The sequence below is a fragment of the Hyperoodon ampullatus genome (assembly GCF_949752795.1).
Source record: "Hyperoodon ampullatus genome assembly, chromosome: 11".
NCBI classification, from domain to species: Eukaryota; Metazoa; Chordata; class Mammalia; order Artiodactyla; family Ziphiidae; genus Hyperoodon; species Hyperoodon ampullatus.
Window position 1 is genome coordinate 60,582,894 of NC_136924.1, and position 72,089 is coordinate 60,654,982.

The 72,089-nt window shown below is 41.9% G+C and overlaps 2 protein-coding genes across 2 annotated transcripts; both read right to left on the minus strand.

Moving 5' to 3' along the window:
- Positions 1 to 22,767: 22,767 nt before the first annotated feature.
- NACA (nascent polypeptide associated complex subunit alpha) lies at positions 22,768 to 33,852 on the minus strand (the record flags this gene model as incomplete). Its single annotated transcript, XM_079714954.1, has 9 exons — positions 22,768 to 22,893; positions 23,086 to 23,208; positions 23,418 to 23,546; positions 23,935 to 24,081; positions 24,369 to 24,446; positions 25,003 to 25,088; positions 26,283 to 26,618; positions 29,313 to 31,097; positions 33,783 to 33,852. 9 exons carry the CDS (start codon positions 33,850 to 33,852, stop codon positions 22,879 to 22,881), a joined length of 2,769 nt encoding a protein of 922 aa, XP_079571080.1. The 3' UTR covers positions 22,768 to 22,878.
- Positions 33,853 to 39,238: 5,386 nt separating this feature from the next.
- Positions 39,239 to 56,496, minus strand: PRIM1 (DNA primase subunit 1; the record flags this gene model as incomplete). The annotated part of the gene is made up of 12 exons (XM_079714854.1): positions 39,239 to 39,372; positions 44,886 to 44,974; positions 45,406 to 45,475; positions 48,180 to 48,321; positions 48,490 to 48,581; positions 49,070 to 49,179; positions 50,192 to 50,250; positions 50,879 to 51,015; positions 52,154 to 52,227; positions 52,298 to 52,404; positions 55,570 to 55,727; positions 56,394 to 56,496. The coding sequence occupies 12 exons, from the start codon at positions 56,494 to 56,496 to the stop codon at positions 39,239 to 39,241; spliced, it is 1,275 nt and encodes a 424-aa protein (XP_079570980.1).
- Positions 56,497 to 72,089: the final 15,593 nt, after the last annotated feature.

The window sequence follows — 72,089 nt, forward strand, 5'->3', positions numbered from 1 at the left end:
ATATATTTAGTACTTGAGGGAAGGATTTTAATTTTTGTGGCTTGTTTAGGAATGAGGAGTGGTTTTTGTTTGTTTTTATCATGTTTGAAGAGTAAGAGAAGAAGCTAGTCGAAAAGGAGGGGTTGAAGACAGGATAACTGAGAGAACAAGGTCTGGTATGAGGCAGGAGAGCATGAAACACAGAGGAAAGATGGAAGGAGATGAAAGTCTAAGGGCTTTTAAACTAGTATGTAAACAGGTTCTAAACTCTTTCACATACAAAAACTCAAGGCTTGGCTTGTAAGGAGGATCTCTTATGTAGTGTATATAGATAAAACTATTTTGGTACTCTAATCCTGGAATGTTAAAGTTTTGGCTTTGTGTGACAGACTGAATGCTTGTGTCCCCCGCAAAATTCATTGGTTGAAATCCTAACCTCCAGTGTGATGGTATTAGGAGGTGGGGACTTTGAGAGGTAATTAGGTCATGAGAGTGAGCCATCATAAATGGGATTAGTGCCCTTTTAGAAGGGACCCCAGAGACCTCTCTCCTCCCGTCTTTCCACCATGTGAGGATACAATGAAAAGTCACAGTCTGCAACTGGGAAGAGAGCTTTCAGCAGAACCCAACTGTGCTAGTTCCCTGATCTCAAACTTCTAGCCTCCAAAACTGTGAGAAATAAAGTTCAATTGTTTATAAGCTACCTAGTATATGGTACTTTGTTAGAGCAGCTTAACCTAAGACAATCTGCCAAAGACGATCAAGCATATATCAAAGTGATGATTTCATACAGATCGGATCACCTCCGTATAAACATTAATGATAACCAATAACAGGAATGGGGTATTCTTGATAGAGTCCAGACACAGACACAAGAATATTTTGTACTGGACTTCCCTGGTGGTCCAGTGGTTGAGAATCTGCCTTCCAATGCAGGGGACGTGGGTTCGATTTTGCTCAGGGAACTAAGATCCCACATGCCACCGGGCAACTAAGCCTACGTGCTGCAACTACTGAGCCCACACGCCACAACTAGAGAGCCCACAACTAAGACCCGACACAGCTAAATAAATATTAAAAAAATATATATATAGTGTGGTACCAGCTTAAAGGCAGACATGTAGACCAATGGAACAGAACAGAGAGCCCAGAAACAAACCTTTGCGTGATGGCCGAATAATTTTAAAAAAAAGATTTTGTACTGAAACTAATATAATGTTATGTGTCAATTATATCTCAATAAAAAATAATTTAAAAAGGTACTTTCTTATCTAAATAGTGAAGTTTTACCACTTTAATATTTTTATTTTCACTATAAAATTGTAGTTTCCTTGGGACTTCCCTGGTGGTGCAGTGGATAAGACCCCATACTCCCAATGCAGGGGGCCCGGGTTTGATCCCTGGTCAGGGAGCTAGATCCCACATGCATGCCACAACTAAGAGTTCACATGCCACAACTAAGGAGCCCGCGAGCCGCAACTAAGACCCAGCGCAACCAAATAAATATTTAAAAATCGTAGTTTCCATAAAGTCAGAGATTTTGTTTTGTTTGTTGTATTCCTAGGGCCTGATATGTAATAGGCATTTCCTCCATTTATTCAACACATATTTATTGAGCACCTACTATGGCCCAGGTGTTGTTGTAGATGCTGAAGATATAACAATGAACAAAACAAAAGTCCTTACCCTCATACAGCTTACATTTTAATAAGGGAGACAATAAAGAAGCAAGAAATATGCTGAGATGCATTATTCAATGTCTTTTACAAAAAGATTTAAGAAATTACAATCACCTCCAAATTATCTAATATATATTAAAATTACACATTCTCAAGTATGTGGCCAAAGAAGGTTGCAAGGAAATGAATTGGTGATGACAAGGTTGCAGTTATTGGTGATGCAGTTATTTGGTGATGACGAGGTCATATGGTCATTGAAATGGTGGCTCAGGTATGGTGAAGGAGAATATCATTGGAGGAGAAGAGGTCAAGGAACTTGAAACGCCAAAGTACTGAAGGGATATTGATATCACCAAGAATTCTGATGGCTGTCCCTGGAGAGGGTGATAGAGAGCCAGGATCTAAAACCTTAAAGGAATGAGTAGAAGTAACCTAGGGAAAGAGGCAATAAATTACAAGAAGAGCTAGTGTGTAGTATACAGATCTTCCTCAACTTACGATGGGGTTATGTCAAACCCATCGTAAGTTGAAAATACTGTAAGTTAGGACTTCCCTGGTGGCACAGTGGTTGAGAATCTGCCTGCCAATGCAGAGGACACATGGTTTTGAGCCCTGGTCTGGGAAGATCCCACATGCCGCAGAGCAACTAAGCCCGTGCACCACAACTGCTGAGCCTGCGCTCTGGAGCCCGCAAGCCACAACTACTGCAGCCCGCAGGCCTAGAGCCTGTGCTCCGCAGCAAGAGAAGCCGCCGTAATGAAAGGCCAGCACACCGCAACGAAGAGTAGCCACCACTCGCCACAACTAGAGAAAGCCCGCATGCAGCAGCAAAGACCCAGTGCAGCCAAAAAAAAAAAAAAAAAAAAAAAAAACAGTATGGAGGTTCCTCAGAAAACTAAAAATAGAACTACCATATGATCTAGCAATCCCACTCCTGGGCATATACCCAGACAAAACTATAATTCAAAAAGATACATGCACCCCTATGTTCATAGCAGTACTATATTCATAGCAGTACTATTCACAATAGCCAAGACATGGAAACAACCTAAATGTCCATCGACAGATGAGTGGATAAAGAAGATGTGGGACATAATATACAATGGAATACTACTCAGCCATAAAAAAGAACAAAATAATGCCATTTGCAGCAACATGGATGTAACTAGAGATGATCATACTAACTGAAGTAAATCAGAAAAAAAGGCAAAATACCATATGATGTCATTTATATGTGGAATCTAAAATATGGCACAAATGAACCTATCCACAAAACAGAAACAGACTCACTGATGTAGAGAACAGACTTGTGGTTGCCAAGGGGAAGGGAGGAGAGAGAGGGATGGACTGTGAGTTTAGGATTAGTAGATGTAAACTATTACACTTAGAATGGATAAATAACAAGGTCTTACTGTATAGCACAGGGAACTATATCCAATCTCCTGGGATAAACCATAATGGAAAAAATATTTTTAAAAGAATGTAAAAATAAACGAATAAATAAGGGAGTTCCCTGGCAGTCCAGTGATTAGGACTCAGTGCTTTCACTGCCGTGGGCCCGGGTTCAATCTCTGGATCTCTGGTCGGGGAATTAAGATCCCAGAAGCCACATGGCATGGCCAAAAATCAAACAAAGCAAAACTTTAAATAAATAAATATAGTAAAGTGTTGAACATCTCATGTAACTTACTGAATACAGGCATGCCTTGGAGATATTACAGGTTTGGTTCCAGACAACCACAATAAAGCAAATGTCAAAATAAAGTGAGTCACAAAAATTTTTTGGTTTCCCAGTGCATATAAAAGTAATGGTTACACTATACTATAGCCTAAGTGTGCAACAGCATTATGTCTAAAAAAAACAATGTACATACCTTAATTAAAAAATACTTTATTGGTAACTCCCTGGCGGTCCAGTGGTTAGGACTCTGTGCTTCCACTGCAGGGGGCACAGGTTCGATCCCTGGTTGGGGATCTAAGATCCTGCATGCTGCATGGCATGGCCAAAAAAACCCAAACGAAACCAAAACAACAACAACAACAAAACTTTATTGCTAAAAAATGCTAACCATCATCTGAGCCTTTAGTGAATCATAATCTTTTTGCAGTAGTAGCATTAAAAATCACTGATCACAGATCACTATAACAAATATGATAATAATGAAAAAGTTTGAAATATCACAAGAATTACCAAAATGTGACACGGAAACAAAGTGCTGTAGGAAAAAATGGCACCAATAGACATGCTAGATGCAGGGTTGCTACAAACCTTTAATTTGTAAAAAATGTAAAGTGAAGCACAATAAAACAGGTATGCCTGTACTATACTACTAAAAGTGAAAAACAGAATAGTTGTATGGGTACAGAATTGTTGTCAGTGTATGGCTTGTTTACCCTTGTGATCGAGTGGCTGACTGGGAGCTGTGGGTCACTGCACTGCCCCGCATCACAAGAGAGTATTGTACCACATATTGCTAGCCCAGGAAAAGATCAAAATTCAAAATTTGAAAGTATGGTTTCTCCTATATGCATATCACTTTTGCACCATTGTAAAGTTGAAAAATCACCATGTCAAACAATTCTAAGTTGGGGGCTGTCTGTAGTCTGATAACTTATGATTTAAAGAGGACACTTACCCCACCTCTAGGCCCAATAGTAACAGAGTGTAGGAGAATAGCTACATTCAAGAGGGCTGCAGGGGAAACATTGCCATCAAAGGAGAGCCAGGTTACACTTAGAGCAAGAAGGTGAAGGAAATGTTCAGAGAAGAGATTGAGGACATAAGGGATTTTGCAGATATTTGATCTTGAGTTCAGTTGTGAAAGGATTTCAAAATGTGGGAAGGCATGTAAAATGGAGTTAGAAGCAATGATATACAGACTGTAGGAATTTTAGAGTCCGGGGTATAAGGCATGGCTAGGGACTCCTGGATTCTAATGATAACTGACTGAACAGGGATAAAGGGCTTAATGATCTCAAGGGAGATGGTGGTAGGAGGCTGTGAATATTGAGTACAGTGGGGAATCTTTTTTAAAAAATTAATTAATTAAAGCTGTGCCGGGTCTTAGTTGGAGCGTGCAGGATCTTTTAGTTGCAGCATGCAGGATCTTTTATTTGTGGCATGCAGGATCTTTTAGTTGCAGCATTTGGGCTCTTAGTTGTGGCATGAATGCAGGATCTAGTTCCCCGACCAGGGATAGAACCCAGGCCCCCTCCATTGGGAGCATGGAGTCTTACCCACTGGACCACCAGGGAAGTCCCACAGTGGGGAATCTTGCCAGAACATGAAGAGTTCTGGTGTTCCCACTTGACCTCTGCTGATAGAGGTCAGTAGGGAGACATGCAGAAGGGCTGTTCTCACCCTGAGGATACTGACTCCCTCACTTTTTTAAAAATAAGAATTTGGGAATTCCCTGGTGACCTAGTGGTTAGGCTTCCAGGCTTTCACTGCTGTGGCCCTGGTTCAGTCCCTGGTCGGGGAACTGACATCCTGCAAGCCACACCGCATGGCAAAAAAAAAAAAAAATTGTATTAAAGTGTACAAATCTGAGTCCGTCTTGACTTCTCAGGAACCTCCACTCCAGGCTTATAGAGGGACATTCTTAATTCCTAGCCCATGGGTCACTCTCTTTTATTTTATTTTTAATTTTAACAAATTTATTTAAAATTTTAAGATCCTGGCATGAGGGATCTTAGATCCCTGACGAGGGATCAAACCTGTGCCCCCTGCATGGAAGCAGGGAGTCTTAACCACTGCACCGCCAGGGAAGTCTCCATGGGTTACTCTCTTGACCCCTGCAGATGCCAACGGCAGTCTTTACAGGACTGGTTTCATTTCTAGTAGCTTTTTTTTCTTTTCTTTTTTTTTGCCACACCGAGCAGCAAGTGGGATCTTAGTTCCCCAATCAGGGATCAAATCCATGCTGCCTGCAGTGGAAGCGCAGAGTCCTAACCACTGGACCACCAGGGAAGTCCCTATTTCTAGCAGCTTTCTCTTGATTCCTGCTCAATAAATAATTTGTTGAAGGAGTGCATCAGGTGCCAGATCTGTGATAGAAATCATCTTTTACCTCAGAGGACCTCAGATCACTTGAGTTCTGTGTTTCCAGATTTGCAACATGGAAATAAAACTAATATCTGACTCCCACACAATATCTAAGATATATTTCTATATGGGTAACTTTAAGGGCTTTGAAATCCTCAGGAAAATGCCAAAGAAGCCCTTATGTTTTTTTGATCCTCTGTTCAGCATGTGTGGCTTATTGCCTGATGCTCATGAATAGAACACTGATTAAGTACTAACATATTTATTGCATTCATCAATATGAGGAAAGAGTAGGGACAGATATGATAATTGCTAAATTATTTCTATATCTAGATTGATTTTCTATCATAACTTCTTATCAGCTATATTCCCATCCAAGCTTCACATGTTTAATTCCCCACATTAGAGAAATGATCCTGAAGTGATATTTAATTTCAACTATTTAAGTTTTTAAACACCATATCTTAAGAAGAGCATACTAATATTGCACCAATCTTTATTTTTATCAAAATTACACAAGCACATGGTTTAAAAAGAGTCATTCAACTCTATAATATATGTTATGAAAAAATAACCAGTCCCAACAGTCTCACTCCCCATTTCCATTCAGAGACAATCTCTTATTAAGGAAAACATACAGAAATCAATACCTTTTCTCTGTTTTAGCAATAGGCACCTGGAAAACCAGGGTAGGTTGCTGATGAAGAAAGAGCTATGCAGGAAAAATGCCAGAACTACTGCTCTGGCCAAGATAGAGTAACAGGGATCTGATCTAATCAAACTAGACAATATATGAAACGGTTGTTTTCAAGACATTGAATGTCAGGTAAAAAAGGACAGTGATTACTTAAGAATGACAAATGAGGGACTTACCTTGTGGCGCAGTGGTTAAGACTCTGCGCTCCCCATGCAGGGGGCCCGGGTTCGATCCCTGGTCAGGGAACTAGATCCCACATGCATGCCACAACTGAGTTCGCATACCACAACAAAGGAGCCCACAAGCCACAACTAAGGAACCCACCTGCCACAACTAAGACCCAGAACAACCAAATAAAAATAAATAAAAATTTAAAAAAAAAGGAATGACGAATGAGGTGAACCCTATGATTGTTTCAGCTTACTGCCCAGAGACAATTTCCAGGTCATGGCACAAGGAGGAAGAACCTAGGAGGAGACTGGCCGTTACCCTGAGTTAAGGAGATGGAGGCCAAGGTAGCTAGGGAGTACAGGGCAAAGTATCAGAAAGGAGACAGCTACACACTGAGAGATTTCTAGAGATCTTTAGAGGTTCCCCTTAGGTGTTTTCCTGAGTATTGTTTAGTGCATATACGTGAGGAAACCACTTAGAGTGGGGAAAGAACCGCCTGAAACAATTAAAGAAAGCAATCTCTGAATCTCACATAAGACCAGGAATAGTGCCTACTCCCACCAGCCAGGGTAGAAAATCTTGTAAATGACTGGGTAGTCCTTAGAAGCCTAAGTAGTGGGAAAAAATTAGCCCTAGACCAAACTCTGCTCTGGCTCCATCTAACAAAGCTTAAAAGCAAGACCTGAAAGAATCAAACTATTACCAAGTAATTTAACTGCACCTCAGAACAAATCTCAAGAATATTTATAGAAATACAAAAATATCCAGAACCCAACAAAGTAATATTCATGTCTGGGCACTCAATCAAAAATTAACATGAATGGAAAGAAGTAGGAAGATAGGACCCATTATGAGAAGAAAATTCAATCAATTGAAACTAACTCAGAAAGTATTCAGGTGTTAGGCAGTGCCCTCAATGGTTGGGGGGCAGGGTAGGATCTGTCTCTTGCTTCAACTGTGTTTGAAATGGAACAGACCCAGGGATGCCCCTTCCTCCAGCCTCCAACCACCCTCCAACATTTTTTTCCAGTCCCAACCTTCAGAACCAACCACTCAGCCATCCTCAGCCTCCAGGACCAGCCAACACAATTTTTTGAGCTTAGCTCCTTATTGCTGATCAATCATGAGCTCCCAGATTTGTCAGAATTATTCCACTGATATGGAGGCCGCCATTCACAGCCTAGTCAAATGCATCGGCGGGCCTCCTACACCTACCTCTCCCTGGGCTTCTGTTTCGATCAAGAGGATGTAGCTGTGGAGGGTGCTGGCCCGGGAGAAGCACTGCGAGGGCGCAAAAATGAGAAACCAGTCCTGCAGCTGCACCCTCTTCCAGGATGTGCAGAAACCATCTCAAAAAACCAGGATGCTATGGAAGCTGACATTCTCATGGAGAAGAATATGAACCAGGCCCTTTTTTTTTTTTTTTTTTTTTTTGCGGTACGCAGGCCTCTCACTGTTGTGGCCTCTCCCGTTGTGGAGCACAGGCTCCGGACGCTCAGGCTCAGCTGCCATGGCTCACAGGCCTAGCCGCTCTGCAACATGTGGGATCTTCCCGGGCACGAACTCGTGTCCCGTGCATCGGCAGGCGGACTCTCACCACTGCGCCACCAGGGAAGCCCTGAACCAGGCCCTTTTGGATCTGCATACCCTGGGTTCTGTCCACATAGACCCCCACCTCTGTGACTTCCTGGAGAGCCACTGCCTAGATGAGCAGATGAAACTCATCAAGAAGATGGGCGACACCTGACCACCTAATTAACCTCTACAAGTGGGCTGGTCCCCAGGCTGGCTGGGTGAGTATCTCTTCGAAAGGCTCACCATCAAGCATGACTATGAGCCTCTGGAGCCCAGTGGCCTTTGAGGAGCCCCTCTGGTATCAGGGCTTCTGCCTGAAGCCTCTCTCTGCAGCCACTAGGCAGCCTTTTAACCATCCTGGAGCTCTCTTCCAAGTCTTGGACCAAATGGAAACAATAAAGCTTTTTGCAGAAAAATGAAAAAAGTATATAGACGTTAGAATTAGTAGACAAGGATATTAAAACACTTATTATAATTTTATTCCATATGTTCAAGAAGCTAGAGAGAATTCTGGGAAGATGGTGGAGTAGGAAGGAACAGAGATCTGTCTCTCCTTCTAGACAACAATTGCATTGGCAGCATCTGTCTGATGTAACTATTTTGGAATTCTGGAGTCTACTGAAGGCTTAGAGAGTAAATTGTAGTTAATTTTGGTCATTTTAGCTCTTAACACGGTAGCAGCTACCCATCTTCCACTCCCAGTCCCATGGCAGGCAGCTGTGCACACGTTCAAGGAGCAGCTTACAGGCAGCTTGTGGGATCCAGAGTGGGCAAAAAGGGCCTCCTCCCCCAAATGTTGGTGATCTGTGCTCTGATCTCTGATTGCTGTTTCTGATCACAGAGGTGCAGACAAAGACATGGGTGACCATTGTTGTTGCACCTCCCGTCATTTTTCTCTTTTCCCTTTTTGGAAACCAAGTAAAGACAAGAACATTCAAAGGTAACTGCCTATATGGGGAAAACTAAAAAGTGACCGCACATGCTCAGAGAAAGGTACAGGCCCAGAAAAGTCTTGAGAAAACCTTAAGTTTACACCTAGGCTGATCTTGCCACAGAGAATGAATTTGGACTTCTATGGATCAAAGACTTATCATGTAAGACCTAACACTATAAAACCCTTAGAAGAAAACATAGGTGTAAATCTTGGTGACATTGGATTAGGCAATGGTTTTTTTTGGATTTGACACTAAATGCATAAGCAACCAAAGGAAAAAAGTAGACAGACTTCAGTAAAATTTTAAAATCTTATGCTTCAAAGGATACTATCCAGAAAGTAAGACAGAATGGGAGAAAATATTTGCAAATCATATATCTGATAAGGGTCTAGCAACCAGAATATGTAAAGAACTAATACAAGTCAACATTCAAAACACAAATAATTTAATTAAAAAATGGGCACCGGCTTCCCTGGTGGCGCAGTGGTTGCGAGTCCGCCTGCTGATGCAGGGGACGCGGGTTCGTGCCCCGGTCTGGGAAGATCCCACATACCGCGGAGTGGCTGGGCCCGTGAGCCATGGCCGCTGAGCCTGCGCGTCCGGAGCCTGTGCTCCGCAACGGGAGAGGCCACAGCAGTGAGAAGCCCGCGTACCGCAAAAAAAAAAAAAAAAAAAAAAAAAAAAAATGGGCACCGGGCTTCCCTGGTGGCGCAGTGGTTGAGAGTCCGCTTGCCGATGCAGGGGACATGGGTTTGTGCCCTGGTCTGGGAAGATCCCACATGCTGCGGAGCGGCTGGGCCCGTGAGCCATGGCTGCTGAGCCTCTGCTTCTGGAGCCTGTGCAACTGTGCAACAGGCTGCAACAGTGAGAGGCCCGCGTACCGAAAAAAAAAAATTGATAGAATGTGATGAGAAATAGATAAACCTACAGTTAAAATAGGAGATTTTAACGCCCTTCTCTCAATAATTGATAGAATAAACAGGCAACAAACTAGTACAGATAAAGAAGACTTGGGACTTCCCTGGTGGCTCAGTGGTTATTCGAGCCCTGGTCTGGGAAGATTCCACATGCTGCCGAGCAACTAAGTCCGTGTGCCGCAACTACTGAGCCTGCGCTCTAGAGCCCGTGCTCCACAACAAAAGAAGCCACCGCAGTGAGAAGCCCGCACACCCCCGCTTGCCACAATTAGAGAAAGCCCGCCCGCAGCAACGAGGACCCAACGCGGCCATAAATAAATAAATTTTAAAAAATAAAAAAAAATAAGACTTGAACATTACAAACCAACTTAAACTAATTTACATTTATAGGACATTCCACCTACCTCCACCAGAACACACACTTTCTAGGTGCACATAGCACTTTTACCAAGATGGAGATTAATTCCCTGGCGGTCCAGTGGTTAGGACTCCGAGTTTTCACTGCCGAGGGCACAGCTTTGATCCCTGGTCGGGGGGACTAAGATCCCTGCAAGCCGTGTGCTCCCACTTCTTTTCGTACTCTAGTCCAATTACAGGGATATTATAAGGCTGAGTAGTAAAGGCCTAGTTTCTTCAACCAGAGTTTTATGTTAGGATGCTAATTAAGACTTACTTTGGGGGCTTCCCTGGTGGTGCAGTGGTTGAGAGTCCGCCTGCCGATGCAGGGGACCCGGGTTCGTGCCCCGGTCCGGGAAGATCCCACATGACGCGGAGCGGCTGGGCCCGTGAGCCATGGCTGCTGAGGCTGTGCATCCGGAGCCTGTGCTCCGCAATGGGAGAGGCCACAACAGTGAGAGGCCCGTGTACCACAAAAAAAAAAAAAAAAAAAAGACTTACTTTGAACAAAAAAAAAATCATGACTAAAGTTTGAAAGTTGCTGTTTTATTCACAAATGGGATATAATCAAACTTAAAAGATTTTGCACAGGAAAGAAAACCATAAGCGAAACAAAGAAACAACCTATGGACTGGGAGAAAATATTTGCAAACAATACGACCAACAAGGGGTTAATTTCCAAAATATACAAACAGCTCATACAACTCAATATTAAAAAAAAAAAAGTCAAAACAATGGGCAGAAGACCTAAACAGACACTCCCCAAAGAAGACATACAGATGACCAATAGGCACATGAAAAGATGCTCAACATCGCTAATTATAAGAGAAATGCAAATCTACAATGAGATATCACCTCACACAGGTCAGAATGGCCACCATCAAAATGTATAAATAGGGACTTCCCTGATGGTGCAGTGGTTAAAGAATCCACCTGCCAATGCAGGGGACACGGGTTCAATCCCTGGTCCAGGAAGATCCCACATGCCGCAGAGCAACTAAGCCTGTGTGCTACAACTACTGAGCCTGTGCCCCTAGAGCCCGTGCTCCGCAACAAGAGAAGCCACCGCAATGAGAAGCCCGCGCACTGCAGCGAACCCCCGCTCACAACTAGAGAAAGCGCGTGTGCAGCAACGAAGACCCAACACAGCCAAAAATAAATAAATTAATTAATTTATTAAAAAGAAAAAGTACAAATAAATGCTGGAGAGGGTGTGGAGAAAAGGGAACCCTCCTACACTGTTGGTGGGAACGTAAATTGGTGCAGCCACTATGGAAAACAGTATGGAGGTTCCTTAAAAAACTAAAAATAGAGTCACCATATGATCTGGCAATCCCACTCCTGGGCACATATCCAGAAAAGATGAAAACTCTAATTCAAAAAGATACATGCACCCCAGTGTTCATAGCAGCACTATTTGCAATAGCTAAGACATGGAAGCAACCTAAATGTCCATCGGCAATGAATGGATAAAGAAGATGTGGTATATATATATATATATATATATATATATATATACACACACACACAATGGAACATTACTCAGCCACAAAAAAGAATGAAATATTGCCATTTGCAGCAACGTGGATGGACTTGGAGATTATCATACTGAGTGAAGTAAGCCAGACAGAAAAAGACAAATATTATACGTTGTCACTTACATGTGGAATCTAAAAAACAGTACAAATGAATTTATTTACAAAACAGAAACAGACTCACAGACATAGAAAAAAAACTTACGGTTACCAACAGAGAAGAGGGGGAGGGATAAATTAGGAGTATGGGATTAATAGATACACACCACTATATATAAGAATAAACAACAAGGATTTACTGTATAGCACAGGGAACTATATTCAATATCTTATAATAATCTATAATGGAAGAATCTGAAAAAAATATGTATAACTAAATCACTTTGCTGTATACCTGAAATTACCACAATATTGTAAATTAACTATACTTCAATTAAAAAATATAGTTTCTTAAAACAACAACAATAACAAAAAGTTGCTGCTTTATTCAATAGTGCTTTAAGTGGGAGAAGATTTTAGAACCAACCCACTTTCTGGAGGCAAGTGTGGAGGGATTCGGTGGGGAGGATAGAATAACAGTCAGGAGCCTCAATAAGGCTATTATATATTGAGACCCAGGTCTTTTTTTTTTTTTTTTTGTGGTACGCGGGCCTCTCACTGTTGTGGCCTCTCCCGTTGCGGAGCACAGGCTCCGGATGCGCAAGCTCAGCAGCCATGGCTCACGGGCCCAGCCGCTCCGCGGCATATGGGATCCTCCCAGACCGGGGCACGAACCCGTATCCCCTGCATCGGCAGGCGGACTCTCAACCACTGCGCCACCAGGGAGGCCCTTTTTTTTTTTTTTTTTTTTTTTTTTTTTAATACTTATTTATTTTGGCTGCTCCGGGTCTTAGTTGTGGCATGCATGCGGGATCTAGTTTCCCGATCAGGGATCAAACCGGGGCCCTCTGCATTGGGAGCTTGGAGTCTTACCCACTAGACCATCAGGGAAGTCCTGAGACCCACGTAATTTTCAATTAAGGCAATGGCATTGGGAATGAAGGGAGGGGGATGAACTGAAAATAATTATAAAGTAAAACTAGTGGGGAATGGCTTTGAAGAAGGGAAACTGTGACACGATTAGGATGATATTAAGATTTCTTTCTTAAAAAATACTCAACATAAAATTTACCATCTTAACCATTTTTAAAATGTACAGTTCAGTGGGATTATATTCTTGTCATTGTGCATCCATCACCACCATCCATCTCCAGAACTTTTTCATATTCTCCAGCTAAAATTCTGTACCCATTAAACACTAATTCTCCCTCCCCTTCTCCCCCGACCTTTGACAACCAGTTTTATTTTGTTTTTATGAATTTGACTAATCTAGGTACCTCATATAAGTGAAATCATACATATTAGTCTTTTTGTGACTGGCTTATTTCACTTAGCTTAATGTCCTCAAGGTTTACTCATATAGCATGTGCCAGACTTTCCTTCCTTTTAAGGCTGAATAATAGTCCATTATATGTATATACCACATCTTGTTTATTCATTCATCTCCGAGGGACACTTTGGTTGTTTGTACATGTTGGCTATTGGGCATAATGCTGCATGGATGTACAGATGTCTCTGAGGTCCTGATTTCGACTGGAGTATATACCCAGAGTGGAATTGCTAGATCACATAGTAATTCCATTTTTGATTTTTTTGAGAATTGTCATACCATTTTCTATAGCAGCTGCACTACTTTATATTCCTGTCAACAGTGCACAGGGGTTCCAATTTCCTCGCATTCTCACCAACACTCGTTTTTTTTTTTTTTTTTTTGATAGTAGACATTCTAATGCTTGTGAGGTGGTCTCTCACAGTTTTTTTTTTTTTTTAAGAAGATGTTGGGGGTAGGAGTTTATTAATTAATTAATTTATTTTTGCGAAGACCCAACACGGCAAAAATAAATTAATTAATTAATAAACTCCTACCCCCAACATCTTCTTAAAAAAAAAAAAAAAAAAAGACTTTCCTTACAGTAGCAAGACACTCAGGGAACTCTCACAGTTTTGATTTGCATTTCCTTAATGATTAGTGATGTTGAGCATCTTTTTATGTGCTATTGGCTATTTGAATAACCTCTTTGGAGAAATGTCCATTCAAGTCCTTTGTTCATTGAGTTGAAGTTACTGTATTTATATATTCTGGATATTAACCCATTATTAACCCCAAAATTGTCATTTGCAAATCCTTTTTCCCAATTTGTGAGGTGCCTTTTTACTCTGTTGATTTGTGTCCTTTGATGCAGAGACATTTTAAATTGTGATGAAATCTAATTTATCTATTTCTTTTGTTGCCTGTGCTTTTGTTGTTATATAAATCATTGTCAAATCCAAGGACATGAAGATTTCCCCCTATGTTTTCTTATGAGAGTTTTATGATTTTAGGTCTTACATGTAGGTCTTTGATCCATTTGTAGTTTTTTTTTTTGGCTGCACTGCGAGGCTTGTGGGAACTTAGTTCCCCGACCAGGGGTCGAACCGAGGTCCACAGCAGTGAAAGCATCGAGTCTTAACCACTGGACTGCCAGGGAATTCCCTGTAGTTAATTTTTGTACAGTAAGTCCCCTACATACGAATGAGTTCTGTTCTGAGAGTGCGTTCATAAGTCCAACAAAGTTAGTCTAGGTACCCAACTAACACAATCTGCTATATAGTACTGTACTGTAATAGATTTATAATACTTTTCATACACATAATACATAAAAAATGAACAAACACAAAAACCAAAGAAAACATTTTTAATCTTACAGTACATTAACTTGGACAACAGCTGGCATACAGGGGCTGGCATCAAGTGAACAGGAAAGAAGGGTTACTGACTGGAGGAGGGAGAGGAGGTGGGAGATGGTAGAGCTGAAGGATCGTCAGCAATAGGAGACGGAGGGCAAGCTACAATTTCACTCATGCCTGACGCTGATGGAACGCATGTTTGCCTCTTTGAAAGTTTGTACATAGGGGACTTACTGTATATGGTGTAAGATAAGGGTACAACTTCATTTTTTGCATGTGGATATTTAGTTTTCCCAACACAATTTGTTGCAAAGACCAAGTTCCTTTTTTAAAAAAAAATTTTAAATATTTTATTTATATTTATTTATAATTTTTAAAAATATTTATTTATTTATTTGGCTGTTCTGGGTCTTAGTTGCGGCCTATGGGATCCAGTTCCCTGACCAGGGATCGAACCCGGGCCCCCAGCATTGGGAGTGCGGACTCTTAACCACTGGACCACCAGGGAACTCCCTATTTATTTTTGGCTGTACCACGTGGCTTGCAGGATGTTAGTTCCCCAGCCAGGGATTGAACCCGGGCTCTCGGCAGTGAGGGTGCAGAGTCCTAACCTCTGGACCCAGGGAATTCCTTTTTTTTTTTTTTAATGTGACTGAATGGATAGCTGTGTCGTTCATTAGCTGTGTTAGCAGGAAATACATATGGGAAATTTTTGACAGGATAGATTAGAACTAATTTTGGGTATCTTGAAACTGAAAATGAACTTGCTAAGTCAAAACTAATTTGAAGAAAGACAAATGCGGCCATGCATGAAGAGTACCACTGGAATTAGCAACTAGGTGAACTGGACAAGACACATTTGCTGGAGAGGTAGAGTTAAACAGCAGACTACAGGGACTTCCCGGGTGGCACAGTGGTTAAGAATCCACCTGCCAATGCAGGGGAAATGGGTTTGAGCCCTGGTCCGGGAAGATCCCACATGCTGCGGAGCAACTAAGCCCATGAGCCACAACTACTGAGCCTGCGATCTAGAGCCTGTGAGCCACAACAACTGAGCCCATATGCCACAACTACTGAAGCCCGTGTGCTTAGAGCCTGTGCTCCACAACAACAGAAGCCACTGCAATGAGAAGCCTGCACACCGCAATGAAGAGTAGCCCCTGCTCACTGCAACTAGAGAAAGCCCATGTGCAGCAACGAAGACCCAACGTGGCCAAATAAATAAATAAATATAAAATCCTTAAAAAAAAAGAAAAATAGGAAATATTAAAAAAAAAAAAAAAGGAAGACTACAACGGACCAGGAAGAGAAAGAATAGAACTACATCTATCATCAGAGATAAATCTTGGAAAGTAAGTTGAAATGAAAGGCAATTTGCATGAAGATATGTAATGCACAATATAATTTTTTTTTTTTTCGGTACGCGGGCCTCTCACTGTTGTGGCCTCTCCCGTTGCAGAGCACAGGCTCCGGACGCGCAGGCTCAGCGGCCATGGCTCACGGGCCCAGCCGCTCCACGGCATGTGGGATCTTCCCAGACCGGGGCACGAACCCGCATCCCCTGCATCGGCAGGCGGACTCTCAACCACTGCGCCACCAGGGAAGCCCTGCACAATATAATTTTATTTAAAGTTTTAAAACTAACAGAACACTAACTTTTTTGGGTATATTATAAATATGTATTAAGAGTAGGAACTCATGTACAGGAATTATAAAATATCAGTTTTTAAAAAATTAATTAATTATTGGCTGTGTTGGGTCTTCGTTGCTGCGCGCGGGCTTTTCTCTAGTTGCGGCGAGTGGGGGCTTCTCTTTGTTGTGGTGCGTGGGCTTCTCATTGCGGTGGCTTCTCTTGTGGAGCACGGGCTCTAGGCGCGTGGGCTTCAGTAGTTGTGGTGCACGGGCTTAGTTGCTCCACAGCATGTGGAATCTTCCTGGACCAGGGCTCGAACCCGTGTCCCCTGCATTGGCAGGTGGATTCCCAACCACTGCACCACCAGTTCTTGATAGTGTTTACCTTTAAGGGAGGGAAATAGGACTGAGGAAGGATATACAGGGGCCCCCAACTGTATCTGTAATGTTTCTTAAAAAGGAAACAGCTGTGTAGTAGGTACACATAACCTTTCATCTGCATGTTTTATGTATTTCCCAATTAAATCAATTTTGGGGACTTCCCTGTCAGTCCAGTGGTTAAGACTCTGAGCTCCCAATGCAGGGGGCATGGGTTCGGTCCCTGTTTGGGGAACTAAGATCCCGTGTGCCTAAAAAAAAAACAAACCAAAAACTCCAAAAATCAAAGCCAAAACAAACCAAAAAAACTCCCAATAATCAATAATCACTTTTTAAGTGAATGGTAGAAACGTGAAAGTTTAGCTAAGTATCTAAACTGGCCCATTAGAAGGCTTATTTTTTTTTCTTTTAAATCAGAAGGGTCATTTAGCAAATAACCTATGCCCATTTCAAATTCTTATCAAATGCTTCTAACCATCCTACATGTGTTTGGGGAGTATTAGGTCTATTGTTACAGATGGAGACAGAGATTACTTGAGATATTTTTATGTGGCCTATTGAGTATTTGAACACACATATTTAATCAGTTTGAGAACTAGGAAGGAGTAATTCCTCTTTAAAAGGTTTATTCAAACTATACATTCCCTAATTTGAGAACTAAAAATTTAATCTTTCTGTGGCAGAGGAAGTTAGTTGTACATTTTAAGTGTGGTGGATAAAAAATGGTTGAAAGAAAGGAATTACAGGCATACTTCGTTTTATTGCTCTTTGCAGACACTGTTTTTTTACAAATTGAAGGTTTGTGGCAACCCTGTGTCGAGTAAGTCTATTGGTGCCATTTTTCCAACAGCATTTGCTCCCTTCATGTCTGTGTCACATTTTGGTAATTCTCACAATATTTCAAACTTTTAAATTATTATTGTATTTGTTATGGTGTTCTGTGATCTCTGATGTTACTATTGTAGTTGTTTCAGGGCACCATGAACCATGGCCATATAAGACGGTGAACTTAATTGATAAATGTGTTGACTGCTTTACCAACCAGCCATCTCTCTTTTTCTTTCTCTCTCTCTCCCCTCAGGGCTCCCTATTTCCTGAGGCACAACAATACTGAAATTAGGGCTAATAAATAACCAAACAATGGCCTCTAAATGTTCAAGTGAAAGGAAGAGTCCCACATCTCTCATTTTATTTATTTATTTTTTAAAATTTAATTTTTGGCTGCGTTGTGTCTTCATTGCTGTGCGCGGGCTTCTCATTGCGGTGGCTTCTCTTGTTGTGGAGAATGGGCTCTAGGCGCGTGGGCTTCAGTAGTTGTGGCTCATGGGCTCTAGAGTGCAGGCTCAGTAGTTGTGGCGCACAAGCTTAGTTGCTCTGCGGCATGTGGGATCTTCCTGGACCAGGGATCGAACCCATGTCCCCTGCACTGGCAGGCAGATTCTTAACCACCGTGCCACCGGGGAAGCCCACATCTCTCTTTTTAAATCAAGAGCTAGAAATGATTAAACTTAGTGAGGAAGCCATGTCAAAAGCAGAGATAGGTCAAAAGCTAGGCCTAAATTACACTAAACAGTTGGCCAAGTTGTGAATGCAATGAAAAAGTTCTTAAAGTAAATTAGTGCTGCTCCAGTAACACACAAAAGAAAGCGAAACTATCTTATTGCTGATATGGAGAATTTTTAGTGGTTTGGACAGAAGACCAAACCAGCCACAACATTCCTTTAAACCAAAGCCTAATCCAGAGCAAGGCCCCAACTCTCTTAGATCTGATGAAGGTGCAGAGGTGAGGAAGCTGCAGAAGAAAAATGTGACGTTGGTGGAGGTTGGTTCATGAGGTTTAAGGAAGCAAGCCATCTCCATGACATAAAAGGGCAAGGTGAAGCAGCATGTGCTGATGTAGAAGCTGTAGAAAGTTATCCAGAAGATCTAGCTCAGGTAATTAATGAAGGTGGCTATACTAAACAGATTTTCAGTGTAGACAAAACAGCTTTATAATGGAAAAAGATACCATGCAGGACTTTCATAGGTAGACAGAAGTCAATGCCTGGCTTCAAAGTTTCAAAGGACAGGCTGACTCTCTTGTTAGGGGATAATGCAGCTGGTGACTTTTAAGTTGAAGCCAATGCTCATTTATCATCCATTCCAGAAATCGTAGGGCTCTTAAAAATTATGCTAAGTCTACTCTGCCTGTGCTCTGTAACTGGGACAACAGAGCCTGGATGACAGCACATCTGTTTACAACATGGTTTACTGAATATTTTAAGCCCACTGTTTAAGCTTACTGCCAGAAAAAAAGATTCCTTTCAAAATACTACTGCTCATTGACAATGCACCTGGTCACCCAAGAGCTCTGACAGATGTACAGTGAAGTTAATGTTGTTTTCACACCTAACACATCCATTCTGCAGTCCAGGCATCAAGGAGTAATTTCAAGTCTTATGACTTAAGAAATACATTTTGTAAGGCTTATAGCTGCCATAGTGATTCCTCTGGTGGATCTGGGCAAAGTAAATTGAAAACCTTCTGGAAAAGGTTCACCATTCCAGATGCCACGAAGAACATTAGTGATTCATGAGAAGAGGTCAAAACATCAATATTAACAAGAGTTTGGAAGTTCATTCCAACACTCATGAATGACTTTAAGGGGTTCAAGATTTCAGTGGAGGAAGTAACTGCAGATGTGGAAACAGCAAGAGAACTAGAATAAGAAATGGAGCCTGAAGATGTACCTGAATTGCTGCAATCTCACGATAGAACGTGAATGGATGAGTTGCTTCTTATGGATGAGCAAAGTAGTTTCTTGAGATGGAATCTACTCTTGCTGAAGACACTGTGAAGATTTTGAAATGACAACAAAGAATTTAGAATACTACATAAACTTAGTTGATATAGCAGCAGCAGCGTTTGAGAAGATTGACTCCAATTTTGACATAAGTTCTGTGGGTGAAAATGCTATCAAAACAGCATTGCAGAGAAATTGTTTGTAAAGGGAAAAGTCAATTGATGTGGCAAACTTCATTGTTGTCTTATTTAAGAAAGTTACCCCAGGGAGTTCCCTGGTGGTCCAGTGGTTAGGACTCCACACTTTCACTGCTGAGGACCGGGGTTCTATCCCTGGTCAGGGAACTAAGATCCTGCAAGCCGTGTGGTGTGGCCAAAAAGTTACCCCAACCTTCAGAAATCCCCACCTGATCAGTCAGTAGCCTTCAACATCAAGACCCTCCCCCAGTAAAAAGAAAAATTATGACTTGCTTGAAGGCTCAGATGATAGTTAGAATTTTTTAGCAATGAAGTATTCTTCAAGTAATGTATGTACACTATTTTAATTATTTATTTTTTGTCCATGCTGCACGGCATGTGGGATCTTATTTCCCTGACCAGGGATCGAACCTGTGCCCCCTGCAGTGGAAGCGTGGAGTCTTAACCACTGGCCTGCTGGGGAAGTTCCTGTACAGTAAGTCCCCTACATACAAACCTTCAAGTTGAGAACTTTCAAAGATGCAAACATGCGTTCGCTTGTCCAGTCACGTGTTAGTTCATGTGTCTGGTATACGTTGTCACGTGCGTTCATCCAAAAGTGGTTGTGCTTCTGTGTACTTTACTGTACAGTACTGTATACAGTGCAGTAGTACAGTATCTTTACCAAGCCCAGGATGTGAAGAAGCAAGCGTAAAAGCAGTGGTGATGTAGCTGGTACTGCTAACAAGCGCCAAGTGGTAACAACGGAATTGGAGGCCCAGAGAAAGACCAAGAGACAAGAGGAAGAAGTAACTGAAGAACCGAAGAGATTCATGACACAGGAAATGGCAAGGGGATTTTCTTTACTTGAGGCAGCACTGTTAGTTTTTGAGGCACAGGACCTGAACGTAGAACGGTACATGAAGGCTGCAGCAGCCGTTCAGAAAGCAATCCAGTGCTACCGTGTCATCTATGACTAGAAAAAAAGAGCTATTACCCAGACATCACTGGATTTTTTTTCAAGGGGATAGATGGAATTGAAACCAGCAAGGAACCAGAACCTGTGCCATCAATGTCAGGTGAGTGAAACTGCAGCTTGCCCTCCTACTGCTGACGGTCCTTCAGCTCTACCATCTCCCACCTCCTCTCCGTCCTTTAGTAACTCTTCCTGCCTGTTCACTCGATGCCAGCCCCTGTATGCCAGCTATTGTACTGTGCTACTGTACTTTTCAAGGTACTGTACTGTAAGATTAAAAATATTTTATGTATTGTGAAAAATATTATAAACCTGTTACAGTACAGGACTACATAGCCGATTGTTAGTTGGATACCTAGGCTAATTATTGGACTTACGAACAAATTGGACTTATAAATGTGCTCTCAGAACTCGTTCATATGTAGGGGACTTGCTGTACACTGTTTTTTTAGACATAATGGTATCACACACTAATAGACTACAATGTAGTGTATACATGACTTCTATATGCACTGGAAAACCAAAAAAAATTCATGACTCACTGTATTGTGATATTTGTTTATTGTGGTGGTCTGCAACCGAACCCACATCTCTGAGGTTTGCCAGTAATACATGGTAGAAGGGGTAGCAATAGCAAGGTCTTTGAGGTGGGAATAAAGAGCATTACAGTTACCAGTGGCAGTAACAGCCTTCAACAAGATACTTCTCTAAAAATGTAACCAAGAATTGGCAGTTTGTTAACCTGTAGAGGGAAGGGTGAGGAAATATCCCTAATTTCTTCCTGAAATGAGAATTACTAGGCTGACTCAGACTTGGCAGACTTTAGCCTCATGAGACTTCGTTCATTTAATGATCTAATTTGTTCTACTCCAGTGAAATGTAAGTAGATCACCATCCTCCCCCAGACACCCATCTGTGCTTCTCCAGGGTAGCCTACCACAGCGAAAGGGCTCTGGTCTTTGTGGAAGTCATTTAACCTCTTTGGTCCTCAGCTTTTAATCACAACTGCTAAAATAATGCCTACTTTCTCAGAGATTGAGAAAATAATCAATAATAAAAAAATCTAAACTTTAGTTCCAAAAGCCTTCAGCAATGTTAGTCTAATTTATTCTTATTCTAATATTCGTTCTAAGTGTCTTACCACTTATTCATTTTAGGATTCTTGACTCTACATTTACTTGTAGGCTTCCTATTTCCAAATTTTAAGCCCTCCACTTCCCCCAAACCATTTCCTAACAACCTAAATGCAGAAATTTTATTCTTCTTAGGACTCCTATAGAGCTATCTATATTTATCACAAACTGGCTAATTGTATGTACCAGTTTGCCTGGTACAGTTCTGGTTTTCATTTATTATCCTAGCATAACTATGGCTACCCTAATCATAATTTACTTTGTAGATTAATATATGCCTGTACAGTGTATGTCTAAGAGCAGAGTGCTTGTACTGTATATCAATAGGCAAAATCTCTCCTTCATGAGGTACCTTTTCATTTGCTACAAAGTACTGTCATTTCACCCCCATCCATTATGCATTCTCTCCAACTCTGTCCCAAGCTCTTACATGACAAGATATAACCAACATGAAACGCTTGCCACAGAGGACAGACGAGGCCCAATATGTATTCAGAAAGATTGCAGGTCAGAGAAGGGGATAATTATTAAATAAAGAAGAATCAGGGACATCCCTGGTGGCACAGTGGTTAAGAATCCGCCTGCCAACGCAGGGGACACAGGTTTGAGCCCTGGTCTGGGAAGATCCCACATGCCGCGGAGCAACTAAGCCCACGTGCCTCCACGCTCTGCAACGAGAAGCCACCACAATGAGAAGCCTGCGCACTGCAACGAAGACCCAACGCAGCCAAAAATAAATAATAAAAAATAAATACATTTATTTAAAAAAATGAAGAAGAAGAATCAAGATTTGCTACTAGTTAACATCTGGGAAAGAAATGAGAAACTTACAGTTGTCTCTGAGAACAAGAAGTTCCTAATAGATAGCCTCAACAGTTATCTTCTCACAAGAGGTGAAAAGGCTGAGGTTTTAAGAGGGGAACCTGCAGTACTAAACCTTTTCATTTCTAGAGCTTTCATGTTTTTTGGGGGGAAGAGATCAAGCACCCACTGAGTTCATCCAACAAGAAGCCATAACTTTATTAATGATAGAAACAGTACAAATTTCAAACCCAGCTGCAGTTACTCTTTTGAAACACCAAAAAAAGGTCCTCTTTTCAAGATGGTTACATTGTTAACTCCTGTAAGAGAAAAGAGATCATCAGAGGTGGTTACAGGCAAATTGAGAGAATTCAGGTCACTAAAACCTGAGGCAACTCAGAAAAGGCTTTGGAAAGAGGCTTCCTAATTGGCTGATATTAAGCACAGAAAATAAAGTCACCCACGATTGGTTAGGGCAGAGGGAGTCAAGGAATAAAGGCTTGGACACTTACCATAATAGCATTTACAATATCATTACTGTTGTTTTTCAGGGCTCGGACTGCCTTTGCTCTCGACACATTTGCTTGTGACATGACCAATTCTATGTCCTTAACTTCCACACCTGTTTCATCAACCTAAAAGAGAGAGAAAAAACACTTAATAAACTAAAGGCAAGAACAACTTCAGTAGTTCTGTCCGGCATCTCCTGAATCTAGTTCTTAATATAATTCAAAAGCTACTTAACTCAATGGAGTTCAAGAGCCTAAAATAATACAGAATCCACCCATCAATACAAACATACTATCTTGTGAGAATTAAAAGCACAAAAGATTTCCTTATATACCTCTTCCTCTTCACTCTCCTCTTGTACAGTTGGAGTCTGTGTGTTTTCTTGAATGTTTGAGACAGCTTCACCTTGAACTTTGAATTTCTCAGCAGCTGCTAACTGTGCTTGCTGAGATAAATCCTCAATCTATAGGGCAGAAAATAGATTCATGTGAGTAGACTGATCAGCAGCAAATCAAAGAAATCATTTATATCTTTTCCAAACTCCCGCTCTTAAACCCACTTCACATTAACTTACTACGTAGCTTTAAATCACGTGGCCTCACTTGGATTATATATTACTGCAGATAAAGAAATAACTTAGGTCTAAAGCAGTGGTTCTCCACCGGGGGGTGATTTTTTTCCCCAGGGGACATGTGTCAAAAGTCTGGAGATTTCGTTGGTCATCACAACTGCAAGTGATGTTGCTAAACAGACAGCCCTTCCACAACAAAGAATTATTTGACCCAAAATGTCAATAGCGCTGAGGTTGAGAAACCCTGGTCTAGAGCAACTCCCAAGAAAACTTTCCTTACCTTGGCTTCCCCAAAAACTATGTAGGTATCTGAAGCTGGGCTCTTGTATACATCTGGTTTTGTGATGACAAAAAGGATATTCTTAGATTTCCGGATAGTGACTCTAGTAACCCCTGTAACCTGTCGAAGACCCAGTTTGGACATAGCCTAAAGAATAAAAAAGAACATCAGGTTTTCAACTTCTTTAGAAGCAGCTTCAGGAAGTAAGGAACATAATAAAAATACATTCTAAGCAAAGACTTTCTGTGGGCTAAGAAAAGTTTATATAGCAATACAGAATTGATTTCCAGGCCTCCTGGGCTTTCTGCCACAGTTAACTTCTGTTAGTTCAACTAAACCTGATTCTACCACTACCAAGAGTTCCACTACAGTTTCCCCTCTCGAAAGGTGCTTCATCACCACCTTTAATCCTTCTTTATAACTTAAACTCTTACCTTCCGTGCCTTCTTTTCACTCCGGCTCTGTTTTGCTTTACTGACTGGTTCTTCATCGATTTCAGCTGCCGCTGCCAGCTAAGAAGATCAAACAGCTATGAGTAAACTGGAATGTAAGACCTGGATACCACAATCCCCATGTGGTTTTCCCTTTATGAAGGTTCACAGCTCCAAATACATAAGTCAGCTTCTCTGATCAACACTGGTTCTCCAATGCTTCCTTGACCCAAGTACTTACACTAGTAAGTTAAGAGAATACCCACCTGGCGCAGTAGTTAAGAATCCGCCTGCCAATGCAGGGGACACAGGTTTGAGCCCTGGTCCGGCAAGATCCCACATTCTGCGGAGCAACTAAGCCCGTGCGCCACAACTACTGAGCCTGCGCTCTAGAGCCTGTGAGCCACAACTACTGAGCCCACGTGCCACAACTACTGAAGCCCGTGCGCCTAGAGCCCACGCTCCACAAGAGAAGCCACCGCAATGAGGAGCCCACACACCGCAACAAAGAGTAACCCTCGCTCGCTGCAACTAGAGAAAGCCCACGTGCAGCAATGAAGACCCAATATAGCCAAAAATAAATAAATAAATAAATAAGTAAATTTATTTAAAAAAAAAAAAAAAAGAGAATACCTACCTGGGCTTGTTGTGTGGTTGCCTGTGTAGAATCCTGTTCCTCAAGCTCTGGTACTGATTCATCACTATCAGATTCTGTTCCAGACCCTAAGAAGACAAGTAACTTTTACTATTTTATAGTAAAGATTACAAGGAAGAGGCACCTCACCATGGCCTCCCCAGACTAGAGGTCACTGGCTTATGCTAGACCTCGCAAAATTAAATGTAAACCAACTGACTTCTATGAAGCCAGGTCGTACTGATACGATAGCCCCCAACTCAGTCACAAACTAGTGTGTACACATCTATTAAAGACCCAGCCCCAGAAATGAGAGGTAATTACTAGATACAGCCGAGTAGTTTATGTAACTGCTTCCTTTCCCTCAAGGTCTTCACTTCTTGGCACAGGTAAACACCAATGACTTATGTAACGCCAAATTCTACCCAAGAGCCCAACCATCTTAGAAAGGTTCTGGTAAACAAGGTGCCTCCAGATATACTTAAGTGAAAAAAAAGTAAGATCACATTGTGGAGGCAGACTGGGGGCGGGGTGGGGAGGGGGATGATTTCCCCTCATCCTTTAAACTGGGTTGGGGGAGGCCAAAAGCAGTTGTGTACACACATTTAGCCTTATTTTCAAACCACTCACCCTAGCAGTTTGATCTAATCAACACAGCTTGAAGATTCTCAAAAATGCTGATCTACAGTTCTGTAGCCACCTCTACTAGATACTGTCCTGTGACCTCTTCCGTTTCTTCCAAAAATAATTCACATATTTAAGTTTCCCTCAATTCAAAGGCCAAGCATCAACAGACTACTAAGGGAAAAAGCATACACCTGCACCATTCCCAGGCTAGGAAAAATAGGTCTTTTAAGAAAAGGGAGTCCCTGGGCACTGGTTATTACTAAGTCTAAGATGTGAAAAGAAATTCAAGTAGTTCTAGATTTCCCAATATTTTAGCAAATCCCAGGCCCAGGGACAAAGTTAGTGACATAGTATAGAGCAAATTAAAGGTCTAGAAGGTCTTGGTTTTCAATGTCAGATCAGTTAGGTAAAAAAGATGACAGATCCAGAGTTAGTCTGAACCACATTACACAGGATGGTATACAACAGACTATCTGAGGTGAAAACCAAGATTCTGTTTCACATTCCTAGAGCTTTTGCATTTAAACTTATCTTTCTACATCCAAACACAAGCAGATATACTGGAGAAAGCGGCGCATCCTACGGTTAGTATCGGTGGGTAGCCCCCGGAGGGTTGTGGGCAACACACCATGCACACGGCAAACCAAGGCAAGTACCCTTATTATTCTTCAGAACAGGCTGCTTGGCAGAGGGGGTTGGGGCAGGGATCCCAGCAGGTTTGGGGGTGGGCATGTTGACGAGGACCGGCTGGAAAGGCACTCCCCCCGAGATTGGTTCCGGGGGAATCAGAGGCGGCAGCTCATCCTCATCAGCAGGGGCTGAGGGCTTACGGGGTGATTCCAGCACCAGCCCAGGTGAGGACGGCAGAGATTGCTGTTTAGGGAGCAGAGGGGGAACTGGGGAGGGAGCAAGAGGCAGAGAGACTGATGGGGTAGGTGCTGGAGAGACAGATGCAGATCCAGCTTTAGGAAGGACCTTCTCTGGGGCAGCTGCTGCTGAAGGGGTAGACGTCTCAGACTCAGGAGGAGCCAAGGGGCCCTTTGGGGAATGGAAAGAGTCTTTGCCCTTTAAGAGAGAAATAGGGAGGGCTTTTGGAGCCTTTGGAGAAGAACCTTTCTGAGTGCAGACTGTCAGCAGAGGAGCTGGAGCCACTGTAGGAAGGGATCCTTTAGTACCATTCTGAGCTGAGGGATCTGGGCACACAGGAGGTGAAATAGAACTCTTCTTCTGAGTGGGAGCTGTGACGACTCGTGCACTTTCTAGAGCTGGAGCATCAAGCACTGCTTTGAGAGCTGTGGGGCCTTTCTTTATTGGGGGCCCTTTAGATGCCTGAGGTGCAATGGACCCCAAGGGACATGTGACTGAAACTGGGGAAGTACAGGCCTCTTTGGGGGAGGGAGGAATCACAGCTGGGGGAGTGGGAGCCCCTTTGGAGGATGAGGTTGCTGGCCCCCCTTTGGGGGCTAGAGACTTTTGGGGGGAGGAAGGAGTTACAGCTGAGGGAGTAGGGACCTCTTTGAGGGCTGGAGTTGCTGAGGCTCTTTTTGGGGAGGAAGGAGTCACAGATGGCGGAGTAGGATCTCCTCTGAGAGGTGGGGCAGCTGGGGCTCTTCTGGGAGATGGAGTTGCTGGGCCCCCTTTGGGGGAGGAAGGAGCCATGGCTGGGGAAGTGGGGACTTCTTTGGGGTCTGGGGTTGCTGGAGACTCTTTAGGGACCAGAGTTGCTGAGGCTCTTTTGGGGGAGGGAGGAGCCACAGATGGGGGAGTAGGGTCTCCTTTGAGAGGTGAAGTAGGTGGGGCTCTTTTGAGGGATGGAGTTGCTGGGCCCCCTTTGGGGGAGGGAGGAGCCACAGCTGAGGGAGTGGGAATTCCTTTGAGTGATGGAGTTGCTGGGGCCTTTTTTGGAGAGGGAGGAGCCGCAGCTGAGGGAGTGGAGGCTCCTTTGAGTGGAGTTGCTGGGGCCTCTTTGGGGGTGTGAGGAGCCATAGCTGGGGGAGTGGAATCTCTTTTGGGAGGCGGGGAAGCTGAGGCTCTTTTGGGAGATGGAGTTGCTGGGCCTCCTTTGGGGGAGGGAGGAGCCACAGCTGGGGGAGTGGAATCCCCTTTGGGAGGTGGGGAAGCTGAGGCTCTTTTGGGAGATGGAGTTGCTGGGTCTCCTTTGGGGGAAGGAGGAGCCACAGCTGGGGGAGTGGAATCCCCTTTGGGAGGTGGGGTAGCTGAGGCTCTTTTGGGAGATGGAGTTGCTGGGTCTCCTTTGGGGGAGGGAGGAGCCACAGCTGGGGGAGTGGAATCCCCTTTGGGAGGTGGGGTAGCTGAGGCTCTTTTGGGAGATGGAGTTGCTGGGTCTCCTTTGGGGGAGGGAGGAGCCACAGCTGGGGGAGTGGAATCCCCTTTGGGAGGTGAGATAGCTGGAGCTCTTACGGGGGCTGGAGTCCCTTTGGGGGAGGAAGGAGTCAGAGCTGAGGGAACAGGAGCCTCTTTGGGAGATGGAGTTGCTGGGTCTCCTTTGGGGGAAGGAGGAGCCACAGCTGGGGGAGTGGAGCCCCCCTTTGGAGGTGGGGTAGCTGGGGCTCTTTTGGGAGATGTGGTTGCTGGGCCCCCTTTGGGAGAGGGAGGAGTTGCAGCTGACGGACTGAGGGGCTCTTTGGGAGATGGGGTTGCTGGGCCCCCTTCGGGAGAGGGAGGAACCGCAGCTGACAGAGTGAGGGGCTCTTTGGGAGATGGGGTTGCTGGGCCCCCTTTGGGGGAAGTAAGGGCTCCTTTGGGGGAGGAAGGAGTCACAGCTGGAGGAGTGGGGGTCTCTTTAGGTAATGAGGTTGCTGGTCCCCCTTTGGGGGAAGGAGGAGCCACAACTGAGGGAGTGGGGGCCTCTCTGGGAGATGGGGTAGCTGGGGACTCTCTGGGAGATGGAGTTGCTGGGGCTCCTTTGGGGGAGGAAGGAGTCACAGCTGGAGGAGTTAGGGTTTCTTTAGGGGATGGGGTTGCTGGCCCCGCTTTGGGGGAAGGAGGAGACATAGGTAGGGGAATGGGAGCCTCTTTGGGGGATGGGGGAGTAGGGGAATGCTTCTTGGCTAGTGATCCTTTATGGACATGAAAAGAAAGATTGGCCTCTGGAAGAGAGGAAGCTTCAACTGGAGAAATAGTGAATGACAGATTTCCAGCAGGAGAATCAGGGACAGCAGGTACACTTTTAGAAACAGGAGCAAGACTTAAGGTAGTAGTAGCTGAACCCTTCTTGGTTGGAGTTCTTTTGGTTTGAGGAGACACACTAGTCCCTAAAGGAGATGGGGAGTCAGTTATGTAAGTTCCTTTGGAAGATGCAGTAACAGAAGCACCAGAGTCCTCAGTTGGGTACCCTTCAGGAGAGGAAGCCACAGGTGCCAATGCTGAAGTTTGAGAAATACCATGAACTTTCTTTGCACCTTGAGGAGTACCAGCTGGAGGAAGAGGGGGAAAAGACTCAGACTTGGGAATTTCAGGGACCTGTGCCACAGTAGCTGGAGAAGCAGAAACATTCTGGGGAGATAAAGTCACAGCTGAAGCCACAGGGCAACTTTCAGAGGCTGGAGGGACCAAAGGTAAAGTAGTAAGAGTGGAAGTACTCTTCTTGGCAGGGTGGCTTTTAGAATCTAAAGAGACAGCTCCTTCTAGAAAAGGACTGGCTACAGGTATAGGAGTGGAGGTACCTTTGGCAGTTGTAGGAGCCATCCCATCAATGGCAGTGCTTTCCAAAGGAAATGTAGTTACAGTTGGGGTAGTGAGAGAACTTTTGAGAAGGAGACTAGTTGAATCTGGGCTTGCATAAGAATCTGTCTTGATTATAGAGGTTGGGGAGTTGACCCCCAGGGAAGAGGTAGTAGTACTGGCTGGCTTAACTAGAGGGAGAGGCTCTAGGAAGCTTTTCTTTGCCAAGGTGGCTTCAGGAGAAAGAGCTATCTCCAGAGAAGATGATGTACTTTGGAGAGAAGGGAGGTTTTTAGGGGTGGCCAGGGCTGGTGAAACAGGGAGACTTTTGGGGTCCTCAGGGGCTGGCAGAGGTTGAGAGACTGGTATCCCCAGAGTGGTGGTTACCTGAGGAGTAGGAAGCTCTTTGGGAGCCACAGGCGCCATAACCAAGGCAGTTTGGGAAACTGAGTCCTTACTGCTCATGGGACCTGATGAAACTGGAATAGAGAAACAAGTAGCTACCTCAAAGGTAACAGGTGCTGCAGAAACTGTAGAGGAGTTAGCCATCCCAAGTGGGGTGGTTCCAACAGAAGAAACAGGAGCTTCTTTCAAGCCTGGCCCCTCTGGAGAAGAACCAAGAATCTGGGCCACCAAAGGTTGATGAGCAGCACTAGGAGAGTCTTTGAGAATCAGAGAGGCTGTAGGAGATAACAGAGAAGAGGTAGCTACATTGGAAGAGGCTATGTCAGTGATAGTAGAGAGGCCTTTGTCAGCAGACAGAGCCAGAGGGGAAGTTGGAGCCCCCACCGGAAAAGCAGCCACAGCAGTAGGAACCACCTCATTTTTGGAAAGAAGGGGAGGAATTAGAGATCTCTGAGAAGGGTAAGAGGTACCCGTGGAAGAATGATCTACAGAAACAGTATCCTCTATGGGATCTGACAGAATATTAGAACCTGAAGGTTGAACAGGAGAACCAAGAGAAGTGAGGAAAACTGGGGGGGCATGAGGAGCCACAGGAATAGACTGAGTTGAAAGAGATAAAGCAGCAGGTGGACTAAGGGGTCCCTTTAGGCTGAGGCTTGCAGGGTTTTGTGGAGAAGTCAGAGCTGAGGAAATAGGGATGCCTTTGACCTGAGGGGAAGGGATGGCTAGGGGAGTGGCAGGTGGCGTCTGAGGACATGAGGCTAGTCCAGACTGAAGAGAGGCCAAAGGAGTTACAAGATGGGATGGAACAGCACTGACTATACCTGGAGGGCTGGGGGTACCTTTTGGATTAGGGACTACTTGAGAGGGAGCTTGAAGAGGAGAGGGCTTTGGTTCTGAGGAAGCAACTGGAGCTGACAGAGATGTCACTGACCCTGACTCAATCACAGCAACTGAAGGAGGTGAACTAAGAGGGTTAGGTGGGTAGCCAGAGCTCTTCTGAACTGAGTGGGGAGCCAAGGCCACCAGAGCCAAGGGAGCTGAAGAGGAATGAACACCTTTCAGAGTCGGAGCTATTATGGGAGAGGCCAGAGCTAAGGCAGCTGGGGAGATGGGAGGCCCTATTAGGAAAGCTGGGGTGCCAGCAGGGGGAGGGGCAGCTCCCAAAGGCAGGGCTGTCCCAGTGGATGACTCAGGAAAAGGAGCTTCAAAAGGGGTTGAGGCAATAGTAGAGGGAGAAAGGAATGAGGAAGGCTGGTTAGGGGTTACCAGAGGGCATTGTTGGGAGGCCAGGGAACAAGGAGGGATAGGGGTAGGGGTAGGTTTAGGCTGCCCTAAAGCAGCAGCAGTGACACTCAAGGCTGAAGACACAGGAAGCAAAGCTGGAGGAGAAAAGCAAAAAAAAAAAAAAAAAAAAAAAGGGGATAAAGGAGGAAAGGGAAGGAAAAAAACAAAGGTGAGTTATTACAGCCCAACTTGGTACAACATGCCTCACAGAAAACATTGGAATTTTAAATCTGAGAATGAAAGTCACCATACAGGATTAGACAAAGGTGACAAGCAACAGCAACCTTCCCCAAACATACTTCAGTGGTAAAGTAAGAATACATCCCTCTCCTCATCTCCCACATTTCCCAAGTTCTACTAAAGTAAGTGAAATATTTTAGGGTGAAGAACAGTCTAAGAGCAGCCTATTAGTCTCTAAATGGGGAGCACAGGCCCAGGAGTAAGTTGGGAACAGCATGCTTTCTACCCTTTCCCAGTTGTGCTCTTCCCTTCCCTCCTCAGACAAACCCTAAGTCTTTCTCACAGGCCATAGAATCACCACTAGAACAGTTCTACCCTGTCTACCCAAGGAGCATGAACTGAAACAAATACTGAAAACTGGAACAAGGAATACAGTGGCAATAATGATGGGGAACCAGAGCTGGATGATAAAAAACGGGCCTTTTAATGCTGAGGCTTCCACTAAGTCAGGAAAAATCTGACTCTTAATACTATGTATTAAATACTACTTTACTTAGCCTCCCTATACCTCATTTTACTTATCCAAGTCAAACAAAAAACCAACCACAAATGGGTGGACTCTACAGTCTCTAAGTAATGTTAGGTCTCCAAACATCAATCTAAGATGAATTAGACCATGAGAGACAGCTTAGTCACAAGGGTAGGAACTGTATTATGCAACTGTAACCCAACTTGATAAACCAGACTGTGGTTCTATTTTGAAAGTAGAGAACTGGAGTGGAGAAAATACATTGGATCCCCACCCCTTAATCCGGATGAGTATGCCATTCTGCCAAAATAGGCACTATTTGCACTAGAGTAAACCTAAGCAAAAGATTTTCTAAATGATGAAAAAATACCATGCTTACTAATCAGGAGGTAACACAGGATTAGACCAACAAATGCTCAACACCTAGAAGGGAGTATTATTAAAAAAAAAAAAAAAGCTTATAGCATCCAAATTCACTCAACCAAAAGTATCCCAACTACAGAAAAGACAGATGGCTCAAGCAGTTTTTCCTCAAGAGTTGGTAGGTCAAATTCTTATGATTACAGTTCAAATGTTCTCAAACATATTAATTAGAATTTGAAACTTAGAATGTTTTCATCTCACTGGACCTCAAGATGGGATTAAGGCCCAAATTACTTGCTTTAGACACCATAATGAATCCCGAGTCAGTTTCCTCATTCATTCTAATAATTATTTAATTACAGTTATGTATTAAAAAAAACTCCAAGTGTTCATCACTGGCGCTTACTTAATATTATCATCTAACCTACTGTGCAATCTCAAAATATTCAGGAATAAGTTTAACAGCACTAAGGTTTGCTTCAGAAGCAAACAGCATTAGTTTTGAAGCTTGATCTAGATTATTCTAAATTCATCTGAATTTCAGTCTCCACATTTGTAAAATCAAGTTGAGATTCTCTAAAGTTTTGTTAGCACTGCAACTACAGAATCTTTTAGAGACTAGTCCTTTATTTTTACCTTCCTTAAGTCCCTTGCAGTTCAAGGATTTCATACAGCTTACTTCCCAGCTCAGAGGCCCCCTCCTTTTTCTTTGCTAGCAGCTGTATTAATCCCTTCAGCTGCTAAAATCAGACAGGTGGGGAGGGAGAACCTTAATGCTTTCAACTATAAACAACTCTTTTAATTCCAGAAGGATATAAAAATTGCCGTTAAGTCACAGGTGGAGTTTAAAAAAAAATAATGAATTTACCATAAAGGGGGATAAAAAAAAAGGTGAGGATGGAGGTCACAGCCTGAAAATTCCCTTTAGTTCTGCACAACTAATCAGCAAGAAGACTACCATAAAAAAGTTTTTTTCCCTACCCCTTCTCAAGTTTTATAGAAATGTATTTTAATCAGAATTCAAAACCTGCCTTACACTATGTTCTACATTCATTAATTCCAAAGCTGAAGAGCAGTCAAAGGAAGGCTCTATTTCAATTCTGGGTTCCAGATAAGCTGTTGATGCAGGCACTGTTCCAGCACGCTAGAAACATCTCAGCACCAATCCATAAACCAAGTTAACCAATCTAGGAGGGCCCTGGGGCCCAGTAGGACACATTTACCATCAGCAAACAACTTATCCAGGCATGTGATGATGGCACAATGCCAAGCACTGCCATCTAAAACCTTGATGCAACCTGCTGGCTGGAACTTCACAAAAGCTCAGGTCTCCTGGACCTGCCAGTGTGTCACCTAGTTCCAACAGGTAAGAATCAGAGTCCCTTTCCTGCTCAGTTTTCCTATGTGAGGGGAGGGTTCCACAACAGAGCTACCTTTGAGGCAGCTGTCATAACCTACAAAGCAAGCCATGGAGCTTTTAATGTTCCCGAATCTTAAATATACGGTTTTTATTCCACTCTCTCAGCAAGTTCTTTCAGGAAAACTACTATTATGGACTCTGCTCCCTGGTAAAGCTACAGCCCCATCTTCTTTAATGAGAGTCAACACTGAAAAACACAAGTATATTCTATTTGTCACTTAACCCACCAAATGGTTTTAGAGTCGATCTTACAATCTTAATCAAGGGCAAGGGGTCTAGGGAACCTACCTGTCTCAGCCTGGGGCTGTGGCAACTCCTGCTCTGTAGCAGGGACGGTTTCTGTGGCTTCACCGGGCATTTCTGAAGGGAATAAAAAGGAGGCCTGAAATGACTCGGATCCGTCCTGCTGCCTAACCCAGAGTCAAGCTTCAAACTGCGGAGGGCTGTTAGAAAACCATAAGCGTGGGACAACCCTCCCCAAAGCTGCTGGAATACGTGAAAAACACGACGTAACCCTCACATTTTTGATCAGCAGAACCACCACCTTTTACCGGTCCTCTTCACTCTGCAGAGAGCGGATTTCCCAGTGCCCAGGGATTCGTTTTATTCCACATTCCAAATCCCACACAGAAGCAATTACCACTGCGTTCTCCACCCGAGGGAGAGGCTCGCGGTCTGGCTCCTGAGCACGGGATGGGAGACTTCAGACGCTACCTTGAACAGCCGTCCCCCCTCGCCGCCCCGCCCCCCCCCCCCGCCCCGCTTCCAGGACTAGGACCTCAAGGACTGCCGTTTGCCGACTTTCGGGACCCAGGAGGGGAAACAGGGTGTCCTAGGTCCCAACACTCGCTTGTCACAATAAGAAGGGTGTGGGTGGGTGTGTGTGTGCGCGCGCGCGTGCGGGGGGGGGCTGTTCCAAGGCTGTGACCCCTTAACCTACTCTAGGTTCTCCTGAAGCGGTTCCCAACACCAGACGCAACCCACTTCCAAACCCGACGCCGCAACGGCTCCCATCTCCCCAGCCCTGGACTCGCGGCCTACGGCCTTTCTGCCCTGCTTTCGCCAGGACACCAACAGCAGACCCCATTTTGTCCGGAGGCCCCAAGGCCACACTGCCCAGGGCTGAGCAGGAACCCGGTGGCCCCATAAAACCTCCAATTCTCCTTAGTTCCCAGTCCTCGGGGAGGCTCAGCCCGCAAGAAAGGCGGATGGCTACGGATAAAAAGTCGTCACGAAGACAGCACTTACTCTGCGGGGAACGCGGAACCAAGATGGCGGCAGAAAGAGAGCTAGCGAGAGCGTGACCCACGCCTGTTGCAGAACGAAGCCTGGCGGAGGGGGCGGGACCAGGATCCGATTCCGGGTCAGGAGCTGCCGGTAGTCACTTCCTTTAACCAGTGAGCCGTCCGGGTGTTTCCAGTCTGGGGTGGTGACGAGGTCTAAATAAGGGTATGAATTTAGAACAGGACTCGCTGGCCTGGCAGGAACTCTCTTCTCTGAGCCATGCAGTCCTAAGATAGCCGACCCCTTCCCGTCGAGGCATTTTTGATACGCGAAGGGCAATTGTAGGAGAAGCAAACTCTGCTCCCCCGTCGGCAAAGTAGCCACAGCAGTATTACTGCTACTTTCTGACTTCCTTTTCTCAAATAATTCAGGAAAATATGGTGTTAAGTAATGCTGAATGCCACAGAGATTGTATTCACACCATTGGAAGATAGCTGTGGCCTAGGTTAATCCTCAATTTTATTTTTGGAATACATAATTTAGACTGAGATTATTATAAAGGTGTAAATTCCCCTATTCAGAAAAAAGAACATAGGCACATATACAATTCTTTTTGCTTCTGTTTTGGACATTATATCCTGAAACTCATCCGTTCTAGAGGCCCAGGATCCCACGCTTTATACAGTAGGATTTTTGAAAAGTAGAATGTAACTGTTTTGTTAATGAAAAGGCTAGGGATCCTGGCTCCCATATCCTCTCTCCAAAAGGACTCAACACATACATTACCTAAACCAGCTAACACTGTTTGAGCTAGTGGCTTTAAGACAATGGTTGGCTGCCTTTTAAGATAAGCAATGCTTTGAAAGCTACTTTAAAATTTGATATTTTACCATAGTGAAGTGAGGATTAGGATTAGTGAATTAGGATTAAATGAGATAGTGGAGTTTACCAGGAATGAAAATTTCTGAAATTGTCTTTAGATAGGAGTGGCAATATTATGGAGTGAATAAGAACATGGATTTTGAAGCCAGACTCCTTTGTTTGAATCTCAGCTAGGTTACCTAATGGCGGCCTTCGGCAATTTAATTAACACATATATGCCTCAGTTTCCTTATCTATGAAATGGGGATAATAGTAGCTGCTTCATAGGATCGTTAGGAAGATTAAATTGTGTACATTACTTTAAAAGTGTTAAAATTGTTAATAGAATTTCTACCTAATAGTGATCTGGGAGACTTGTCAATGCAGTCCATTTACCTTCAGAAGAAAGGGCCAGCAATAGCCAACCATCTCCTTAGACAAACAAAACTACATTTTGACCATTCCCCTTTCTTTCCCAGCAAGCCCACTGACTTTTCTAACTCTGTTAATGATTAGCTAAGGAAGGACATATTTTCTTTCTTTGGGTTTCTTTATAAACTGGGCAAGTTTGCAGACGGAAACCAGTTCTGTGCTCTTTGTTTCTACAATTCTCATATATGGATGAGAAGGCAAATCAGCTAGGGAAGTCAAGTCTTTATGTTTCTGTCGTCTTCAAGAACCAAACGCTCTTTTACACAAGCACAATATATTCTATAATTTATTTTATGGGCAATTATACCGGCTTTTATCAAGGGCTCTAATATTAAAGCATTAAAATGTTTTAATGCTAGACATATTGGAAGCCTAAAACATCTCTTGCTGAAAGCATAATACCAGTCTTTCTACTCATTCTAAGATGGACTAATGAGTCTTTAGTAATTGAAAAACATTTTTTATTTACTTGGCTGTGCTGGGTCTGCGAACTCGTAGTTGCAGTATGTGGCATCCAGTTCCCTGAACAGGGATCGAACTGGGGTCCCCTACATTGGGAGCGCAGAGTCAGCCACTGGACCACCAGAGGAGTCCCAAGTCTTTAGTGATTTTGTATTCAGGAGTTTTAATTGGACCAGTCATTGTTTTCCAAAAAGACTGAACAACACATAGTAAACAGAAGCTCAGATGAGGAATTTTACACAAGTCTTTAATATTTTTTCTTAAAAAATTAGAAAAGAGAAAGAAAGGCATTTCAGTGTGTTAACTGTATTATAGAATCTGTTTTATATAAATCAGAAAAAAAAAGGACTGTGGCAATGGAGAAAACAATGTTATAGGTAGTGCAAAGGAAGGAAAATTTTCATAACTCACGGAAAGCACCAGCCTGATAGCTTGCTTCTCAGTGTTTCTCAAAAGACAGAATGTAAACCAGAATGACTGTTTTGTTAGGTTGGTTGTAAAACCAGGCAAAAGAAATCTGACACTTCAGAATCTATCACACAAAATCAAATACAGAAGAAATGAAACCTTTAAAATTAAATTTAAGTGTCTGGAGATATAGAGAGTCCAAGTGTTTTGACAAGTACAATAGGTTTTATGCTGGTGAAGTTGGTTATTTTTTCTAAAAACTAAAACTAAAGTTTTAGTAGGTGTAGATACTCATTTTAAAATGATTCTTTAAAAGACAAGCAGCGGGGTGTGGCCTGACCAATAAAAATATCAGTAAGCAAAATTAGGGAGTGACTGAATACACACTCCAGGTATAATTGACTTAAGTGTCTAAGACTTAAGAACAAAACGCTCGTTCACCTGGAAATATGGAGGCTGAATCTGGTGAACTGACATCAAAGTCTTGGGCATATTACTGCTCACTTACCTCTATATATGGCAACTGGTAGAAGTGAGTACCTATATCAGAAATCTTAGAATTATAATATTAAATTTTACAAATTAATCTGCAATCCACTTATATCCTCCCATTACTGCTCCTTCCAGGAACCTGAATATTCTCCTTTGGTGGTCTCAGGAATCTTTTCAACATAATTATTTTTCAAGAAAAGAAAATTTTGCTTTGAGCATTAAGACACATACACAGTTCTGCTATATTTATTAAATGGCTCTTGAAGTATTTGATTCTTGGTTGAAGGGAGAAGATATCCACATTGATAAAAAGGGAGTTGTTATCTTCAGAAGTCTTTTTGTAAATCTAAAATAGAACAGATTTTTATCAAGGATAGTAAAGGAAAACAAAACAAAGCCCATTTATTTCACATCCTGATTTGCTTAATGCTTCCATTAAATTCACATCATGCATAAAGATTTGCTTTCACATTTGCTGAAGCCCACATTATAGGCTGAGCTAGTACAGAACAAGAATACAAAGGACTTAATATGACCAGTTGGAATGGCAGCTTCATTGAGGCTTTCCAAGTTCAGAGTCATCACTGTTCATTCAACAAGCACATATTTGAGTGGCTACTATGAGTAGAGCATTATCTTAGGCACTACTTTTTAACCACCACACATTTTATTAAAAAATGAAGTGGAAAGGGAGTTTGTATTTTTATAACACTGCCAGTTTTCTATGGTACCCATCAATCTCTTGAATATTCACTGTTGGTTTTTTTCCTTTTGGCTTACACATATGCTCAGGCGTCTCCTATTCAAAGAATTCTTCCTTTGACACTGCTACCCTCCTAGCACCTCCTTCTCGCTCTTATATCCAACAGGAGTTTATCAGTTCCCTACTGCATTTGACGTTTGATAACCTCCTTGAAACTCTCCTTTCCCTTGGCTTCTGTGACACTTTTACTTAGATCTTTCAACTTCCAAAAAATCATTACCAAGTTTCAAGGATGGCTCCAGTATTTGTACTTTTTGGAGATCTCCAATTCTACTGTCCTAATACTAATAGCTCAATTGATCTCTTGGGCTCTAGTCTATCCCCTGCTTCTCCCCAAATATACTGTTGCTAGATTTATCTTTCTATTATAGATAAAACTACAAATCATGGCACTCCCTTTCTCAAAAACCTTTAATAGCTTCCCTGTCCCATCTGAATTAAGCTCAAACTCCCAAGACTGGAATTCGAGGCCATCTATACTCTGGCTTCAGTCTGCTTCTTCGGATTTCTCTCCCATCACTTCCTGACGCATCTTTTACCAGATAAGCTGTACTACTTGATGGCCTCTAGAGTGACTTGATGCTTTCCTGCTTCTATGCCTTTGTTCCTGCTGTTCCTTCAAGAATGAACAACCTGTCTCCTTTTTCCACTCCTGTACCTTTACCTCATCAAATCTCTGCTTGTGGAAATCCTACTCATACCTCAAGGTATGATATATTAGCATTGGGGATTAGAATTCGTAGAGCAGCTCACTGAAAGAGTTCAAAAACCACCCTTTTCATATAAAATCTTCTCAAGTTCTCTCAGTCAGATGAGATCTCTTAGCATTTTGTACTTCTTTGTTTTGTACCAGTTAGTACTCCTTAAGGGCAGGGGAGCCATGATGTGGAATTCATCTTTGTATAATTCATTTTTTTTCCCCTCATAGTACCTGACACGTAGAAGGTGCTAAAATGAGTATGTGCTGAATTGAATTAAGGGACCTCAGTTTCCAAAACACTAAGGATAGTGAGATAAACTAGTAACTTTTTTTGAGAGGGGAAAGATTACAGCTCTAAAAATTGTTCACTTGCTGGATGTTTTAAACTACCTGTACTAAGACCTAAATAGCTATAAGGGAAAGGTATAGAATCTTACCACTCTTCTTGAGAAGTTCTCCTTTTCGAGATTTATCCAGGTTTTCAAGAAACTGCTCAAAAACTTTTACAAAAGGAGCTAGACTGGTCTTCTTGTAATCTAAATTATGAAGACCATGAATTATAATTAGCATTTTGGCAGCAAGAATAACATGAAAGTATAAGTCTCTTGTAAAAATTCTGTAGAATAGCGCTGTCCAATAGAAATATAATAAGAAGGCTTCCCTGGTGGCACAGTGGTTGAGAGTCTGCCTGCCGATGCAGGGGACACGGGTTCGTGCCCCAGTCCGGGAAGATCCCACATGCCGCAGAGCGGCTGGGCCCATGAGCCATGGCCGCTGAGCCTGTGCGTCCGGAGCCTGTGCTCCGCAACGGGAGAGGCCACAACAGTGAGAGGCCCGCGTACCACAAAAAAAAAAAAAAAAAAAAAAAAAGAAAAAGAAAAAGAAATATAATAAGGAATGTAGAAATGTGTAAAACATTCTAGTAGCCATATTAAAAGGTGAAATTAATTTTAATAATGTATTTTATTTAACCCATTATATCTAAAATATCATTTCATCTAAAATATCATTTCAACATGTGATATAGATTGAAATATTTTACATTCTTTCACACTGTCTTTGAAATCTAGTATTTTGTACTTAAAGTACATCTCAATTTAAGACCATACTTCATTCAGATTTCTTTTGCTTTTTTTTTTTTTTTAAATTTTATTTATTTATTTATGGCTGTGTTGGGTCTTCATTTCTGTGCGAGGGCTTTCTCTAGTTGCGGCAAGTGGGGGCCACTCCTCATCGCGGTGCGCGGGCCTCTCATTATCGCGGCCTCTCTTGTTGCGGAGCACAGGCTCCAGACGCGCAGGCTCAGTAATTGTGGCTCACGGGGCTAGCTGCTCCGCGGCATGTGGGATCTTCCCAGACCAGGGCTCGAACCCATGTCCCCTGCATTGGCAGGCAGATTCTCAACCACTGCACCACCAGGGAAGCCCACATCTCAATTTAGATACTATATTATCATTGGAAATACTTGATCTAGATTTAAATTATAAAATATATAGATAAAAAACTCATATAACTAGTTTTTCCAAACATACTTAAAAGTTCTCCGGTTGAATCGATTATCAGTTTTTAAGTTTAAATTAATTAAAATTAAAAAAAAATCTGTGGCTAATAGCCACATGTGGCTAATGTATTAGACAGTGCTGCTCTAAAACATCCAAACCACGTGTACACATCTACTCTAGCAGTCAGTCATAGCATCATCTACTGCTATGTGTTAAGTCCCATCAAACGTTCCTTTCTTTAGAAATTGTGGCTTCAATAATAAATAGCTTTACCAACAGAGCAAAACATTAAAAATGTGAAGTCAGGGCCATGCCTTCTGAAAACAATCAGAAGTTGATAGTCACATGCATTAGGTACAGGTATTCTTTGATCTATAAAACAGTCTTAAAAATGTACATAAAATTTTGAAAACAGAAATCTTAATCATCCATTTAATTAAACAATCTATAATTAATACCCAAAGGAGGCAAAAATCTAATTGAGGTCAAAATGAGATTTGGATTTTGTCTGCATGGAATTAAGAGTCCTCATAATAGTTTACTGGAAAGAGTAAAAAAAAGAAACTAGGGACTTCGCCCTTGGTCCAGTGGTTAAGACTCCACGCTTCCACTGCAGGTGGTGTAGGTTCGATGCCTGGTTGGGGAACTAAGATCCCGCATGGCATGTGGCCAAAAAATTAAACAAACAAACAAAAAATCTTAAAACAAAAAAAAGAAACTATACTTAAAAATTTTTTTAGTAAATGTTATCTGACTTACTTGGGACTGGAAAAGGAATCTTGATGAGAGTATTAAGGATGAATACTTGTGGCAATTATGAAAGTAAATTATATTTTGTTCTAAATTTTTAATATATAAATTTTCTTAAGATAAATAAACTTATACCAAAGAAACAATTTAGTTTGGGTTCAACCACATTGTACTTTGAACCTTTAATTCAAGATTGTAAGCTCCTTGGATGAAGACCTCTATATTTGTTTCACCATTGCGGAATATATAAGCTCTCCATATAATTATTAAACAAATACTCACAAATTAAACAAATATTTACAACTGCCTATTATACAATATATTGAGTACTATGCTAAATTATAAAAAAGTATAAGCCATACTACTTGGTCTCAAGAAGTTTTTATTTTTAAAATTTTATTTATTTATTTATTTGGGCCATGCGGTGCGGCTTGCAGGATCTTAGTTCCCCGACCAGGGATGGAACCCGGGGCCCAGTGGAGGCTCAGAGTCCTAACCACTGGACTGCCAGGAAATTCCCTCAAGAAGTTTTGGAATGAACTGGAAAAACAACTCCTATATGTTGTGATAGAAAACAATATATAATTAAAGGCCAAACAGGCATATGGATAATTATGTGTCCAAAGAATTGACCAGGGCTTCCCTGGGGGCGCAGTGGTTGAGAATCCACCTGCCAATGCAGGGGACATGGGTTCAAGCCCTGGTCCAGGAACATCCCTCATGCTGCGGAGCAACAAAGCCTGTGCGCCACAACTACTGAACCCGCGTGCCACAACTACTGAAGCCCACGCGCCTAGAGCCTGTGCTCCGCAACAAGAGAAGCCACCGCAATGAGAAGCCTGTGCACCCCTACGAAGAGTAGCCCCTGCTCGCCGCAGCTAGAGAAATACCACACGCAGCAACGAAGACCCAACACAGCCAAAACTAAATAAATAAATAAATTTTTTAAAAAAAAGAAAAAAAGAGTTGACCAATCAAAGTTGACTGAGGTGGCTATGAACTAGGTCTTAGAAAAAAGATTTAATTAGATAGAGAGGAGAGTGGAGAACATTCCAGGATTTGCGAAGTAGAAGGGAAGGAGCAAATGGTACTAATCTGAAAATGGACAAAGCTTAGAATCACAGAAACTAAAGAAATAATAAGGAACTTACATATCACCTATTCCAGCCTCCCACTACCTCTAGAGCATCCCTGATTTACTGATGGCTGTTAGCCTTTATGAATACTTGAAATGATAGGCAGTGCAGTTTATGTTTGAACACTTGTATTTATTACAAAGCTTCTCGTTATAGGGAGCCAAAACTTGCTTGCTTAAAACCTCTGAACAAAGGAAAAAGATGTCCACAAAGAGATAATATTAAATTTAAAAAGTTGTGTTACGTAATATATGCACTTGGTTAAAAAAAGTAAAATAGTCCTAACAGGTTTATAGTGGAAAAAATAGCAGCCTCCTGCCCTAATTCTGACCTCCCCATCTTCTTGAATGGCAACTACTTTTTTCTTTCCTAGCATTCACTTCTAAAAATGAATACTTCCATTGTTATTTAGAAATCTAAGGCCATTCTTCCTAGCTTTATGGCTTTTTTGTTGGGGAGGGATAGTAGGAAGGGGTCTGAAAGCTCTTAAGATCTTCTCTTAATTCTCAGTGTTAAATTTCAAGATGATGTGCCTTGGTGTAGGCACATCATTCTTATTATGCTGAGCCCTTTCAACAAAGGGCTCATTTCTGGGATGTTGTCCTATATAATTTTGACAATTTTTTCCTCCGTTTTATTTATTCTTTTTCTGTCAGATATTAGACCTCCTGAACCAGTCTTTATCTTTTTCCTCCTTAAAAAAGCTAACTTGTCTTTTTTGTATTACTTTCTGGGAAATCTCAACTTTTCTCTTCCAGCTCTTCCATTGAATTTTTTATTCAAATGGTGATTTTTTTGATTTTTAAGACCTCTTTCTTGTTCTCTGAGTGTTTCTTTTTCATAGCATTCTGGTCTTGTTTCATGGATACACTATCTTCTCTTATTCTCTGAGGATATCTTTTTTCTTTTTAATATAAATTTATTTATTTTATTTATTTTTATTTTTGGCTGTGTTGGGTCTTTGTTGTTGTGCATGGGCCCTAGGTGCGCAGGGCCCTAGGTGTGCAGGTTTCAATAGATGTGGCCCGCAGGCTCAGCAGCCATGGCCCGCAGGCTCTAGAGCACAGGCTCAGTAGCTGTGGTGCATGGGCTTAGTTGCTCCGTGGCATGTGGGATCTTCCCGGACCAGGGCTCGAACCCACGTCCCCTGCACTGGCAGGAGGATTCTTAACCACCACTCCACTAGGGAAGACCAGATATTGGTTTTTTTAAAAAAGGTTTACTTTGTTCCTTGCATTGTCTGTTTTCCCTGAGTTCTTTTTTCCAGTTTATTATTATCCAGTTTATTTATGTTGGAGACTTTTTTCCAGTATTTTAAACAGAATGCTTGTAATCATTCTACAAATAATGATGGTGGAAGGTACCTGTTTACGTATTATGTTAGAGCTAGAATATATGAAGTGATATTCGAACTTGGATTCTGAAAGAAGGGTAGCAACATTTGACTAAAAAGGTCAGAGATGAGAGAGATCTGCACTGCCCATTACAGTAGTCACCAGCCACATGAGGCTATTTAAATTAAAGTTAAATGAAATTAAAAATCCAGTTTCTCACATTTCAAGTGCTCAAAAGCCACATATGGCTAGTGATTACCATTTGGGCCATGCATAACATTTCCATCATCACAGAAAGTGCTCTTGGACTCTACTGCTATAGTGTCTCTTGGGTATTGGTATAAGAAGATTTGACTTTCACTAACAGGAAGTTTTATATTCCCAGCTCCTTCAAATTCTTGAATATACAATTCAATCACAGTTTAGATATGTATTTAACAGAACACTCATCTAGATATAAAAACAAAGTAGAGAACAAAACATTGCATATATAGTAGTTGTTAAATAAATAGTTGTTGAATATAAGACTCTGAGATTCACTACTGGGCATATACCCAGAGAAAACCATAATTCAAAAAGACACATGCACCCCAATGTTCATTGCAGCACTATTTACAATAGCCAGGTCATGGAAGCAACCTAAATGCCCATCGACAGATGAATGAATAAAGACGTGGTACATATATACAATGGAATATTACTCAGCCATAAGAGAAACGGAATTGGGTCATTTGTAGAGACGTGGATGGATCTAGAGACTGTCATACAGAGTGAAGTAAGTCAGAAAGAGAAAAACAAATATCGTATATTAATGCATATATGTGGAACCTAGAAAAACGGTACAGATGAACTGGTGTGCAGGGCAGAAATAGAGACACAGATGTAGAGAACAAACGTATGGACACCAAGGGGGGGAAGTGGCGGGTGGTGGTGGTGGTGGTGGGATGAATTGGGAGATTGGGGTTAACATATATACACTAATATGTATAAAATGAATAACTAATAAGAACCTGCTGTTTAAAAAAAAAAAGACTGTGAGATTCAAACAACTATCAAAACCAACTGACAATTTAATCTTACAATATAGATCCTAGCATTCAGATGTTACTTGTGAATATTTGTTGACTCAAATTGGATTCAACAGCACCATTTGGGCAATTGATGAGGGACAGAAACATTGCTATAATATTATTTGTTACTGAGCTGGTTTCAGGATAAACATTGATCTATTCTGGTCTGAATCCAAGGCGAGTTAATTACTGGAGTCACAGAAAGATGTCTATATAGAAAGATTATGTTAAAGTGAGACTTCAATATATTAACCTACCTCTGGTTCTATGTTTGATATCAGATTCAGCTCCGTTCTCTTTTTCTTCTTCTTTAGTAGAAATAACATCCAATTCATGGCAAATGGAACTACAGATAGTAGAAAAAGATTTTTAAAGTTGGTTCTTGGTCAACATTACCCAGTGTATGAAAGCACATGAATCTCACAAGATTTTCTGTGAAAAAATTATGTGGCCAACTAAATTTGGGATATTCTAAAAACCATAATCTCTTGGAGTTTTCCATGCACATTAGCATATTAAACACCAGGAAATTTTGCAGAAAAGAACTTTTAATCTGCTTAAGTCAGCATTTCCCAAACTTATTTGAACTCTTTTTTTGCATAATAGCAGCTGAAAAACTTGTGTTCTATGGAACTCATTAGGAAATGTTGCTCTGCTAGGGCATCATCATACAGCCTCAGAGAAGCTGCCTCTCTTGAAGGGATCTAATCCAACATATGTCACATTTAGAACAACAATCACAAACAAAAAAGGAGTGATCAGTGATCTGGAGCATACCTTATAGTTGGAACAGTAAATGGATCAAACTGATCCACTTTCTGTAAATCAATAGGCACAGAAATGCGACCTGTGAGAACCAAAAGTTATAAACTGAAGACTTTGGAATACAGATCATTATAAACTGTCTCCTATGAGTTATTTTTGGCTAAAATTTTAATCTAAGACTTAGAAAGAGGGTTAGACTCATCTGTTAAGAACAGTATTTAGGCACATTAGGTGTGCCTTATATTTCTCTTAACAAAACACCAAAAAATAGATGTGAAAGACTGTTGAGCTATTACCTAGTTGCTGTTATTTCTACTTTTATTTCTATCTTCCTCTTCCCTATATCCTCCTATATTTAAGTACAACAGTCTCAAATTTAGAGTCCTCAAAATGGAATAGAATAGATGGAAATAGTTCATTTCATTACCTTGAGTTATTTGCTGAAATTGAAAAGACACCTATGTGTTGGCAGGTCTGAAAAGGGGCTGTATAAATGTATACACTACAGAGTCACTGTAGATTATTAAAGGAAACAAGGCAATTTGGGAGTATTTAAAAAAAATTATTTATGGGACTTCCCTGGTGGCACAGTGGTTAAGAATCCTCCTGTCAGTGCAGGGGACACGGGTTCGAGCCCTGGTCCAGGAAGATCCCATATGCCGTGGAGCAACTAAGCCCATGTGCCACAACTACTGAGCCTGCGCTCTAGAGCCCACGAGCCACAACTACTGAGCCTGTGTGCCACAACTACTAAAGCCCCCGCACCTAGAGCCCATGGTCTGCAAGGGAAGCCACCGCAATGAGAAGCCCGTGCACCGAAGAGTAGCCTCTGCTCGCTGCAACTAGAGAAAGCCACGTGCAACAACGAAGACCCAATGCAACCAAAAATAAATAAAATAAATAAATTTAGTGCGTGCTTTGGCAGCACATATACTAAAATTGGAACGATAGAGAGATTAGCATAGCCCCTGCACAAGGATGATACGCAAATTCGTGAAGCGTTCCATATTTTTAGACGCAGATGTAGAGAATGGACTTGAGGACATGGGGAGGGGGAAGGGTAAGCTAGGATGAAGTGAGAGAGTGGCCAGGACATACATACACTACCAAATGTAAAATAGATAGCTAGTGGGAAGCAGCCACATAGCACAGGGAGATCAGCTCGTGCTTTGTGACCACCTAGAGGGGTGGGATAGGGAGGATGGGAGGGAGATGCAAGAGGGAGGAGATATGGGGATATATGTATATGTATAGCTGATTCACTTTGTTATAAAGCAGAAACTAAGACACCATTGTAAAGCAATTATACTCCAATAAAGATGTTAAAAAAATAATTAATTAATTAATTTAAAAAATCATTTATTTATTTGGCTGGACCGGGTCTTAGTTGCAGCACATGGGATCTTCGATCTTCGTTATGGCATGCGGGATCTTTAGTTGCAGTATGTGGACTCTTAGTTGTGGCATGTGGGATCTAGTTCCCTGACCAGGGATCAAACCCAGGCCCCCTACATTGGGAGCGTGGAGTCTTAGCCACTGGACCACCAGGGAAGTCCCAATTTGGGAGTATTGAATATACGACAGACACTTTTCTTTTTTTTTCTTTTTTTTAAGGGCTTCAAATGCTTGACTATCTATCTATCTATCTAGATATCTATCTATCTATTTATTTATTTATGGCTGTGTTGGGTCTTCATTTCTGTGCGAGGGCTTTCTCTAGTTGTGGCAAGCGGGGGCCACTCTTCATCGCGGTGCGCGGGCCTCTCACTATCGCGGCCTCTCTCGTTGCGGAGCAAAGGCTCCAGACGCGCAGGCTCAGTAGTTGTGGCTTACGGGCCTAGTCGCTCCGCGGCATGTGGGATCTTCCCGGACTGGGGCACGAACCCATGTCCCCTGCATTAGCAGGCAGACTCTCAACCACTGCGCCACCAGGGAAGCCCCAACAGACGCTTTTCTAAGCACTTTGTATTTTAGATCTTCACCATAACCCACTGAGGTAGGTACTATTATTATCTCCATTTTACAAATGCTAAAACCAAGAGTAATTTGCTTAACATCCCACAGCAAATGGCAGAGTTGGATTGTTGACACTAAAAAGGACTAGACTTCTTTAATTGTGTCCCGTTTGGATGGGGCAAAGTTTATTCCAATATAGCCACTGCCATATTTATTTTAAAGTCAGTTTCAGTCCATCAAATCTTATCTAAGAGAAATGTGAAAGAGGAAAGCTAAATCTATTGAAAAAGAACTGAGGGAGGCAGCATAGTGGAAAAAGCATGGAACTTTGAGTTTTAAGAACTGAACTCTATTACTAGCTCTGACACAATACGTCTGTTGCTGGCTGCACTGCGAGGCTTGCAGGATCTTAGTTCCCTGACCAGGGATCGAACCCAGGCCCCATGAGTGACAGCAACAAGTCCTAACCACTGGACCACCAGGGTATTCCCCACAATTTTTTTTAAGACTGTGGACAAGTCACTTTAACCTCTTGGGCCATTGTTTTCTCATCTGTACAATGAGAGCTACTGTTCTGTGATTTCTAAGTTCCTCTCCAACTCTACTTCTAACAATAAACCTCAGAAACCCAACTAAAAATTATTTACATAGTGGAAACTCATCAGGCAGCTACTAATCAACAATTGAAGAGTCAGTGAACACGGGCATTAGCTGACAGAACAATTCTTCAACCTTTACTATTTCAGACATTCACACCCAGTGATATGCTTTCTAAAACAAAAAATAACTTTGATTTTTCTTTTATTTTCCTTACTTTCTTTACATAGTACCTGTTTTAGGATGAACACTAAAAGGGCTCTTCAGTAAATGATTGATTCCTTTGCTAACATTGATATCCAGTCGTGGAAAACAGTACTGGAGCATGATCTCCCACTCCAGCCAGGGTCCACATTTGTCATTTTTGCTGTTATTCTAAAAGCAGATGCAAATCCAGCATGAGGATCAGTAGGAATTTTGAGGATTTCTTTAAAGTGGTTAAAAAGTGATCTTCAACCATCTTTAACTTAGTAAGCAAAACAATCAGAATTTAATTAAAAACTGCATTATTGTATTTGTAATACACATTTCAATGGAATATACCTGACATCTGCTGGCTGCTTTCTTCAAATGCTCCCAGCGCTGAAGTGAATTGTGATGCTTTTGGAAGCTTTGTTGAAGTTCATCATGCATTGGTGATGGGTCATTAAGGAACACACTCATTTAGGGCACATCAACGAACAACTTATTTTCAGTATGTATTACCACAAGGATATCTAAAGTTCACATAGAAAGTAATTATTGTTTTCTAAAATGCAAATATTAAACACATATCCTTAGAGAAATTCCCCTGTTAAACTACATTAGATATAAAAAAGAATGCCAAAATAACTGTAAAGTTTAAGGTAAAACTGGTCCCTGGTCTGTACATATTTTGAGGATGATCCCACATCCTTTAAGTAGTCATTAATTTTAGGAGGATCAACTTCCAAAATGAGGAATTTACAAAACAGCCTCTCTTCTTATTGTATTCCAGACTAGAAATTAAAAAACGCAGAAACACAGGAGATGTTTTGTGTAAAAACATTAGACTTATAAGCATATGAGAATATGTAGGCAGAACACATTTATATCATACATCAATACAAGTAGCTCACATAGAAATGGTCTTGGGAAAGGATATTTTCAGGAACAAGGGCTAAAATCTTATCCCAGCTTTCTTTATTCTCAAGAATATCTTGATCGACCAAGGCATAGTCTTCAAAGTATTTTTTTATTATGTTTATAGATTTTCTGTAGGAATAACAATAACAAAGCCCAACACTATTAGCAACACATATGCCACATGGCTCTTGTCCACTTGGAAGGCTAGTACTTATTTTCACTGAACTTCTAAAACTTAACTAGGTAAAACTGGAATTACATCTCTTCACAGGATTATAAGAGTTAAATGAGACACTCTGAGGGGAAAGAACCTAGCATAGTACTTGGTTTAGACTAGATATTCAAGAAATGTTTACTTTTTAAACTCCACAATTTAGAAGGTAATAGCATCATTAGTATGTAACAAGGGTGGAAAGCAACCAAGTCAGGACAGCATAATAATATATCAGTAGTAGGATGTGGGATACAGTCTATAGTTTCTACTCTGAATTGCTTGCTTTAACATCTCAACACTTATATAGTGCTTAGCAGTTTGAAAACAGACTTCACATATACTGTTTATTTATTTACCCATGCCCCCTGCAGTGGAAGCGCAGAGTCTTAACCACTGGACCGCCAGGGAAGTCCCTCTACTGTTTCATTTTATCTTTGCCACAACTCTGTGAGATAGATGGAGCAGACATTGTTCTCCCTATACTGATAAGAAACAGAGGCTCTAATATTTATCAAGGTTGTATTAAACTGGTAGAATAGGGATTCTTACTCCTAATGCAAATCCTCTTTCCATTATCTTGGAGAAGTAGTGAATTCAGTGGAATCAAGCAGACCAGGACATGAATCCTGAATTTAATAATTACTTGTGTGAAGCCAAGCAAATTATACAATCTCTCCAAATCTCACTTCTCTCATCTGTAAATGGAGATACCATCATGTATCTAATGAGGTCGTTGTGAAGACCAATGAGAATATTTGTGAAGCACCTATCATGAATACTGGAGCATATAAAATAGACACTCAATTAACTCTAGCTATTATTATTGTAAAATGCTACCCCAGCAGAGAAAATTAATCAGGTAATTCTAAAAGCACATGCAGGTAAATCAGACACAACTTAAACTTTATGGAGTCTTTTCCAACAGACCTGACAAAAGGATGAATTTTTTCACTTAGGTGAACTTTCTTTTTAACATCTTGACCACCCTGAAAAACAAACCATCAAAAAAACACTTCGTGTATATTATGTAACATAAATAATTAAAACTTTCTTTAACGTGTTCTAAAGGTATTGATTAAATTCTGTCAAAGTATAGAACCTTGGATGCCATTTTATATAGTCTCAATACATGTAACTTTCTGGGTTAACTTTACTTGACATACTTGAACCAGAAAAGTAAACTAATCTTCCTTATGCCACAAAGGAGGATGCTTAACAGCAAAATATGAATCATCTTAAAAAATGTAGCTACTATGATTTTTTTTTTTTTTCCGGTACGTGGGCCTCTCACTGTTGTGGCCTCTCCCGTTGTGGAGCACAGGCTCCGGACGCGCAGGCTCAGCGGCCATGGCTCACGGGCCCAGCCGCTCTGCGGCATGTGGGATCTTCCCGGACCGGGGCACAAACCCGTGTCCCCTGTATCGGCAGGCGGACTCTCAACCACTGCGCCACCAGGGAAGCCCATAGCTACTATGACTTTAATTGATCTACTGGTAAAATCATCTACTCTGAAATACAAATTCTTAAAAGATAGTTTAATTTTGTTACTAAACATACCAGGCTTGGTAATATCTAGCAAACAAAGAAATGTAAATATCATTAAGAAGACCTTACCTTTACAACACTCAAATATTCAACTATCCCAGAACGTACTGCAGAGGACAGTTTTCTAACTGATTCATCACAGACCCAGCAATGAACACCTCTCCTTCCAGAATATACCCAGAGACGATGTTTAAATCCAAAGTCCTCTGAGGAGGGGAGAAAAAATAGGTTTTAAAACAAATCTATGAATTCCTGGTTCTTGCTTACCTCTTTAGCATCATTTTTTTAACCTCTTACCCACAGGTACTCATCTTAACTATATTACTGTTGACCCTTGAACGAAGTGGGGATTGGGGTGCCAACGCTCCCCAGTTGAAAATCCATGTATAACTTATAGTGGGCCCTCCACAGAAACAGTTCCTCTGCATCAGTTCCTCTGTGTTTACGGTTCTACATCTGCAGATTTAACCAACTACAGATCATATAGTACTGTAGAATTTACTATTGAAAAAAAATCTGTATAAGTGGACATGCGCTGTTCAAACCCATGTTGTTCAAGGGTCAACTGTACGTTATTTGTATTGGCTTGGCCAAAAAGTTCGTTCGGGTCTTTTGTAACCTCTTACAGAAAACCCTGAATGAACTTTTTGGCCAACCCAATAGTTTCCCATGCCCCCCATGCTCTTGCCTTCAGTTCTTTACCTATCCTGGTCTCTCTGCTAAGAATGTCTTCATGCCCCAGTACTTCCATTTCTCTCCCTGACCAACTGCCATTTATCTCTAAAGACCCAGTCTAGGGATATTAAGAGAGTTAATAAATTTAAAGTGTTTGGAACAGTGCCTGGTACATCATAAGCCCCCTATATAAGAGTTAGCTATTATTATTATCATTATCATCCTCATCATCACCTCTTCTAGGAAGCCTTTTCTCATCTAATCTCTTCCCATTCCTGTATGCACTCCTGCTGTTCCATATCCCCATAGCATCCCGTGCATATTAATGCATATGTAATCCTGAATTTTCTTGTTTCCTCCTTAGACTGCATAACCTACCTGAGGTAAGAATTATTATCTTTCATAGTTCCCTCATCTAGCACAGTACCTAGCTTGCAAGAGTTGCTCAATAGATGATTGAACTGGGAAAAAAATTAAATGATTTGATCAATAGCTTTATCAAAGTTTTAACTACAACTTTATTCTAATCTTTTATTTTCCCTACCATATGTTTCAAAGAAACATGTTAGGAATTTATGAGATTTGACTATAAAATGGTGTAGATAGGTTAATATTCAGAGGAAAACAGATTCTCGCGTTTGACCCCACTCAGATACTGTTAATACTTGCCCTTCAATGCTCGGTCAATGATGTGTATGGCCATCGTCATGAGGGTCCAGCACTTAGAACATATGTCTGCAGAACTGGAGTAGAATCATCATTACTCATTGTCAGTGATACCACCCACCTACCATCAAAACATGTGGAACTCACCTACAACATCTCCTCACATCATCGTAGTCTGTCATGTCAATGTCAAACACCAGTTCTTTTTCCTGAGCCTGGAAAGCTCCCAGCTTCACTGTATTGTGTTGATTGGGCTACAAGTACAGAATAACAATCAGTTTCTATAAGAGCTGCCATGCTGCCAGATATGCTTATTTTCTACCTACACAGTAAAAGTGGCCAAAGAGAAGTGAAGAAACCATATAATGCCAAGTCTGTGTCAGCTGAAGCTCACTGACTCGATCCTGTACATCCAGAACTGATGACAGTGTAACTTTCATCTACTTAAAACAAGATGAGATAAATACATATTACCATATTTTTTTCTAGTTCTATTGAGATATAATTGATATATATGACATTGTATAATAAACATTTGTTGATCAATAGAAATCATAACAATGAGTTTTTAGGTTTCTGATAAGGAAAAGTACATACAAATAATTAATGCCCTTCTGCAAGGTATTTTAAGGACCTTTAATTGTTACTGGACATATAAGTAATAGAAATGTATTTGAAAATTTTCAATAATTCAAAAAGATCTCTCAATTAGTCTGGTTCAAGCTGTAAGTAATCTCCTTTGAGGCGATGGACTACCTGGTAAAGAAGGTGGACTGAATACAAATACTAATTTGGCTTCCTCTAAACCTGTGCACAAATAAAAGTTTTTTTTTTTTTTAAAGAAAGGCACAAGTCTTTTATTCATTCACTTACTTTTTTTTTTTTTTTTTTTTTTTTTTTTTTTTGTGGTACGCGGGCCTCTCACTGTTGTGGCCTCTCCCGTTGCGGAGCACAGGCTCCGGATGCGCAGGCTCAGCAGCCATGGCTCACAGGCCCAGCCGCTCCGCGGCATATGGGATCCTCCCAGACCGGGGCACGAACCCGTATCCCCTGCATCGGCAGGCGGACTCTCAACCACTGCGCCACCAGGGAGGCCCATTCACTTACTTTTTAATTCTTACTGAAGTATAGTTGATTTAAAATGTGTTAGTTTCTGCTGTACGGCAAAGTCAATCAGTTTTACATATATCCACTTTTTAAAAATTTTTTATTTATTTAATTTATTTATTTTTGGCTGTGTTGGGTCTTCGTTGTTGCGTGAGGGCTTTCTCTAGCTGTGGTGAGCGGGGGCTACTCTTCGTTGCAGTGCACAGGCTTCTTATCATGGTGGCTTCTCTAGTTGTGGAGCACGGGTTCTAGGCATGTGGGCTTCAGTAGTTGCGGCTCGCGGGCTCAGTAGTTGTGGCTCACAGGCTCTAGAGCACAGGCTCAGTAGTTGTGGCACACAGGCTTAGTTGCTCCACGGCATGTGGGATCTTCCCGGACCAGGGATTGAACCCGTGTCCCCTGCACTGTCAGGTGGATTTTCAACCACTGCGTACCATGGAAGCCCCTATCCACTCTTTTTTATCTTTTTATCTTTTTTTTGGCATGTGGGATCTTAGTTCCCCGACCAGGGATGGAACTTGAGCCCCCTGCAGTGGAAGTGCAGAGTCTTAACCACTGGGCCGCCAGGGAAGTCCCTATCCACTCTTTAGATTCTTTTCCTATATAGGTCATTACAGAGTATTGAGTAGAGTTCCCTGTGCTATATAGTAGGTCCTTATTAGTTATCTATTTTATATGTAGTAGTGCGTATATGTCAATTCCAATCTCCCAATTTATCCCTCCCCGCTCCTTTCCCCCCTGGTAACCGTAAGTTTGTTTTCTACATCTATGACTCTATTTCCTTTTTTTTTCTGGCTGCGCCCCACGGCATATGGAATCTTAGTTCCCCGACCAGGGATCAAACCCTCATCCCCTGCGTTGGAAGTGCAGAGTCTTAACAACTGGACTGCCAGTGAAGTCCCTGTGACTGTATTTCTGTTTTGTAAGTAAGTTCATTGGTGTAAGTCTTTTAAAAAAGAACCAGAGAGGGGCCTGGTGCTGACCCGAGCAGCCCCTTTCCCTGCCTGACCTGCAGGACCAGGCCCCTCCCCAGGAGGCACAGCTGGCTGAGGGATGGGCACTGGATACCTCAGGGCTAGGGGCACAGCCTGTACTCCCACCCTGAAGTTCCCCAACTGCACCTTTGTTGAATTGTGGTAGCTAGGAGGATCTTGGGGTGAAGGATGATGTCTTGGCAGCTGAAGCTGGGGCAAGAACCCTGGGCTCAGGTAAGGAGCAGGGGGAAGAAAATATTCTGGTCTTAAGGCCAGCTCTGTCCTCAGTAGGCTCTGGCTTCCTGCCCTGGCTTCCCTCTGATGCTATAAATTTTCTGGTCCCCCTGGGTCTGGGGACAGTGTTGCCTTCCATGTCTAGAGAAACTGTTGTAACCAACCTTTTCTAACACAATAAAGAGGTGTCCTGGGAAAAAAAAAAAGAACCAGAGAGGAGACAATACCACAATTTTTATAAGGAGAACCAAGAAACTGAATCTTCAGCTCTCAGTAAAGGATAAGAAGGAACCCAATTTACACCTCAGAATCCCCAAAAGTCTCAGGAATAGGTGACAACAGGTATCTCTGGAGGTGAGATTAAAAACAAGAGGATTGATTTAAAATCTACTTATGAAGCAGTTAGTTCCCCATAGTGCTACACTTACTCTGTGGAGCTAGGTGACTGTGCTTCCATTTCCCTGGCAAAGATACCTGAATTATTATCTGCAGAGCATAAAACAGAGGGTCTCTGGGCTGGGGAGGGGACAACACGGGCCAGTGTGGCAGGTGAGGAGTGACTGAGCAGGAGAGAGGGGCTCTTACTTGGAGTGAAATGGGGAGCCACTGGAGAATGGTTTTGAGCAGAGGAATCACGACAATCTTACTTGTTTTAAAAGGATCCTTCTGGCTGCTGTGTTGAGAATAGAGTCTAGAGTCTACAGGAGCAAAGTGTTAGAAAGTTTTTACAGTAATTTAGATTAGAGATGGTGATGATGATGGTAGCAGCACTAGTAGCAGTGGTTGGATTTTAGATATTATTATGGTAGAGCTAAAGAGATTTCCTAGTGAAACAGATACAGGTGTGAGAGAAATAGAGAAATCAAGAATTATTCTCTCCAATGCCCTCTGTGCTCAACCACGCTGACTTCCTAGTCTTTTAGCCAGATACTCTTTTTTTTTGTCCTAGTGAGAATACAACCAATTCACTTCCAAACAATTTCCAGTCAGTAATGTAAAGCATCAAAGGACAATTTGTGGCTCTTCAACTAAAATAAGCTCTAAAAATTTATCTCAAAATGCTAGGGGCACCAATCCATTCTACATAAAAAATCGATTTCTTACTCTGTGGGAATATACCGCGCCTATATCAATCTTGTACGGATTCATTTTCTGCATCTCCTTTTCCAGATCACTCTGGTTGTTGAAGGATTGGTAACGAATGTAAATATCATCTTTCAATGTGAAGGAAAATTCACGGTGTTGAAAGTAATTCTTTACCACTGCAAAATAAATGTACACTTTAAAAGTTAATTTGGTACTTTACCCAGCTCAGAGCATTAAAACATTAACCAATGATAAGATATTTTTAATGAGTCCTCTGTGCTCAGCACTGTGCTACATGTTAAAAAAAAAAAAAAAAGACAAGAACTAGTTCCTAATTTGAAGGGGTTTACCATCCCGCATCTAACAGGGAAAAGTAAAAATGAGGAAAAAGATGCAGAAATATTTTCAATATATAATACCACCTCTCTTTCCTCGGTGGGCACTAGTAAATTCCTGGGAAGAGTTAAGTACCTCTCCTCTTTTAGGAGATGCCCCTCTGTCCCTGAGCAGATCACGCCTCTGCAGCTTCATGCTATGACCCGGTAACCCCCCTTGGCTAAACACCGAACCGAAAGTGAGTCCGACCACTTGAGTCTGACCAAGGAGTGATAGGAGCAGCGGCTCTGCCTTACAATGCGTAGCGTAGGCTGGTCATTACAACCTCTCTCGGCCCATTTACACCTCAGAGGTGAGGGAGAGGGCTCAAGATAACGCACGACGGTGCCCGGCACAACGCCTGGCGCACAGGAGGCACTTCATATTGTCATTCCAAGGTACCCTCCTGAAACCTCCTCACGTTCCCCTCCCAACCCACTACCCACCCCGCTCCCCGCCTCCATCACCTCCGCCATAGTTGAGCCAACGATAGTACTGGGCGTAGGGAAAGAGCCTCCGGTAATAAAGCTTAAGCAGCTCGGGCAGCTCGGCGGGGTCAAACGCCTCCATGAAGCGCGGAACTCAACCCAGGGAGGACTGCCGCGAGAAATGGCGGGAACCACACAGCCGGAGCTCCCGCCACTGCGCAGGCGCATCGTGGCCGCGGCCGGCGTTCTGCAGGGGCCACTGGGAATTGTAGTTCCCATTCGGAGGTCTGACTGAGCGTGGGAGGCGCTCCCGCGGTCTCCGCCCGCCCGCTTCGACACTATGTCCACTGCTCAGGTGGGCAGAAGGAGGCTGCGCCCATTCCAGGGATATTTTCTGCCGAAAGGTGAGCCTTGGAGCATATAGATTTAGGTTATTAAGATGAAGTAAAAGAGATGTTCTCTGCTAACTTTATGACTGTTCTAGAAACAACACATTTAAACAATGTTAACCAATATCTTTTTTAAGATTAAAAACATTTTATTTATCTTTGGCTGACTTGGGTGTTCGTTGCTGCGCATGGGCTTTCTCTAGTTGTGAGAATGGGGGCTACTCTTCGTTGAGGTGCGCGGGCTTCTCATTGAAGTGGCTTCTCTTGTTGTGGAGCATGGGCTCTACGCGTGCAGGCTTCAGTAGTTGTGGTACATGGGCTCAGTAGTTGTGGCTTGTGGGCTGTAGAGCGCAGGCTCAGTAGTTGTGGCGCACGGGCTTAGTTGCTCCGCGGCATGTGGGATCTTCCCGGACCAGGGCTCGAACCTGTGACCCACGCAGGCGGATTCTTAACCACTGTGCCACCAGGGAAACCCAACCAATATCTTTTTTTTTTTTTTGCGGTACGCGGGCCTCTCGCTGTTGTGGCCTCTCCCGCTGTGGAGCACAGGCTCCAGACGCGCAGGCTCAGCGGCCATGGCTCACGGGCCCAGCCGCTCCGCGGCATGTGGGATCTTCCCAGACTGGGGCACGAACCTGTGTCCCCTGCATCAGCAGGTGGACTCTCAACCGCTGCGCCACCAGGGAAGCCCCAACCAATATCTTTTAAAGAGGGTTTGGAAATTAGTTCTTTGTAGAATTACTAGGTCCAATATGTGGAAATAAATGATGACCAACCAAATGAGAAAAGCAAAAGCTTTTATTCAAGAGCTTGCTATATTTAGAAAGGGAGTCAGCCACCATCACTTGTATTTTGGCAGAGACCCATAGGCAGGCAGAGGAGTGGGAAAGCTTAATAGTGAAAAAAGGGAAGGTTTCAGGTATGCCCTGATTAAAGCCTGTTTTCATGGGTAAGTTGTAGGTGGGCTAACTCAAGAGAGGGGCATCCTATGTGATTGGTTAGGGGTACATATGTGGCTTTCTCTGGTTGGTCCTAAGTGTTAATCAAGTCCTGGCTATTTTGAGCGGATTGTTATATGGTTTATTTGGCTTCCTGGACTATCACTAGACACCGCAGTCTGACTTCCTACAAGTCTGACTTAAAGCAGTCTGGCTTCCTGGGCTATAGATAAGGGGGTTGGTTTCCTGGGTAGGCTTCGGGCAGGTTGTGGGTCAGAGTTCTGTTTTTAAATATGGTCTGGTCATTGTTTGTTTGTATATTCAGTCTCTCAAATAGAACACCCAGGAATACTACAATCTGAATCAGAGGAAGCTTGCAGAAGCATGGAGAGCTTTACAAGTACGAAAGGAGCCTGTTTGCTATCGATGTGCAGTTCTGCCAATAAGTCTTACCAGGTAAAGATACATCTCATTTCAAAGGTGGACTGGGGTGGGCAGTCTGATCATCACATCAGTGTTGTGTCACTTGAAAACTATCATTTTCATGAATTTTATTTTTACAATAATAGTAGGAAAGCAACGAGGGAATAGACTCTCTAGTAGGTTATTATTAGCCCAATCTTGAAAGTGATCATGGTCCCTTAGCTTCTGTGGGCAAAGTGGTAAAAAATAGGCTCTGGACAGATCATATTTATTTGAATATTTCTAGAAATGTGACATCCTGCACAAATCTTATTTGATTTTCACAATCTCCGTGCATCCTGTTTTGAGTAGAGTGAATTTCATTGCTGGGAAGGTCTTCACTGTAATAACAGTAACAAGAGTGCCAGTAGAGTTCTCTTTTCCAGAACTACATGCCCTGGGCTTTTTAATGGAGGTTTCTGTTTCTTTACTGGAGATTCCTTATTGCTCCCTTTAGGAACTGACTTCTTTGAGCTATTTGGGAGTCCCCTATTTAAATTTCAGGACCATTAAGGAGGGCACACTGTAAGGAGCTAAGACATAAGGGGAGAAAGCAAAGGAAGTTTATTTATTGAGTTCCTATTGTATGCTTGATTTATTTAACATAAGTTTTCCTCACCAAGCAAAAGGGCATAATAATAGCTAACGTTTATATAGCATTTGCTATGCTGTCAAGGATGTATGTGATAGGTACTAATATTATCCCTATTTTACAGATGGGGACATATGCTGAGAATTAAAGTAATTTGTCCCAGGTCACGAACCTAGTAAGTAGGAGAGCCAGACATCCTGACTCCAGAGTCTGTGTGATTAACTCCTAATCTACAAGCTATGTGTCTACAAGGGATTGTTGTAAGGGTTAAATGAGATAAAGTAAGAGGTGCCTGGCCCAGCTCATAGCCCAGAACCACTCAAAGTGAGAAAGCTATTATTTTGTGAAAGTGCTCTGGTATAGAGGCTTTTATCCCAAGGGCCACGGGGAGGCAGTATTGCCATTCAGTTGGTTTCCCCTTGTGCTTTCATCCTCATAGGTGCAAAACCCCTTTGTCCTTCAAGCCTTATGCTATCTACCATCCCCTTTACATTTACTATTTATGTCTACTATCAACCTCTTTGGGTAATCTGTCAGCCCTAGGTCTCTCTCTTCAAGTTCTTTGCAGATGTAGAACCTACTTCATGGACTTGCAGTCCAGCTCCTGTTGTTATTCTGGATGTTTTCAGCATGTAAAAGGATGATCTGTTTGGGAAAGATATAGTTCATTCAGTCATTCTTTAACTTATTCATTTATTCCACAAAGAGTTATTGAAAATTTGTGTTGGACATTTAGCTAGGCTCTGTGGAGAAAAAGTGATATGGGTTCTACTTCCGAGAAAGTTATAGTCAAGTAGGGGCAATGGACCCAAATCAAGAAGTATAATGACATGTTATAGATGAATTTATAACCCAAGCTGTCTATTGGCATCAGCATTTTTTTAAAACATCTTTATTGGAACATACTTACTTTACAATGTTGTGTTAGTTTCTGCTATATAACAAAGTGAATCAGCTATACGTATACATATATCCCCATATCACCTCCCTCTTGAGCCTCCCTCCCACGCTCCCTATCCCACTCCTCTAGGTGGTCACAAAGCACGGAGATGATCTCCCTGTGCTATGCAGCTGCTTCCCACTAGCTATCTATTTTACATTTGGTAGTGTATATATGTCCATGCCACTCTCTCACTTCGTCCCAGCTTACCCTTCCCCCTCCCCGTGTCCTCAAATCCATTCTCTAAGTCTGCATCTTTATTCCTGTCCTGCCCTTAGGTTCTTCAGAGCCATTTTTTTTTAGATTCCATATATATGTGTTAGCATATGGTATTTGTTTTTCTCTTTCTGACTTACTTCACTCTATATGACAGACGCTAGATCCATCCATCTCACTTCAAATAACTCAATTTCGTTTCTTTTTATGGCTGAGTAATATTCCATTGTATACATGTGCCACATCTTCTTTATCCATTCATCTGTTGATGGACGTTTAGGTTGGTTCCATGTCCTGGCTCTTGTAAATAGTGCTGCAATGAACATTGTGGTACATCTCTCTCTCTTTTTTTTTTATTGTTGAATTTTATTTTATTTATTTTTTTATACAGTAGGCTCTTATTAGTTATCCATTTTATACATATTAGTGTATACATGTCAATCCCAATCTCCCAATTCATCACACCACCCCCCACCCTTACCACTTTCCCCCTTAGTGTCCCATACGTTTGTTCTCTGCATCTGTGTCTCTATTTCTGCCCTGCAAACTGGTTCATCTGTATCATTTTTCTGGGTTCCACATATATGCATTAATATACGATATTTGTTTTTCTCTTTCTGACTTACTTCACTCTGTATGACAGTCTCTAGATCCATCCACGCCTCTACAAATGACCCAATTTTGTTCCCTTTTATGGCTGAGTAATATTCCATTGTATATATGTACCACATCTTCTTTATCCATTTGTCTGTCGATGGACATTTAGGTTGGTTCCATGTCCTGGCTATTGTAAATAATGCTGCAGTGAACATTGTGGTATATGTCTCTTTTTGAATTATGGTTTTCTCAGGGTATATGCCCAGTAGTGGGATTGCTGAGTTGTATGGTAGTTCTATTTTTAGTTTTTTAAGGAACCTCCATACTGTTCTCCATAGTGGCTGTATCAATTTACATTCCCACCAACAGTGCAAGAGGGTTCCCTTTTCTCCACACCCTCTCCACCATTTATTGTTTGTAGATTTTTTGATGATGGCCGTTCTGACCTGTGTGAGTTGATACCTCATTGTAGTTTTGATTTGCATTTCTCTAATGATTAGTGATGTTGAGCATCTTTCATGTGTTTGTTGGCAGTCTGTATATCTTCTTTGGAGAAATGTCTATTTAGGTCTTCTGCCCATTTTTGGATTGGGTTCTTTGTTTTTTTGATATTGAGCTGCATGAGCTGCTTGTATATTTTGGAGATTAATCCTTTGTCAGTTGCTTTGTTTGCAAATATTTTCTCCCATTCTGAGGGTTGTCTTTTTGTCTTGTTTATGGTTTCCTTTGTTGTGCAAAAGCTTTTAAGTTTCATTAGGTCCCATTTGTTTATTTTTTTATTTTTATTTTTTTTGCAGTACGCGGGCCTCTCACTGTTGTGGCCTCTCCCGTTGCAGAGCACAGGCTCCGGACGCACAGGTTCAGTGGCCATGGCTCACGGGCCCCGCCGCTCCGCGGCATGTGGGATCCTCCTGGACCAGGGCACGAACCCGTGTCCCCTGCATTGACAGGTGGACTCTCAACCACTGCACCACCAGGGAAGCCCCTATTTTTGTTTTTATTTCCATTTCTCTAGGAGGTGGGTTGAAAAGGATCTTGTTGTGATTTATGTCATAGGGTGTTCTGCCTATGTTTTCCTCTAAGAATTTTATAGTGTTTGGCCTTACATTTAGGTCTTTAATCCATCTGGAGTTTATTTTTGTGTATGGTGTTAGGGAGTGTTCTAATTTCATTCTTTTACATGTAGCTGTCCAGTTTTCCCAGCACCACTTATTGAAGAGGCTGTCTTTTCTCCATTGTATATTCTTGCCTCCTTTATCAAAGATAAGGTGACCATATGTGCATGGGTTTATCTCTGGGTTTTCTATCCTGTTCCATTGATCTATATTTCTGTTTTTGTGCCAGTACCATACTATCTTGATTATTGTAGCTTTGTAGTATAGTCTGAAGCCAGGGCACCTGATTCCTCCAGCTCCGTTTTTCTTTCTCAAGATTGTTTTGGCTATTCGGGGTCTTTTGTGTTTCCATACAAATTGTGAAATTTTTTGTTCTAGTTCTGTGAAAAATGCCATTGGTAGTTTGATTAGGGATTGCACTGAATCTGTAAATTGCTTTGGGTAGTATAGTCATTTTCACAATGTTGATTCTTCCAATCCAGGAACATGGTATATCTCTCCATCTGTTTGTATCGTCTTTAATTTCTTTCATCAGTGTCTTATAGTTTTCTGCATACAGATCTTTTGTCTCCTTAGGTAGGTTTATTCCTAGGTATTTTATTCTTTTTGTTGCAGTGGTAAATGGGAGTGTTTCCTTAATTTCTTTTTCAGATTTTTCATCATTAGTGTATAGGAATGCAGGAGATTTCCATGCATTAATTTTGTATCCTGCTACTTTACCAAATTCATTGATTAGCTCTAGTAGTTTTCTGGTAGCATCTTTAGGATTCTCTATGTATAGTATCATGTCATCTGCAAACAGTGACAGTTTTACTTCTTCTTTCTGATTTGGATTCCTTTTCTTTCTTTCTTTTTTTTTTTTTTTTTTTTGCGATAGGCGGGCCTCTCACTGTTGTGGCCTCTCCCGTTGTGGAGCACAGGCTCTGGACGTGCAGGCTCAGCGACCATGGCTCACGGGCCCAGCCGCCCCGCGGCATGTGGGATCCTCCCGGACCGGGGCACGAACCCGTGTCCCCTGTATTGGCAGGCGGACTCTCAACCACTGCGCCACCAGGGAAGCCCCCTTTTATTTCTTCTCTGATTGCTGTGGCTAAAACTTCCAAAACTATGTTGAATAATAATGGTGAGAGTGGGCAACCTTGTCTTGTTCCTGATCTTAGTGGAAATGGTTTCAGTTTTTCACCATGGAGAACGATGTTGGCTGTGAGATTGTCATATATAGCCTTTATTATTTTAAAGTAAGTTCCCTCTATGCCTCCTTTCTGGAGTGTTTTTATCATAAATGGGTGTTGAATTTTGTCAAAAGCTTTTTCTGCATCTATTGAGATGATCATATGGTTTTTATCCTTCAGTTTGTTAATATGGTGTATCACATTGATTGATTTGCGTATATTGAAGAATCCTTGCATTCCTGGGATAAACCCCACTTGATCATGGTGTATGATCCTTTTAATGTGGCATCAGCATTTTTTTAAAGACTTGGACAATATTGGTACAGGCAGCAAAGGCACAGAAGCGGAAATGGCATGGTGCTTTCAGGAACCTGCCAGTAATAGTTCCATATGGTCAGAACTCAGACTTCAAGGGAAGGCATAGTGAGAAATGGGACTAAGAGGCAAGCTATGGCCAGAGCATTGCATGCCAAGCTAAAGAGTGTGGAAATAAAAGTTATTCATCTTCCCCCTGGTCAGGGAAATTCTGCATGCCATGAGGTGTGGCCAAAAAAAAAAAAAGAAAAGAAAAAAGTTATTCGTCTTCCATTTTAATTCAGCTTTGGTTAAAATTATAATAAAATATTGATCATATCTGTATTTGATGAGAAGCCTTGGGAGTGAATAATATTGTTGAAACAAACTGAAAATTTGAAGTGCTCCTGTGCTAGTTATTTTCCTCCTCAATAAAATAAAAGAAGATTAATGTTCTGTTGACAGAAGAGCATCATAAACAAAGGGAGACTATCTAGGTGGAGCCAAGGTCATATTTCAGTTTATGATAGGTTTTATCACTTGTTATCATCAACTACTGAAAAGTAATAAAGAGTACCCTCATATTTATTTAAATGACAAAGTTTTAGTTTAATCTCACAGGAATGATTTTTTAACCACAAAGCAAATGATGACTTCAAAGCTGATAAAACATGTGTTATAGGATATTGCAATTGTTTTTTAATCTATATGATGGATATAATATATGAAATTGAATTTTTCACCTAAGCTATAAATGAACCTAGCAGATTTTTGATAAATAACCTGCCAATATACATATTGTATAGGTATTCTTGTTAATCATAAAGCTATATACTGTTGGGACCTAGCTTCCTCCTTGTAGACTGATTAAAATAAAGGATGGCAGATTCAGATCAAAACACAGTGTCAAACCTTGTTCCTCCACAGGAATTTGGATTTGTCTGAAGACAGTGGGGAGTCTTGGAAGGCTTTTAAGCAGGGGAGAAACATAATCAGAATTGTGTTTTAGAAATAAACTCTGGAGCCCTATAAAGGGCAAATAGAAGGGGAAAGAGCAAACAGAGGCAGAGCAATCCCAAGAAACTGTTGCTGGAATCCAGGGCACAAATACTTGTGGCCTGAAGTAAGGCAGTAAAGTAGAGATGGATGTGATTGTGTGGACCTAAGTGACTTAAGAGATATTACTAAGAATTAATATTGATTGGATGTGGGGGATGAGGAAGTGGTCTAGGATGATTTCCCAGGTTTCAGGATTGGGCAACTGGTTGGAAGGGATTGTTTGGCACCTAGTGGGCAATCATTAAATGTGTTGAGTATTTGTTGAATACATGTAGGGATAGGAAATAATGTGAAAATAAGGAGGAGGATCAGATTGCACTGAATCATCATTATTTCAGTTTTGAAAAGTTGAGTTTGAGTTGCTACTGTGATACTCCCTAAGCTCTCTATGCTTTTCTTTCATAGCCCTCATCACAGTGTGTAATTATATATTTATTTGTGAGAATATTATATTTAATGTCTTTTTCCTACTAAAATAATAAGTTCTGAGATTTCAAATCTCATGTCTATTTTACTCACCTCTTTTATCTCCAGTAACTAGCATTGGACCTAGCACATAGTAGGGACTCTATGTTTATGGAATGAATGGATGAATTCAAGTGGAAGATGCCCAGCAGGTAGTTGGATATGAGGAGCTAGATGTCAGGAGAGGTCTTGACCGAAGGCAGAGATTTGCAAGTCATTAGAACTCGGATCAGGGTTGAAGTTGATGATGACTGAGGTCCCCAAACAAGGAGGGTATGTACAGTGAGAAGAGAGGAAGGGACAGGATAGAACTCTTAAAGATATTGACTTTAAAAATTGGGTAGAGGAAGAAAAACCAGCAAAGGACAATGAGAACAAATAGGAATAGAAGCAGGAGAGCTAGGAGAGTGTGATTTCATAGGAGCCAAGAGAGGAGAGAGTTGTGAAAGGGTGCTGAAGAATTCTGATACCAGTTCCATTGTGGGGCATGGGTGTGTTTCCCCACACATCCAAACCAACTCTTTGGATTCCAGCCTAGGTGTCCTATAGTTCAACTCAATTCTGACACTATCTATCCAGAGATAGTGTCAGATTCCACAGGTTAAGGGTTCAGTCCCACAAGACTCCCCCGCCCACTTCAGATGCCAATTGCAAGCCCAGGTTGTTACCTGTGCTTCTGACTGACTGGCTTTAAATCGAAGGGTCCCACAACTCCCTCCTTGGGTTTGATTAATTTGCTAGAGTGGATTAGGACACGAAGCAGCTGCAGCTCTTTTTTTTTTTTTTAACATCTTTATTGGAGTATAATTGCTTTACAATGGTGTGTTAGTTTCTGCTGTACAACAAAGTGAATCAGCTATACATATACATATATCCCCACATCTCCTCCCTCTTGCGTCTCCCTCCCACCCTCCCTATCCCACCCCCCTAGTTGGACACAAAGCACGGAGCTGATTTCCTTGTGCTATGCGGCTGCTTCCCACTAGCTATCTATTTTACATTTGGTAGTGTATATATGTCCATGCCACTCTCTCACTTCGTCCCAGCTTCCCCTTCCCCCTCCCTGTGTCCTCAAGTCCATTCTCTATGTCTGCATCTTTATTCCTGTCCAGCTGCAGCTCTTTTGGAAAGGTGTCTCACAGCATTAAGGCTGAGAGCCCCAGTTTGCAGAAGCTGATCTCAGGTTGGCAATCTAAAAGGGGACTCTGTTTCCCCGCTCCCTGACTCCAGCAGAGGCTCCAACTTACTCAGAGGATGGGGGCTTTCTACTTTTAATTTTGGCTGTAGCAGATCTGATTCTCCAGTTGAGCAAGAATGACACTGGTGAGAACTGTGGGCTTGGCACAGAGGAGTGGAGCAGCCTGGACTCTGACCACAAGAGGGCGGTGTTGTGAAGGAGGTGAGGAAGCGGGGGGTGGGCAGCGTGGGGGAAAGGAAAGGAACCCTGCCCAGTGGGGATTCATGAAGTCCTCTGAAGTCTCCAGGACGGGACTCTTCCTGAGCAAATGGTGTGTGTGTGTGTGTGTGTGTGTGTGTGTGTGTCTGTGTGTGTGTGTGTGTGTGTGTGTGTTGGGTTGGGGATAAGATCTGTTTGGAGAAAGGTTTTTTTAATAAATTTATTTATTTTTGGCCGTGTTGGGTCAGGTCTTCGTTGCTGCGTGGACTTTCTCTAGTTGCGGTGAGCGGTGGCTTCTCTTGTTGCAGAGCACGGGCTCTACGCGTGCGGGCTTCAGTAGTTGTGGCACACAGGCTCAGTAGTTGCGGCACACGGGCTTAGTTGCTCCGCAGCATGTGGGATCTTCCTGGACCAGGGCTTGAACCCATGTCCCCTGCATTGGCAGGCGGATTCTTTTTTTTTTTTTTTTTTTGGTGGTACGCGGGCCTCTCACTGTTGTGGCCTCTCCCGTTGCGGAGCTCCGCGGCATGTGGGATCTTCCCAGACCGGGGCACGAACCCGTGTCCCCTGCATCGGCAGGCGGACTCTCAACCACTGCGCCACCAGGGAAGCCCGGCAGGCGTATTCTTAACCACTGCACCACCAGGGAAGTCCTGAGAAAGATGTTTTTAAAAAAAATTTTTTAAGTTAAAAAAAAATTTTTTTTGAAGATCTTGATTATGGTTTTTAATTTTCTTAAAAGACCCTTCAACTTTGATTTCTGAAAGAAATTTCATTGCCATTGTGTTCTCTGCTTTTCTGATCTTTATTCTTTTGGAGTTTGAGAAAGTATTGTTTAGAAGTTGAGAGTGATTTTATACTTATAAATAGGACCCCCTGGGTATGCTCTGTAAATTGGAATTCTTGGCAATGTGGAAAACCAGCTCTTTTATTATAATGCTGGGAGCTGTGGGGTAAGTTTGTGAACTGTTGCATAAGCAAGAGTGGCCATATATAATTAAGTCCTGAGAACTGTGTTGCTGAAGCTCTGTGATCTAGTTTGTGTCCTGCCCTAACCCTACCCCCATCTCCTACTGTGAGCAAGCTCTTTGCAGTGGGAGTGGCGAAATTGTTTTTTCTTTCTTTTTTTTACCCACGTGACCAGTAAACAAGGGTTTAATAGTCCCATTATTCCTTCTCACTTGTTACATTTCTAATCCTGTGGAGAACAGAGAAGAAATAAAATTCCAAAGGTAGGTGAAATCTGATGTACATTCCCAAACAAGAATTCCTCAGGTAACATTTTTCCTTTCTCTTTGTGGAATCTCATATACTGATATGAAATGAAGTATGATATATACTTTTACTATATTTCATATATATCATATTTCATATATGTGTGTGTGTGTATATATATATATATATATATATATATATATATATAAATATATTTATGCCATTACAAGGCGTCAGCTGCTGGAGTATTTGCTAATTTTTTCCCACTTGGCAGAAGGATTGAGTCAGCTTTTGGGATGAGACTGAGGTTGGGAAATCTGTTAAGTTTTATGCTTGGACAATGTAGCATCTTCAAAAAGAGTTTGAGGTAACTTACCGTAAAAGACATATATACAAAAAAGTTATTAAAATGCAAATGGAAACATAAAAAGAAATAGAAAATCAAAGTGATGAAAGAGAGGAGAGAAGAAAAAAATGCTGTCTACAAGGACTAATAGAATTACTATGATTGAACATTAAATTTGGCCTTAAACTTCTAAGGTAATATGCAGAACTATATAATTTAAAAATAATCAATGGTATACTATTTACTTAGAAAAGACAAAATCTTTCCTGGTACTAAATGCATCACAGGATTTATCATGTGGGATCTTGTACAGTGTATAGATGCACAGTGTTCTTGATAAGAATTTTGTAACAAACACAGAAGTGATTTTCTTCACACTGTTTCTTTTCTTCTCTTTTTAATAAAAGCAGTATTTTTATTTTTCTAATTTGAGTTGAGAACACACAGGTGGATGTTTCAATGAATTTTCACAAAATTAATACTTCTGTTAACAGCCACACAGGTCAAGTAATAGAACATTATGAGCACTGTAAACAACCCACTAATACCTTTCTCAATCGTGGACCCCTTCCTCCTCCCCAAAGGTAACCAGTAATCTTTTGTAGCAACCTAGATTAGTTTTGTCTCTTTAAAACTTTGTGTAGATGGAATAATATAGTATGTGTTCTTTTGTGTCACAATATTATGTTTATGAGATTCATTCATGTAATTGTGTGTAGCTATAGTTTGTTTTTGTCACCGTATAGCATTCCATTACATGAACATATCTCAACTTATTTATCCATTCTACTCTTTGTGCATGTTTGAGTTGTTTCCAGCTTTTGGCTATCACAAATATTGCTGCTGCAAACCCTTCTTATGGTGCACGTATTTTGTTGTTGTTGTTAAATACCTAAAATGGAATCTATGGGTATAGGGAAGGTGGATCTTTATCTTCAGCAGATAATGACAAACTGTTTTTTTCAAATTGATTGAATAAACTTACTCTTTCAATAGCAGTGCTTGATTGTTCTTGCCAACACTTGACATTGTCAGCCTTTTTCAGTTAAAACATTATGGTTGGTGCATAGGGGCATCTAACTGTGATAAACAATTGTTGGCTTGAGTATGTCAACTGAAAGAAAACCACACAATGTAAGAGCTGTGAGTTGAATTTATTCAAGGTCTTACTGAAGACTATAGCCTGGGAGACAGCCTCTCAGATAGCTCTGAGGAACTGTTCCAATGGGGCAGGGGGAGAAGCCAGTATATGTATGATTTTGGCTAGGGAATGTGTGCAGTCAAGCATACATCTTGGTAAAAGGTTACTACTAATCATGAGCATCAGATATCTTAGTTAATGATTTTAGTGCTTTTCTCTGTATGAGAAGATGCAAGAATCTGGGTTCATTAAAATTTTCCCCCTGAGATATCTCTATCTAAGGCATCTGTTTTTCCAAAGCATAGAGTGCCTTATCACATTTTTCATCCTGAATTCTTTTCAGGGTATACTGCTGGTCAGTGACTGCAGAGGCTAATGACTTGATCCTTGTAGAACTGGATGGTGGGCAACATTCTTTGTTTTAAAGTAACACCTAGTCTGTATGCCCAATGTGAGAATAAAGAATGTCACGATGGATCTATCGGTCCATGAATCCATGTGCTCTTTATAGACTCACTCTTAGGATCAGTGACTAGACTGTTTGGAGCTTATAGACAAGCCCAGGTCTGAAGATTTAAAAGAAGGGAATAAAAGCTGTTCTTTACTTTGCCATGTGCTATAGTGCGGAGAGAGAAGTCCTCTGCTTGAGACTGAAGAAAGTCAGGGTGAACCAGTATGGCCCAATGTCGTGATAAAAAGCAGATAGAAATGACTAAGGATGTTGCTATACCTGGAGTTGCACATATTGTGAAAAAGTGGGGCTTCCCTGGTGGCGCAGTGGTTGAGAGTCCGCCTGCCGATGCAGGGGACACGGGTTCGTGCCCCGGTCTGGGAAGATCCCACATGCCGCGGAGCGGCTGGGCCCGTGAGCCATGGCCGCTGAGCCTGTGCGTCCGGAGCCTGTGCTCCGCAACGGGAGAGGCCACAACAGTGAGAGGCCCACATACAGCCAAAAAAAAAAAAAGAAAAAGTGGAAGTGATAGGGCTCAGGGAGAAAGGCCCAGAATGGCAATAATAAAACAACAACCACCAAAATAATACTAATAATATCTAAAAATTACCTAGTGCTTTACACGCATTAACTCATTTAACTCTCCCAACAAATCACTGAAGGGTTCTTTTCCCATTTTGAAGATGAGCACACAGGTAGAGAGGTTAATTCACTTGCCCAAGGCCACACAACAAGTAAATGGTAAAGCCTGATTTGAACCCAAGTAATCTGGCTTCAGAATCCATGCTCATATTTCTATGTTATCCCCAAAGTCAGGGCTGGGGGCAGGGGAACTCATGCAGAGAGATTCTTGGAAAGGAATAAAAGGAAAAGTAAGCAGGGAATTAGCCAAGTAGTCTCATTGGTATCATAACAGACTCCAGAAAAAGTGTTCTGAGAAAGGGAATATGTTCTGCAATGTTGCTGAAGAGGAAAATCATGGAAGCCTGAAACACCTCCAGGTTTGGATATGAGAGTCTTCAGCACACCCCAAGCACAATGACTAGGTGGGGAAGCCCAGTTTAGCAGAGAGCCTAAAGCTCTGAGGATTGCCCATCTCCCTAGGACCTTCCCTTGGTTTTCCCTTTCATTTTCACACTTGTGTCAGGTCTTTTTGGTTGCTCTACTGAGAGACAGATGACATAGTATCATGGCTAGTTTCTGTTGGGTTCCCAGGTTGTAGAGAAACCAATCAGGGGTAGTAGTCAATATTAACATTTCTAATATCTGTACCAATGGCTTGTGACCCTATGTTCACTCCAGATTCCAAGACAACCAGAGAGGTCAATTCATGGGGCCCCAAACCTTCCTGCTTCCTCCCTGGGGCCCTGTCACTGACCAAGACCTGGGCTGGTGAGGATGGGATCTGGAGACTGATGATGGGGAGGGAGGAACAAAGAAGGGACACCCTGGTGGGTGCTTAGGCAGAGATTAAGCCATCTCTGCTTCCTCCTGGAGCCCCTGGACACTTCCTACTTCTCCACACCTTTTTATACCTTTCTTTCCTCTTCCCCTAGACTCTACTTTTTCTCCCATACTTACATTGCCCCATCCACAAAAATAAATACCCTTCCCTTGGAGAAGAGCTCACTCTGCTAAGTGGGGAGAGCAGAAAGGGAATCTCAGGCTGGGGGATGGCCAGATGACCTCTATAGTTCATTGTAGATAGTCCCAGCCCTGGTCCGGAAAGATCCCACATGCCACAGAGTAACTAAGCCCGTGTGCCACAACTACTGAGCCTGTGCTCTAGAGCCCGTGAGCCACAACTACTGAAGCCCGCGCTCCTAGAGCCTGTGCTCCGCAACAAGAGAAGCCACTGTAATGAGAAGCCCTCGCACCACAACGAAGAGTAGCCCCCGCTCACTGCAACTTGAGAAAGCCCACGTGCAGCAATGAAGATCCAACACAGCCATAAATAAATAAATAAATAAATAAAATTAAAAGAAAAAAAACCAAAAAAATAATATGAATTGTTCTGATTTATGAATATGGGATATCTTTCCATTTGTTTGTGTCTTCTACAGTTTCTTTAGTCAAGTCTTGTAGTTTTCAGTGTATAGTTCTTTCACCTCCTTGGTTAAATTATTCCTAAGTATTTTATTGTTTTTGATACTATGGTAAATAGAATTTTTCTTTTTCTTTTTCAGATAGTTCATTGTTAGTGTATAGAAATGCAACTGATTTTTTCTGTGTTCCTTTTTTTAAATCCTGAAACTTTACTGAATTTTTTCATTAGTTCTAACAGATTTTTGTGGAGTGTTTAGCATTTTCTATATACAAGACTGTATTATCTGCAAATGGAGAGAATTTTACTTCTTCCATTCTGATTTGGATGCCTTTTATTCTTTCTCATTCCTGATTGCTCTAGCTAGGGCTTCTAGTACTACATTGAATAGGAGTGGTGAGAGTGGGCACCTTGTCTTGCTCCTGATCTTAGAGGAAAAAGCCTTCAGTCTTTAACCATTGAGTATGATGTTAGCTGTGGGCTTGTCATATATGGCCTTTATTATGTTGAAGCATGTTCCTTCTATACCCAATTTGTTGAGAGTTTTCATCCTGAAAGGATGTTGAATTTTGTCAAATGCTTTTCTCCATCTATTGAGATGATCATATGATTTTAATCTTTCATTCTGTTAATGTGCTATATCACATTTATTGATACATTCTTGTGTATATTCAACCATCCTTGCATCTCAGGGATTTTAAACTGGGAATTTTCCTAGGACTATCCCATCTAATTACTAGATCCTAGGACATCTGCCTCTTGCATATTTCAAATACCTGTTTCATGTTCAACTCTTCTGCCTCCTGTCTGTCTTTGCTCAGATGTTGCTTTCTCAGTGAGGCCTACTCTGATCACCATATTTAATGCTGCAAACTACCCCCCCTTCAGCCCTCTTGATCCCCC